Genomic DNA, 60,948 nt, shown 5'->3' with positions numbered 1-60,948 from the left:
TTGAACTCGTAGAGACCTGCCTGCCTCTGCCTCCAGAGTGATGGGATTAAAGGTGTGTACTGCCATGGCTAGACTTTACCTTTTCTTTTGAGACAAGGTCTGTTGAGACAGACCAACCTTAATCTCCTGATCCTCTTGTCTCTGCCTCTTGAGCAGATGTCACCACCACACTGGTTTTGTGAGTGCTGGGGTGAGCCTCTGAGATTTGTGTGTGTTATCTGAGTGCTTCGTGCCCTAAACCCAGCACTAGCCCCTTATTCTCACAGTATTAAAACAGTCAGTCCCCTCATGTCTTGCTCCTCAAGTGCCAGCTTGGGAGGCCTCCTCCCGGCTTACTGTCGCCCAACCCAAAGAACACCGCCCCTCAGCAGTTGCTTAGGGCAGCCTCAGTGTCCTACTGTGCACATCTGCCAGGCTACCCTGGTGCAATAGGGAGCCACCCAGCAGGTTTTTCCTCTCAGCATGCTCCAGGGCTCTGAGCTGTTCTGTCTCCACCTCTCCCTGGCTGGGCACTCCTAGGCTCACTCACTCAGCTGGCGCACCTCTGCCAGGCACAGGATGCATGCACCGAGCACCAGAGCAAAGATGTCCAGCATCTTTGCCTATCAGAGCTCTGAGGTGGATTGGTGCGAGAGTAATTTCCAGCACTCGGAATTGGTGGCCGAGTTCTACAATACGGTGAGGGCCTGGGCAGGGGCTTTGAGAAGGGTGGGATGGGGTAAGCTTACTGAATGTGGTTTACCAGATGTGGGATTAAACCACATCTCCATCTCCTCCATGGGGAATCTTATTTGAGCAGGTGTGTGTGTGTGTGTGTGTGTGTGTGTGTGTGTGTAGCCTGGTGGATCAGCTTGGATCCATTCATCAGTCTCCCTGTAGAACTGAGATCTATGGCAGGGTTTTAGACTCAGTTCTGAGGGATGGGGCTGTGACGGTGGGCACACCAGCAGCCTTAAAGACCCCCAGAGGAGGCTCTTTGAATCAGTAGGATTGACCTATGCAAGCTTTTTGGGAGAAGTAAGGATGTCTATCCTTCCAGCTGCAACCTCCAGCCAAGATCAATGCATCCCAGTTTTCCCTTTCACGACCCTATTTGAACCACTCCGATTTTTATCTTTCTATACCTGATGCCACACAACACCGGTAGTATTCAGTACTTAACACACAGTGATGCAGTTGTTGGAGAAACTTGAAAGATGCAGACAGGTAGAGGAGGCCATATGAACGTGCTTTAGCTGCCTGAAACACAGAGCTGCTTAGCCACGAGAAGGGACATCATCAAGTCCCCTCTCTAGAGGCAGGTCATTCCCTTGAAGTCCAGAGCAGCTGCCATGCTTGTCCTCGGGTGTGGGATCCGAATGCTGGGACTGGAAGCCCGCAACCACCACACCCATCCTAGCTTTTATTTGGTGCTTGCTGTGTGCACACTGTATAAACCTTTCACCTTCGTAATCTCATCTGATCCACACAGCCTCATGGGGAGACAGGGAGACGCCAAGAGGGGTGTCTCACTGTGCAGCAGGTGCTTCAGGGGGTGAGGGGCAGGTTGCAAATCACCCTGGTGCTTAAACCTAGACTTTGAACTTCAACTTATCAAACCCAACACACACACACACACATGCAGAGAGAGAGAGAGAGAGAGACTCACACAATAAAATAGTTTTGTATGGGAAATTGCCAGCACAGGTGAGAGGAATATTCATTACCCCAGCTACTAGTGAGGCTGAAAAAGTGGGATTGTTGAGAATTTAAAGCTAGCTGAGACAATCTATGTCAAAATAAAAAGTGGTGATAGCACACAACTTTCACCCCAGCACTCAGGACAAGTGGATCTCTGTGAATTCACGCCAGTCAGGGCTACACAGTGAGGACCCTGTTTCAAACAAAACAACAAAACAAAACCAAGCAAGACTCACAAAAATAAAATCAAACCAATAAAATTGGTGCTCTAGTTTTGTATACAGTTCAGTTCTGGGGCTCCCACCTAGAATCACCAGTGAGGGGCTGAGGTCATGGTCAGGAGTGAAGTCCCTACCTAGAACCCCCGAGCCCCCAGTGAGGATGTGTGGGGTGTGGTCAGGGTGGAGCTCCTGCCCTGAATCCCACAGTGCCTCTGTGGTCTTCCTTGGACCTCAGTTTCCATCCAATTATTAGAGTTGGTTGAGACTATCCTTTGGGTGAGGTCGGAGAGGACTGGGCTTCTACAGTTCCTCTCTCTGCCTTTCCAGATGCTCTGTGATCCAGAAAATTCTCTGGGCATCTCAGTTCACTATGATGGGTACCCTATAAAAGATCCCAGGAGAATACTGAGTCAGGTTTGTCAGGTTTGTCAGGGCCTGGGCCTCTCACTCTCAAATGGCTGGCATGCCCCTGTCAGCTTCTCTAAAGGGCCAGCACTCCACAGACTGGGAGGGGAGACTTCACAACCTTAGCCAATGGGACATTTCTACTTGTAGTGTAACTGTTTCACAAAATGAGAATGAAACTCCCCCAGCATGAATTCATTTGACTTTTGTTCTTTCCTTTTGTTTGAGGCTTACTATATAGCCCAGGCTATCCTCAAGCTCAAGATCTCTCTTCATCACCCCTCCCTGCCTCAACCTCTCCAGTGCTATTACAGACTATTACAGTCTGCCATCACATTTGACCTCATTTTTAATTTTTTTCTAATACATTTATTTATTTATTTATTTATTTATTTATTTATGTGCATGCACATGTGCGTGTATGAAGGTCTGAGAGCAGATCCAGTTGGTGAGAGTTTCCAGCTGTGTGAACAGGGATGGCTTTTCCAGTGGTCATTTTCATTGTGCCAAGGCAGAGTGCCCAGGGGAATGTAAACGAGCCTTGATAAGACTATAAGCCAATAAAGCTTTATTGGCAGGAGCTAGGAGTGGTGGTGGCTGAAGCCCGTCAAGCTCAGGAAGGAGAGGTGAAGACTGCCAGGAGTTGATAAGTTCTAGGCTACCTTGGCTTACAGTGTGAGAGTCTGTCAAAAGAACAGGATAGAAACTGAAAGGAAGGGAAAGGAAAGAAAAAAAAAAGGGGGGGGGTATCATGGTGCACACCTATCATCCCAACACTCCAGAAACTGAGGCAGGAGGATTGTCCCCAAGGTGGTCTTCAGCTACATGGTGAGTTGGAGGCCAGCCTAGGCTACAGGAGACCCTGTCAAAAAAGGAAAAAGAGAGTTTGCTTTTAGTAGACGTGGGCTCTCCCCTCTCCTGTTGCTTCATGAAGACAGTTTGCCAGTTGCAGAGTAGATGGACTGAGAGAACTGCGGCCCAGCTTTGGTCAGTCAGTGCACCATGGCAATTGTTTTTACCCAAAAAAATCACCTCAACCGACAGGATTTATAAACAAAGTCATCCAGAGTCACACTCCTGGAAGCTGCCACAGTGTTACTACATGCATGCAACTGTATACTCTGGAGCTACACTGTGCATTCCAGTGTGCCATTCCAGCACTGGGCCAGCAGAGGTTACTAAGGAACTGAAGGCTATCCTTTACTAGAGAGAGTTTGTGGCCAGCCTTGGCTAAAGGAAACCAGTGAGAAACCCCAGCTCAAAAAACAAAATCAAGAACCCACTGAACAAATTTATTTAAGGCACTGAGGAACAGCCCCAGAGGTTGCCTGTTTGTCTTAGGGCATCTACTAGTGTGAAGAGACACCATGACCACGGGGACTCCCTTTTCTTTTTTCTTTTTAATTCTTCTTTCATACAATTTGTTCCGCCTGCAGTTTCTACTCCCTCCACTCCTCCCAGCTCTACCCCTACTTCCTCTCTCCCCCAGGTCCACTCCTCCTCTGTTTCCCTTCAGAAGGGAGCAGGTCTCCCAGGGTCACCAACGGAACACAGCATAACAACTTACCGTAAGAGTAGGCACAAACCCTCAAATCAAGGCTGCATGAGGCAACCCAGTAGGAGAAGGGCTCCAAGAGCAGGTGAAGGAGTCAGAGACACCCCACTCTCACTGTTGCGAGTTCCACAGAAATACCAAGCTACACAGCCATAACACATACACAGAGGACCTAGCACACCCATGCAGGCTCCATGATCGCAGCCCTAGCGTCTGTGAGCTCTGTGAGCCCGCTTAGTTGATTCAGTGGCCATACTCTCCTGGTGTCCTCAACTCCTCTGGCTCCTACATTTCTTCCTCTTCCTCTTCTGCAGGGTTCCTCTGGCTCTGCCTAGTGTTTGGCTGTTGTAGCAACTCTTTTTTTTTTTGGTTTTTTGAGACAGGGTTTCTCTGTGTAGCCCTGGCTATCCTGGAACTCACTCTGTAGACCAGGCTGGCCTCGAACTCAGAAATCCTCCTGCCTCTGCCTCCCAAGTGCTGGGATTAAAGGCGTGCGCCACCACCGCCCGGCGTGGCAACTCTTAGTAAGGGAAACATGTAAGTGGGGCTGGCTTACGATTCAGAGATTTAGTCCATTATGTTCATGACAGCAAGAGTGGCAGCGTGAGAGCAGATATGGTGCTGGAGAAGGAGCTGAGAGTTCTATATCCGGATTCACAGGCAACAAGAACACTGGGCTTGGCTTGAGCATTTGAAACCTCAAAGCCCATCCTCCAATAGGGCCACACCTCCTAATAGTGCCATTCCCTTTGGGCCTATGGAGGCATTTTCATTCAAACCACCACACCACTGATCCCCACACACAGATGCACAGACACAAAATAAAACAAGCAGCTGCTTTTGTTTTAGCACATGACCACCAAAAGTTTCATATATAATACAGTGATTTTACAAGCCACAGCCCACAGCTGAAGAATAAGTTGTTTGGATTTGTCACAGGGTCTGGCTTCATAGCCCAGGCTAACCTACAGCTTGAGATCCTTCTGCCTCAGCCTCCCAATTGCTGAAAATTGCAGGCGGAACCACTGCACTGGTCTTCTTGTCTATCCTTAATTATAATTAATCAATTATATACATGTATATTATTTATTATATTTAATTATATATTTATGTATATACTTTATATATTTAGACAATATATGTTTAGACAAGGTGTCTCTACATAACATTGACTGTTCTGAAACATACGAAGTAGACCAGGCTAGCTTCAAACTTACCACAAAGATCTCCCTACTTCCACATTCAGAGTGCTGGAATTAAAGGAAAGTGTACATCACCCTACCTATTAAACAAATTTATTTTGATTTATTTTGACCAGGAGTGGTAGCCACACCTTTACTCTCTATACTCTGGAGTCAGAAGCCGATGACTCTCTGTGAGTTTGAGGCCAACCTGGTTTACGTAGTCAGTTCCAGGACAGCCAGGGCTATGTAAAGAGACCCTGTAACCAAAAAAATTAAAAATTATTTTAAATTATGGATAAGCAGAAGTGTGTGTGCGCATGTGAGTGTGGTGCTCTCAGAAGTCAGAGGGCTCTGATCCCCTGAAACTGGACACACAGGTGGTCATCAGCTGCTTGACTTGAGTGTTGGAAACTGGCTCAGGTCCTTTGCAAGAGTATTGGTCGTCACACTTTAATTTGATGTATGTGAGAGAGTGTGTGTGTGTGTGTGTGTATGTGGGAGAGGGAGTGTGTATGTGCATGTGTATGTGTGAATGTGTACATGTTACATATATACAACATATGTTATATGTGTGTGTGTGAGTGTGTGTGTGTGAGTGTGCATGTTGTGCGCGTGTGTGTGTGCGCGCGTGTGTGTGTGTGCATGTGTGTGTGGGGGGGCTTAGGACAAGCAGAAGAAATAAGACACAGCTGAGCCTGTGTGTCTGAGGCACAAGGCAGAAGCTGAGTGATGGGAGTGAAAACTGTCTGAGACCATGGTACCTGGAAGAAGGGCATTCACAAAGGCCCCATGTGACAAAGCACAGCCTGTTGGGAAACAGTGTGTAGCGTGGAAGAGTTCAGAGCCCAGGTTGCTGTGAGGACAGGACCAGGGTCAAACTAGAAACTTTGCTGAGGGATGCATCCTTTTAACCTGTGAACACTGGGTTGCCATTGGTGCTTGATCATCACAGCAGGAGGCCTGATATTTGGGCAGAGGCTGAAAGAGCCAAGAAAGACCTATGGAAAGGACCAGATGTCAAGGGCTTCAGTAGGACAGAGGCCGAACTTGGGAGTCATACCAGTTTGCACCTGTTTGAATTGGCTTGATAGCTTTGGATTTGCTGGATGCTTAAGGGGGTTCCAAGGGGAACTGTGGACAGTGGGTGTTTTCAGGCTCCCAGGTTCCCAGAGACTGCATTTCTTTACTTATCTGCACATATGTGCTTGTGTTTGCATGTCTATGTGTTTGGGTGCCATAAGTGTTCCGTGCTATATGCCTAGAGAGAAACCAGACAAAGGCACTGGATGCCCTAATGCTGAACTAACAGGCTCCTGTGATTTGTCTGATATGGGTGCTGAGAACGGAACCTGGGTCCTACAAGAGCAGCAGATGCTCTTAATTGCTGAGCCATTTCTCCAGCCCCAAGAGCCTGTTAAGATACAGCCCAGGCAAACATGAGGTGGGAGCAGGTAGGAGCTGGGGGCACTGAAGAGGGAAACAGAGCAGGGAGAGTGTGGACTGCTGCACACCAGACCTGAGCCAGGTCACTACTGGCCACCCCCATCTCTTCCTTGAAGGTTGTATGGCCTCTGCCTTCACATCTACCCACAGGTAGATCAAGGGCAAGTGAAATCAGGTTAGTTCAGACAAATGGGCAGAAGATAGGAAGGATCTTTTTCCCAGGCAGATAAGATGCCTGGATTATATAATTACTAGTGAACGGTATGTGCTCCCGTCCATTGAGATAAGTTTCTTTGGGTGTCTTATGTGTGTACCCACAGCGTGTGCGTGTGAGTGTGCATGTGCGTTTGTAAGGCAGAAGTCAAAGTCAGGCAAGGCTTATTTATTTATTTATTTATTTATTTATTTTTATTTAATTCAAGACAGAATCTCATTATGCAGCTCTGATTGTCCTGGAACTCACTTCCTAGACCAGGCTGGCCTTGAACCCAGAAATCTGCCTGCCTCTGCCTCCCAGGAGTGCTGGGATTAAAGGCATGAATCACCACCATTTGGCCCCACTGGCTTTATAGAATAGGTGATTGGAATTTTAATCTTTACTGACTGAATCAGCTCAGCAGCCTTCAGTACCTTTGTCAGTTGGTGGCCTCTGCCCTGCTGGGCTTCTGGGATGAATGGAGATGTCCAAGTCAATGAGACAGTAGTCTCCTTATGTTTTTCTTCTTTATGAGCCAAGGAAGGAAGAAGCAGCTGGCATGTTCTGAGCTTTGAGACACAGAGGGGGACCAAAATAGACAGAAAACCGTTCTTTGGGTGGGTCTGGTGTTTGGAAGGAAACTGATATTGCTGTTGTCAAGGGTGCAAGGAGCCAGGCGAGGATCTTCAGTGGGAGAGCTGAACTTCCTCACTCTCTGTCCGAGTGAATGAACACTAGCCTCAGACTGACTGTGTAGCCAGTGCTGTGATGACCAGTATGTCAACACAACCAGGTTAAAGTCACTGAATCTGGCCAGGTATGGTGGTACATGCCCTTAATCCCAGCACTCAGGAGGAGGAGGCAGGTGGATCTTTGTGAGTTTGATACCAGCCTGGTCTACATAGCAAGTTCTAGAATAGCTAGAACTGCAGTGAGAACCCATCTCAACAAAACAAAACAAAACAAAACAAAACAAGAAGACAGGACAGAACAAACCGCTATAGTTCATGGCAAGTCCTAGGCAGCGAGAGGGCATGGCAGGAAAGGGGATTGTGGCTAAGCCTGATGACTTGAGTTTGATCCTTGGGACCCACATGGTGGAGAAAACTGACTCCTGCAGGTTGGTTGCTGACCTGTACAGGTATGTCATGCGACCCCCCCGCCTTGCCATCAATGATTAACAAACAAAAGAAAATTGCAAAGCTGTTCCCATAACAAACACAGCAAAAACGAGTCATCAACATTGACATTTATTAATAATTTTTAATACAACATATTTAAGTGTTAGCCTTATAAGTTTCCTTTAAAGTATCTTCTCCTTCCCACCTCCTGTGGGTTTTCCAGTTTTGCTACATAGCCTCAGCTGGTCTGAAACTAGTAATCCTCTAGCCTTAGGTTCTGAGTCCTGAGATGACAGACTATACCACATTCTAATAAGATGAAACGTCTAACAAAGCTCAGAGAGATTTGGTTCCTTGCGCAGGATCACACAGCAGAAAAGTACACAGGGGCCTGGCTCAAAGCAGCTCTTCTTGCTTAACCACTAAGCCAGGAGGCTGCCATTTGGATTAGCCACCACGTGGATGATAATTCCTACAGGTAAGTCTGGTCCTGCAGCAGGAACTGCTTCCAGGCACTCCACCCCAACCCACAACCTTGGGCAGGCCATCAATGGGAGCAGACGATCAGGTAGCACGCGGTAGATGACAGGTGCAGGCAGTGGAGACTAGAAGATGGGCAGTGAGCACACAGGGAGTGGAGGCGGCTCCGGAGATACTCCCTGACTCAGTAGGCCCGATAGTCCCCGCTGCCTCTCCCTGTCTCCTCCAAATGCCTAATGATAAGCAAGTGGCGTCTGTTACAGTGAATGGTGAATGTTTATTGGCTTACAGTACTGGCTATGAAACCTAAGAGCCCTTCAAGGCCAAGGGCTCTACTGGAACCATGCACCCGCTCTCTTCACTTAAAGATAATGGGGGCGGGGAGGGAATGCACTCTTGACCTCACTCCCAGACCCTCACTCGGGGATTCTAGGCTGAGCTCCAACAACTGACCACGCCCCTCACAGGGGATTCTAGACTGGGCTCCACCCCTGGCCACGCCCCTACGTCCTCACTCAGGGATTCTAGGCAGGGGATCAACTTCTGAGACATATCCTAAAGTCTTTTTTTAACAACTTCTGTTTTTAAATGGGGTATCGGTATGTAGTCCAAGCAAGTTTTATTTATTTATTTATTTATTGTTTTTAAAATTTCTTTTCTTTTCTTTTTTTTTTTTAAAGACAAAGTCTATGTACCTGTATAGCTTTGTCAGTTTGTCACAAACTAGGGACATCTGCAAAGATGGAACTTAAATTGAGAAAATTTCTCCCTCAGATCAGTCTGTAGGCAAGCTGTGGGGCATTGTCTTGATTGATGTTTTATGTACGAGGACCCAGCCCACCTCGAATGGTGCCGTCCTGGGCGGGTGGTCCTGGGCTCTATAAGGGAACAGGCTGAGCAGGACATGGGGTGAAAGCCAGTAAGCAGCACTCTTCATGGCCTCCGTATCAGCTCCTGCCCTGACTTCCCTCACGATGGATTGTGAGGATGAAACACAGCCTCTCCAAGCTGCTTTTCTCATGGTCTTTGTCACAGCAGAGAAAGCAGATTAGTCTGAGACTGGCCTATAATCCTGACTGCCTCCCAAGCATCTGCCTGCTTCTGCCTCTCGAATGCTGGGACTGAAGTCATGCTCTACCACACCTGGCTTTGTTGTTGTTGTTTTTAATTATTATTTAAAACCATTTTTAAATTTAAATATATTTTGATCACACTCTTCCTCTTCTCCAGTTTCTTCCAGGTCCTTTCCCTCTCCTACCCACCCAGTTTAAAATTCTTTCTCAAAATAAAAAAATAAAATCCTAATACAACAGCAACATCCCCAAGACAAGAAACAAAATTAAACACCACCCAAAACAAATTAAAACATCAAACAGTAACCAAATAAAAACACACCAAATAAAACCTCCATTATATATTGGTCAGCTATCCCAGAACATAAGATCTATCCTGGCATGATTGGTATACCCAGCGTCACTCCACTGGAGAAAACTGATTTTCTCTCTTCCAGCAGGTACAAGTGACATTTGCCAACATTTGCACCAGTGGCCAGGTTTTTTCATTCATTCATTCATTTATTCATTTAAAAAAATTATAACGAAATAAAATATAATAAGATAAAAAAGCCAGGCAGTGGTGGTGCATGCCTTTAATTTGAACACTCAGAAGGCAGAGGCAGGCAGATCCCTTTGAGTTCGAGGCCAGACTGGTCTACAGAAAGAAACTTTTGTCTTGAAAAAAACCAAACCAAACCAAACTAAGCCAAACCAAACCAATCAAACAAAAAGATAAAACAAAAACTATCCCATCAAAGCTAGACAAGACAAACCAACAGGCTTGGGGGCAAGAACCTTTGCTGAGCCAACCACTGCCTAACTCTATATCACAGGTCAGTTATAGACACTGGGGAACATATATTTGTGAGTGTGTGTGCGTGTGTGCGTGGACATGCAATACACATGGCACGGCACATACATGCAGGTCAGAGGACAATCCCAGGTGTCAGTCTTTGCCATCCATCTCATCAGAGGCCTCTCTCTTTGTTGTTTGTAGCTGAGCTGAGCACTGTTGCTCGACTGTCTCAACCCACTGGCTTCCAATAAACATAGAGACTTACATTTATTTTAAGTGCTTAGGCCTGTTAGCTAAGGCTTGTCAGTAGGCAAGGTCAGTTTCTCCACAGCGCACCTGCCTAAACATCACAAAAAGCCTTATGTTTAAAGCATCTAAATTCTGTATATCTCTGAAGGGTCTGAAGACCAACTATTTATCTTTTTTTTTTTTTTTTGGTTTTTGGTTTTTTGAGACAGGGTTTCTCTGTGTAGCCCTGGCTGTCCTGGAACTCACTCTGTAGACCAGGCTGGCCTCGAACTCAGAAATCCGCCTGCCTCTGCCTCCCAAGTGCTGGGATTAAAGGCGTGTGCCACCACTGCCCGGCTCCAACTATTTATCTAAAATACATCTAAATAGTCAAACATTGCTTGTCTCCAGCCATCTACTATCTGCTTAATTTTGAAAACAACTACAGGAAGCCAAACAAACCTTATATTTGTAATAAACTAAAGTAAAACCTAACATGACCACAAGTTTGATTGACTGACTACCAACGTGCATTCCTTAATTATCCTTAACAGTTTGTAATTGTAGCTTTCGAGGATTAGAACTTTACATTTTAAAATGAGTTGCATAGGTACAATACCTTAAGCAAGAGTTGAAACATAGATACTATAAGATGTAGCAAAAATAACCTTAAATTCACACCAATATACAAAAATCCATTCCAATGAAAAATATTTGAAATTGGTAGTTTCTATTTATTGTAAAAAGTAGATTCAATAATCTACCCTCTTATCCTATCATTCCTATATCCCTCTTTTTCTTTTCACTCCCTCTCTTCCTTTAACACTATATAGGACAGAAAGGATAAAGGAAAGAAAAAGAAAGAGATCCATGAATCTAACCTCCTTTGTTTCCTCTCTGACCAAGACCATTAACAACTTGTGACTAACCCCCTTAAATGATGACAACACCCATCACTCATTGAATGACCAAAACCACACATCCCACCTTTTAGGAATTGGGATGTTTTCTTAAAATTTCTTGCTGCTATCTGGAGAGAACAGCAACTTTTGGGGGGCCCTATGAAAACTGGAGTATTGGCCAAGTCCTGGGAGAGCTAGCTGTATCATTTGCCGACCAGTCTCAGTGTGATGGGAAAGTGCAGAGTCCTGAACTGAAGTCCTGGCTGGAACAGTCTGAGTCTGGACCAATTAAGCTAGTCACTGAGGAAACAGCTATTGAGGCCAGCTGTGACGCTGGATATTTTACGCTGGATATGTGACGCTGAGATATTTGTCTTATCTTCACTGGTGTCTGGTCCTTTATTCTAAAAACACACAAACTTTTAAAGGTAGTATACATTTTTGTATTAACACATGCATAGAATGTGTGGTGTGCACATATCAACTAGAAGTGAATCTTTGCTCTTTGAGCAGGAAAGGAGTCAAAATTTCTAAGTCTATTTGGACTGCATAACAAAATTGTAATATAAATCTCCACCCTTGCCATCTTCATCTCCAAGGGTAGCATGTAACGATAAGTCCCAAGGACTCTAGCCAACAAGACTTACTGGCTATGCAGAGACATGTCTTAGCCAGTCTCTGAGCTCTTCCCATGACAGGGATCAGCATCCAAGTCACCTGTTTTGTTGTTCATCTTGGTCTCTTCCTTCATGTCTGCAACCAAGATTTTCAGGAGGTCTTCCTGGGTCAGATCTAATCTTTTTTTAATTTTGAAGGAATCTACAGCCTTTCATTTCCTATTGAAACAAAGATATAACCTCTTCCCTCAATGCAACACATTTTCTGACTTCCATTCTGAAGTTAATGTATCCTTATAATATATAGGCTTCTTTAATCTAGTGGTTCTTCTAAAATCCAGCCAGTGTTTTCAGTAGCTGTGCTACCTGTCTCATTGACATTTAAAAATTTAAAGTCAATAAAAACATTATTTAATCTATCTCTGGGAGACCTTACATCCTCCTTCTGTTTAATAAGCATTCCTTTAAGGTCCTGTTAAATCTCTCTACAATTGCTTATCCTTAGGGTGTAAAGTCTACCAGTAATATGTTTTATGTTATATTTAAAGAACTTTTGCATTTTACTGGATACATATGCTGGAGCATTATCAGTTTTAATCTTTAAAGATATTTCTAATATCGCCACTGCTTCTAATAAATGTATTATTACAGAATCAGTCTTTTCAGAACTCAAGGCAGAAGCCCATTGGAATCCTGAATAAGTATCAATTATATGATGTACATACTTTAGTTTTCTTTTTTCCTTTTTTCTTTCTTTCTTTCTTTCTTTCTTTCTTTCTTTCTTTCTTTCTTTCTTTCTTTCTTTCTTTCTTTCTTTTTCCCGAGACAGGGTTTCTCTGTGTAGCCCTGGCTGTCCTGGAACTCATTCTGTAGACCAGGCTGGCCTCAAACTCAGAAATCCACCTGCCTCTGCCTCCCAAGTGCTGGGATTAAAGGCGTGCGCCACCACTGCCCGGCTTTAGTTTTCTAAACTCTGCAAAATGAAACATCCATTTTCCAAATTTCATTTCTATGGTTACCTACCTATAGGGTTACTAACAAGTAGGCCAACTTTTTTTTTTATAATTTTCTTTGCTTGTTGCCGTTATAGGAAAAATAATTCTTTAAACCTCGACTATTTACATGATGACTCTTATGTAATTTGAAGTCTCTAATACATTTCCTGATAGTAATTTGGTCTATGTCCTCATTCCTATGCCTGCCAATGGTCCTGGCAAGCCTGTATGAGATAAAATGTGAGTTATCTGTATTGGATGATCTGTTTTGATTTACTTGTACTTGTATAAATAATAAAGTTAATTCTGAATCATCTAAGATAAGTCCAGCAGTTTCTCTGCATATTGAGAATCAGCAACGCCGGGCGGTGGTGGCGCACGTCTTTAATCCCAGCACTTGGGAGGCAGAGGCAGGAGGATTTCTGAGTTCGAGGCCAGCCTGGTCTACAGAGTGAGTTCCAGGACAGCCAGGGCTACACAGAGAAACCCTGTCTTGAAAAACAAACAAACAAACAAACAAAACAACAACAACAAAAGAGAATCAGCAACTATATTAAGAGGTTCTAGACAATCAAACAGAACCAGAATAGCATATAGTTCTGACTTCTGAACTGGAGCCTGTGGACTTTGCATTCATTTATTTATATTTTCTTACTTATAACCTGGCATTCTTGATTTATTGGCATCTGTATAAAAAGTAGGAGCTTTAGACATTTGTGTTCCTCTCACTTTATGAGGAAGAATCCAATTAGTTCTTTTGATAAATTGAAGCCTCTTCCTTTCTCCAAGTATAGAAGGACCGTGGCGATTTTAATCTTGTAAAGGCGGGGATAGAGGCCTGACCGCCAGTAATTAAAGGGGACCTTGTAATGGCTCTAGTCCTCCTGTTGTTGTCTAGTGAGGCATGAGGGCCATACCCATCCCGATGTCTTTTTCCTGGAGAGGGGATACTTTTGACATCAACCCCTATGTAGTCAGGTTTGTCCCTCAGGGAACCCAGAAAGATATTTTTAATATTTATTTATATTCCTTTGCAGTGCTTAGCCTAACAGCCTAAGCAAGAATTTAGATTGCCAGTTCAGAGGGGGTTCTGGGTGGCCCCTCTCTGCTTGGTCTAGGGGCAGATGTCCCCTCCTTTAGGTTGGGTGGAGATGGGTTTTGGGAACACCTGGATAGAGTAACAACTTCTTCTTGAGTCCTGTGGTCCTCCATAGCTAACTTATGAGAATGTATATGAATAGGTTTTGTTATCAAATTATCTATCTGTTGATTCACAAAATTAGTCAGCCTATTTAAGACTCAGGGACCAAAAGAAATAAGCAAAAAAACCCAATTAATGGTCCCCAAATGGAAGGAAGTAGGGTTGACATCTATAGAGAGGTTGAAAACCAATTCTTGTACTAGCTCTCTCTCTCTCTCTCTCTCTCTCTCTCTCTCTCTCTCTCTCTCTCTCTCTTCTCAAGGCCTTCTCTGACCTTTTTCATGTTCTCTTTAACCATCCCTGTCTTGTCTATGTAAAAGCAACATTCTTCTTTAAGGGCTGTACACAGTCTAGAGCTGTACACAGTCTTTTCTATTGTAAAAGAGTAAATCAAGTCCAATAAAGTCCTTTGCAATTTTTGGAGATCACTTCAGACAGCCAAACAAGGGATTTCTCCAGATAGTAATGCTGGTCTCTAGCTGTTTGATGTCCTTGTAAACATTGCCCATTAAAGGTCTGAGTACTGTAAATCTGGAGGCCAACATCAGGATTAGAACTTGCAACCGCAAACACCACGGGTGATTCATTTTTACCTGGAAAGGAAAAAGAAGGGAATAGTCTGGGAGATTTCTCTTCCCTGGATGTCAATTGTTATTCATCTTATTTATAATTGGGCCTGGCTTTGTGGGGGTATCTATTTATTTCATTAATCTTTTTGGCGGCCATTTAGCTGTGCCTTCTTTGGTATCAAACAGGCATATCAGTCCTCGGCCCCATATGAGAACTGGGTCCTGGCCATTCCATTTAAGGGTAAGATGGTCCTTCCACATAACTGTGGCATAGTTTTTATTGGTCTCAGCATGCCAAAGGCAGTCAGCAGCAGGTTTGCCATGAGCATCCATATTTAGAAAATTGAGAACGAACAAGGCATGATGGAGAACATTTCTGGAAGACTCCTTCTAGGGGTATAGTTCCCCCTCTTTTGTTTTAAAAGCCAATTTTTCAGAGTTCTTGTAAAAACCAGGGCAGAAGCACCAGTAGCTGTTCCCCCCATACTCAGAGACTTATGAAGATATTATTTAAAAGTTTTACAATACCTTGTTCTTGTCAAGACAAAACAAAAGCTGTTTACTTAATCTTTGGTTGTTTTTGAAATGAGGTGCTAAGTGCCAAAAAAACTGCAGTTTCTGGCCTCAAAAGGCAGATCAGCTACTGTGGCACAGCAATCTAGATGAACAAGCCTTTATTATACAGCGACCCTAATGTAAAGAATAAAGTTGCATGGCCAATTGTTTTTGTAGGGTCTGTAATCCATTTGATATGTAAATTTGTTATGGCATCTTCCTGGGGTTCAGGCAATCCAGTATGAGCTCTTAAATGTCTTAAACAATTAAGGAAAAAATACATGTTTCTTAAATTGAGCTGTATTTGTAAAATCTGAAAATTAGTAATATTTAGAAAAGGAACAATTTTAAGCAATTATAAATCACGAACTATATATTGGTTATGAGTATACCAATTGAAAGCTTAATTTTTGTATTTTAAATAGTGGCTATAGCACATAGTTCATTTATCTGTGTTGAAGCAGGGGGGAACTCAAGAGAGTGAACATGTAATCTCATTATATATATATATATTGTCTTCCCATTTTGTGAGCTGTCTATCAATACAGTAAACACAGTTGGGCGGTGGTGGTGCATGCCTTTAATCCTAGCACTTGGGAGGCAGAGGCAGGTGGATTTCTGAGTTCGAGGCTAGCCTGGTCTACAGAGTGAGTTCCAGGACAGCCAGGGCTACACAGAGAAACCCTGTCTCAAAAAACCAACCCCCCCAAAAAAAACAGTAAACACACTTTTTATGAACTATATGTATAGCTGTAACAAATTGATCATATTGATCATGTAACAGATCAAATATCAGTATTCTTTTTTTTTTTTTTTTTTTTTTTTTTTTTTTTTTTTTGTCCTGGAACTCACTCTATAGACCAGGCTGGCCTCGAACTCAGAAATCCGCCTGCCTCCCAAGTGCTGGGATTACAGGCGTGTGCCACCACCGCCCGGCATCAGTATTCTTTAATAACCAATTATATTACTGTTTGGAATAAGAAATATTTCATTAAGTTCTTTCTTAAGATACCTTGTGACCTTGACCTATAATTTTGTATTAACACAACAACAGCTTCAAAACAGGATGTTTAAACTTCTTTTGGAAATAAAGAAATATAAATCTATATTAATAATCTTTTTTATCAAAGGCCTGTTATAAAACAGCCAACAACTAATCAATCTATATACTATATCTATTAACAATAGCTTCTTTTACTTTTTGTAAAATTACTCCTCTTTTGTCAATTAATTGTTGAGGGAAATTAGGATTTGTATCTCTCTTGAGAACATTAAACAGAGACTTAATTTTTTTGTGGAGAGCTTAAAATAAGATCTTAGCTAATTAGCATATCCTAGAAACTTTTGAAAATAATTTAAAATAAGTAAACTATCTTTTCTTATTTGAATTTTTGTGTCACCATTTATTTAGGAATATAACTGATGTCTCAGATAGTGAAAAGATACTGTCTTTGGATGTTTTCTGGAGCAGCAAGCACTGTCTAAAATGTTAGAGCTCGTTGTATGAGAGCAAAGGCTGGTATTAAAACTCCTTTAGAGGGATTAATAAGCCAATTGTGTAACAAAAGGAAGGTGTTCATCAGGGCCTTGTTTGATCCCAGATAAAACTCTTACTGAGATCTCTTTTATAATCTAGTTTTTGAATGACTCTAACTCCGAATTACCAGTTTTAATCTAGCTTTTTATTACCAAAATTATGAATTTTTAATCATTCCCAATAACTTATAAGCTAATAATGTATAACCAAAACATATAGAACATATTTATATTTTTAAAACCAGTCAAGGACAAAATAAAATAAGTGTACTTTTTATAAATTTTATCCAAACATTTTTTTTTTTACCTTTTTCAGCTGTAATTTTAAGAGAAAAGCACCCTTTCACTTATCAAACCAGGAAGAACCACTATCAATTCCTTTACTGTAGAAGCCAAAAAAGTGTTGGCCCTCTTCCAAGAGCCACTTATGAAAATGATTATTGCCAAGGTTCTCCCTTCTCCCAGTCACAGATCAGGGTAAATTATCAGCCTCTATTGTGTAAATTGAAACTGTTATTTCCAAGCAAGTTTCAAACTAAATCAAGCAAGCAGTTTTAACCAGTTTTTCTTTTGAATATGAAACATAGAACAACAATAAAATCTTTATCTTGTTTCTCAAAGACTACTGAAAAAAGCAGTCTTTTAAATCAACCACTGTAATAGGCCATGCCTTAGGTAATAAAGAAGTTAAAGGTATTCCAGGCTGTAAAGAGCCCTTAGGCTCAAAGACTTTATTGATTACTCTCAGATCTATAAGCATCTTACATTTACCAGATTTCTTTTTAATGACAAACACAGGAGAATTCCCAGGGCTAGTGGAATCTTCTATATGTTTAGCCTCTAGTTGCTCTTGGATCAGCTGTTCTAATGCCCATAATTATTCTTTATTTAAGGCCATTTTTCTACCCAAATAGGTTTGTCAGTTAACTGTTTTGGTAATAGGGTACTTGGTACTCTATCAGCAGTGACTTCCCTTTCTAAATTTGGAGAGCCAGCTTCTGCTATGCCCTGCCTATGGACAGCCGTGACAGTCTGTAACTGTCTTTGATAACATTTTAAAATTTCTTTATTAGGAGCATCTCTTTTACAGCCTGTATCTAAAGTTGGAGCAATGCTATTCTGTGCTTCCCGTTGCTGCAGTAGATCTCTTCTCCATCAATTTATGGATATGTCTGTCACATACACCTTTAATTTTCCTACCTGACCTTCTGATCCTATACTTTAATCTATTTTAGACTTTGACCTGAGACAATGTCCCAACTCCTAGAAGCTGTGTAGATAGTGGCCAAACTGTATTCCAGGAATCATGTGGAATTATTGTTACATCTGCTCCTATATCCATTAAGTCTTCAATCTCAATTCCATCTAATAGTAATTCCATTTTTAGTCTCTTATCATTTATAACAGTTTTCCAAAATATCTCTTTTTGGTATCTTTAGAATCTCTTGTTCTATATCCAGAAGAGCTGTTCTATCCCTGTTAAGTGGTTTATTTAAGTTTTAAGCAGCTCTGTTTGTCCTGTCAGGCTTTAGTTTTTCTAGTTGTTTTCCAGAACAGTTTTTCCTTGGTTAACAGGAATCAAACAGCTTGTGTCGTTTTTTTGTCAGGCCTTGAGCAAGTTTCCCTTAGGCAGTTTTCTGACGCTAAGGAATTGATTCAAATATCTTTGGATGACCTATATTCATAAACCCTGTGTCTGTTCCTTTCACATCTTCCACACATCACAGGAATCTTTCCCCATGAATTATGATTAAAGAAGAATGTATCCTTAGGAAATGTTTGACTAAGGTCCTTTAGGGAATGACCTGATTTTTCACAGCCACAGCAATGGGCATTTTGAATTTTTATGTCTTTTGTAATTGTTTGTCCAACCACAACTGAATTGTGAGCATTAGATCCAACATCTGCAGCAGTTTCAGTACATTCACAAATAGGTGCAGATCTGGCCTAATGGCCTGTTTGCATTTAGCATCGATATTCTTAAAAGCTAAATATTCAATTAAAATTCTCTAGTATTTGGATCTGTTATTGCTTTATTCAGGGCTGTAGTCAATCTTCGCAAAAAGTCAGTGAAAGAGTCATTTGAACCCCGGTAATAGGGTACTTGGAACTCTGTTCAGCAGTGACTTTCTCTTCTAAATTTGGAGATATTGAACTTGAACATATTTGTAAATGATTCAGCTTGTCCCTGTTGACCAACCTTGTCCCAAGCATTTAATGCTATTGTATGACATTGTTCTAAGATGGTATCATCAAGTGTAACCTGTACTCTTAATTCAGAATATGGACCTTCACCTAGTGCTGATCCTTGACAATATAAATGCCTCTTGTCCTCTTTCATTGCTCCATAACTGAAGCCTCATCTTCCCACCATGTTAGCCATTGTAGCTGAGGGCCAGGCTCTAAGATGGCTGCCGTCAAATCTCTCCAATCTTTTAAAATTATATGATTTTGTGTGGCCTAGTTATTATCTGTTTTACATATGATGAATGTAAATCATAGGTAGTTTCTGTTTCTTTAAATCTCTTTAAGTCTAATGTCCTTATGGGTCACCATTCAAATTCTTGGTAACCTTGTAGATTTCCCTCATCTGTGTCGTCTAAGTCCCATTATTATGGCTGGAAAAATCATTTTAGGTTTTTTAATAGATCTGAACTGCTAGTTTGCAGTCTTGTCACAAGGTGGCACTGTAGATTTTAGATTGGATTTACCTGAAAATTATGATTCAAAGGATTGTCTAATTTTTGTTATATTGTTTGTAAGTTAGCATGAATCTTTCGGCTCTTTCCTTATCTAATTATGTTTTAAAATCTGATATTTCTTAAAGAGGATATATAAAATTGTAATCATTACTGAAAGCATATTTATTTCTATGCTGAAATCAAAACAAAATTATATGGAGTCCAAGTGTTCTCTCTCATTGTTTTCCATTTTTCAACTCAGAAAATATTTTCTTTTCAATCTCTCTCTCCTTCATTTGGAAGCTTCATTTTATTATTTTCAAACTCATTATTTCTTTCTATTTTTTTATATGCAGTTTTTTTCCCCTCTTTTACTGTTTTAAAACTTAATACCTGCGGGGCAGTGGTGGCCCACGCCTTTAATCCCAGCACTTGGGAGGCAGAGGCAGGAGGATTTCTGAGTTCGAGGCCAGCCTGGTCTACCAAGTGAGTTCCAGGACAGTCAAGGCTATACAGAGAAACCCTGTCTCAAAAAACCAAAAATAAAAAAAAAAAATAAAAATAAAAATAAATAAATAAATAAATAAAACTTAATACCTTACCAATTCATCAGTTTGGGGCTTCTTAGTCACACTGCAACTCTGGGAGAATGTTCCTTCTACCCTTTTGCCCTCCTCTGGGTCTGCAGGCTCCTTCTGCTGCTCAGCTAGTGGTGGTGGCAGCTGGCTCTGCTCCTCCGGTCAGTCCAGTCCTCCCCTGTCCCACACTACTCTGCTAGCCAATGTGCAAAGCTTCTCTGCCCACCAAGCCACTGCAGGGCCACAGGCTTTTCCATGGGTATCTATTGGCAGCCGCACCAACAGCTCCAGGAAGGTGGTGCCATCAGCTGTACCAGGCACCAGGATGTGGCAGTCTTGAACTGGGCTATGATCTCCAGAAGTGTTTCCCATGGGCAGAAGCCTGCAGGTAGAGGGGACTAGCTGGGCCACAGCGAGGCATGCACACTGCTGGCCGGTTTGGCTCTCCATAGTTCCCCATAGACAGCTGGGTGTTGCATGGTCACCCATGTGCCTGTGAAGAGCACTGAAGCTTTGATTCTAGCTCCCCACCCAGCAGGCAGCTGGCCTTGTTTCTCAGCAGGGGCTCTGCACTCCCTCTCCTCTCCCTGTTTCCTGTTTTTTCCACTCTCTGGCTTCCTAGGTTGCTAAGAAACCTGCCTTTCCAGGCTTTGTGCTTGACTTGGCCTAAAGTCTAATTTGTCTAAGTTTGGATTTCTAGCCCACCTTGGTGTCAAATATTGCTGGACTGTCTTGACCCACCAGCTTCCAGTAATGACACAGACTTGTATTTATTTATGAGTGCTTAGGCCTGTTAGCTTAGACTTTGTTCCCCACTAGCTCATATAATTTAATTAAACCATTTATTCTAACCTAAGTTCTGCCACGTGGCCTGTTATATCTCCATCAGTCCTAGAACCTGTTCTTTCCGCCACATATGTCGAATCCTCCATGCCTGATTCTTTCCTGAATGCCAGGCCTTTCCCCTCCTACCCTGTTATAGGCTATCAGCTCTAAACCGACGAGAAGGCAGGGGAGATGTTTACAAAATATGATGCAGGTACTGAGCAGTTAGAATGACAGCACCAAAGTCCGGATAGTACTCTGCTATCTACATAAATTGACATTTGAATAAGATAAATACAACCTTTGCACAGTGCCCAAGAATATTGTCCCAACAGCACCTTAGGCTGGCACACCCCGTCTCCACCTCTCATGTCTCCACCAGAGACCAGATTCCAGCAGTGCTGGAACTGCTGCATAGAGGCTTACATGAGTTCTGGGGTATTGAACTCAGGTACACATGCATGGCGCTTTACTCACTAAGCTGTCTCTGGAGCCCCCCAATGCAGCCCTTCAGATGTGTCTCCAGTCTCGGCCTCTGCAGTAGCTGGGAACACAGGCCATTTCCACAGGCACAGGAGGTGTTCTTAACCTGACAGAAACTGTAGCCACTGACCCTAGTAAGTTCTGGGCATTTGGGTGAGCAATGCTAGGGAGGTGGCTGTGCCTAGTTCACAGGTCAGATACTGATGCTGGGAATCAAGTGTCATTCCAGAGCCTCATGGTGGCGAACAAGGTGGCAAGGATTAACGTCCATGCCACTTTGATCCCCAAGCATGAGGACCAGAAGAACCCCTGAGTAACTGTGTATCTGTGACATGACCACAACCCTGTCTAGGACCATAATGCCTCACACCCAAGGAAGTGACAAAGCCTTCTGCCATGAGGCTCAGGGAACTGGCAGAGCTGGTCTGGTATGGATGATGACAGTGTATGCAAAAATTAGCAACTGTAGTGTCTTAGTTAGGGTTACCATGGCCAAGGTCACTCTTATAAAGGACAACATTTAATTGGAGCTGGCTTACAGGTACAGAGGTTCAGTCCATTATCATCAAGGCAGGAAACATGGTAATGTCCAGGCAGACATGGTACAGGAGGAGCTGAGAATTCTACATCTTGATCTAAAGGCAGCCAGAAAATGTCTGCTGGGCAGTGGTGGCGCACGCCTTTAATCCCAGCACTTGGGAGGCAGAGGCAGGCGGATTTCTGAGTTCAAGGACAGCCTGGTCTACAGAGTGAGTTCCAGGACAGCCAGAGCTACACAGAGAAACTCTGTCTCGAATAACCAAAAAAAAAAAAAAAGAAAAGAAAAGAAAAGAAAGAAGGAAGGAAGGAAGGAAGGAAAGAAAGAAAGAAAGAAAGAAAGAAAGAAAGAAAGAAAGAAAGAAAGAAAGAGAAAGAAAGAAAGAAACCTTCCAGGCAGCTAGAAGGACAGTCTCAAAGCCCACTCCAAAGTGACACATTTCCTCCAACAAGGCCACACCTAATAGTGCCACTCCCTATAGGCCAAGCATATTGGAATCACAACACAGAGCTTTCTCCTCTGAGGTCTCCACAGCCTGAGACCACTCCCTTACAGAGACCTCCATGGGGATCTGCTAAACTACCTTGCTCAAACCTTCCTCCTCCATTTCAATGAATAAGATAAATGCTCTGGTAGTGGTGGTGCACGCCTTTAATCCCAGCACTTGGGAGGCAGAGGCAGGTGGATTTCTGAGTTCGAGGTCAGCCTGTCTACAGAGTGAGTTCCAGGACAGCCAGGGATACACAGAGAAACCCTGTCTCAAAAAACCAAAAAAAAAAAAAAAAAAAAAAGATAAGCGCTCTGAATATATTGGTGGCATTTGTTGGTACAACTCCAGCAGAGAGCATGGACCCCCTGATCCCAGCCTTTGTGTCTGTTTGTCTGTCTTTTCTTCATTCCCTCATGGTTCCAGGGAAGTTTCCAGGACCAAGTAATGCAGGATTGGTTCTCCTACCCATTAATCATGACTTAATAAAATACCCACAGCTGCTGGGATGGCTCAGGAGATAAGTGTGCTGTTCAAGCATTTGGGCCTAGGTTCAAATCTCCAGTGGCTGCACAAAAAGATGGGCATTTTTAGCATGCACAGAACCCCAGCGTTGGGAGAGTAGAGATGGTGGATCCTGAGAGCTTACAGGCCAGGAGCCAGGCAGGAATGGACAAGGCCAGGGAGAGACCCTGGCTCACCAGGAGGAGAAGGAGAGCAATGGGGGAAGGCATGGGGCACATACCCCTGAGGTGGTCTGGAAGTGGATAGTTTTAGTTTTTCTAGGTATATTTAATTTATTTTATGTGTATGAGTATTTTGCCCGAATGTATGTTATGTGCTCCATGTGCATGGCCTGCAGAGGCCGGAAGAGGGAGTCTGATCCTCTGGAACTGGAGTTAAAGGTGGTCATGAATGGCCCATGTGAACACTGGTCAAATCTCTGCAGGAAGCTCTTAACTGATGATCCATCTCTCTCCAGTTCTAGTTGCGTCTAGAACTGAAGGTTCCTTTTTTTTTTTTTTTTTTTTTTTAAAGATTTTATTTATTTATTTTATGTATGTGAGCACACTGTAGCTGTCTTCAGACACACACTAGAAGAGGGCATCGAATCCCATTATAGATGGTTGTGAGTCACCATGTGGTTGCTGGGAATTGAACTCAGGACCTCTGGAAGAGCAGTCAGTGCTCTTCACCACTGAGCCATCCCTCCAGCCCCCTGAAGGTTCTTTCTGACCAAAAAACACCATCAAATTGTTTGGTTCAGCAAGGTCTGGTGGTACCCTTGTCATCCTGGCACTTATGGGAGGGACATAGAAGGATCATGACTTTAAGGTCATTCTGGGCTGTCTCACAACACTAAGGAAATTTTTAAAAAAACTGCTTGGGGCTGGAGGGATGGCTCAGAGGTTAAGAGCACTGACTGCTCTTCCAAGAGGTCCTGAGTTCAATTCCCAGCAACCACATGGTGGCTCACAACCATCTGTAATGGGATCTGATACCCTCTTCTGTGTGTCCAAAGATAGCTACAGTGTATTCATATGCATAAAATAAATAAATCTTTTTTTAAAACCGCTTAATTCCTTCCGTATTCATCTATCTACAGGTTTACACTCACTCACATGCACCACAGCATGAAGTATGGAGGACCGCTTTCATGCGTCCTCCATACTTAATTCCTTCCGTATTCATCTATTTACAGGTTTACACCCACTCACATGCACCACAGCATGAAGTATGGAGGACCGCTTTCATGCGTCAATTTTCGTCTTCTACCATCTGAGGTCCCAGGAGGTGAACTTAGGTCGCCAGGCTTTGTGGCAAGCACCTTCAACTGCTGAGCCGTCTTGCCAGCCCCTGTTTCTACTTTCTGCTGTCATTCCTATTCATATGGTGGTGCACATCTGTAACATCTGCACTCAGGAAGCTGAGTTGGAAGGCTTGCCTTCTCAAGACCACATTGAGCTACAAAGTGAGACCCTGTCTCATAAAGAAAGGAAGTAAAGCGAGAGGAACGGGGAGGGAAGGGGAGTGGAAACCTTTAGAAACACGGCCTGGACGCTATGGTTATGCCTGTGTCTCATTGGCTAGAGCCTAGTCACGTGGTTGTATATAGCTGCAAGGAAGCCTGACAAGTATTTTTGCTATAATAGAAGACTAAGGTGCTGTCTGCGTCTAGGATTTACCTCCTACACGACTGACTGACTCACAGCATGGTTTAGCTGAGGGTGAAGAAGTAAGCATGTAATCAGAAACTTGTGTAGTCACCTGTCGTGTGGTTGTGACAAAATACTTTACTAAGCAGTTTAAGAAAGAGTTTATTCTGGCTCACAGTCAGAGGCATTGTGGTGGGGAACACATGGTGGGAGGCACATCAGAGGCGGACCTGTGAAGAATCAGTTCTCCTTTCACCATGCAGGTTCTGGGGATCTAATCCATGTCATCAGACTTGGCAGCAAGCATCTTCAACCCGCTGAGCCCTTTTACAGGCCCTTTGAGGAGGTCCCTTTTATACAATGGTGCAATTTTAGTTTAGAACAGGTGGAATTCCCCCATAGTCTTTAAATATTCTTTAGGCAATCTGCTAAGGCCACATGAGTGTTGTGTGCATAGGTACTGCCATGTTTTCCTTGCCTCTCTGTTGGAGACAAGGTCTTACACTATAGCCCAGGATGGCTTGGAACTCCCGACAATCCTGTTTCAGCCTCCAGATCTATAGTACTGGAGATTGGAATTACATGACTGAAGATTATGTGTAGCACCATACTGAATGCTTCCTGGTGTGTATGTGTGTTTTGTTTTTGTTTTTTTTCAAAACAGGGTTTTTCTGTGTAGCCCTGGCTGTCTTGGAACTTGCTTTGTAGACCAGGCTGGCCTCGAACTCACAGAGATACGCTTCTACCTCCCAAGAGCTGGAGTTAAAGGTGTGCGCCACTACCCCCAGCATATTTTGGTTTTTGAAAAGGGGTCTCTGTAGTTTAGGCTAGCCTCAAATTCAGAGATTCATCTGTCTCTGCCTCCTAAGTGCTGACATTAGAGATATACCTCACTATGTCTGTCCTGAATACTGCTTTTAAAGATTTGTTTGTTTTGAGTACATTGCCGCCATCTTCAGACACACCAGAAGAGGGCATCAGATCCCATTACAGATGGTTGTGAGCCACAATGTGGTTGCTGGGAATTGAACTCAGGACCTCTGGAAGAACAGCCAGTCCTCTTAACCGATGAGCCATCTCTTCAGCCCTGTCCTGAATATTTTTAGTCCACAATTACAAAGCCCACAAAATTCAGAATTTTCCTCTAAGAAGAAAATGAGGGAGAACATGTGGAAAAGATTAAGTGCCATCCATACTTCCCTCGTGGAGTAAACAAAAGAACCGATAGAATAACAGGGGGATGCAGGGTCTGCTGAGGATTTAGGGATGGCCTGTAGATGGCCAGGGTCAGCGGGGGAGAGCAGGGATGGGCTTGGAGATAGAACCCCTGCCTAGAATCCCCCAATGAGGGGTTGGAGTGTGGTCAGGAATGGAGCTTCTGCCCAGACTCCCCCAAATGGGTGTTTGAGGTTGTGGTTAAGGGTGGAGCTTTTTCCTAGCAGCCTGTCCAAGGTCCAGGATTTTATTAGTAATAATAACGACTGTGTGTGTGTGTGTGTGTGTGTGTGTTACTATGTAGCCCTGGCGCCTGGGATTCTCAATGTAGACAAGACTGGTTGAATTCTAGAGATTAACCTACTTTTGCCTACTGAAATGAATAACATTTTTAAAAATAAAGGGAGAGCTCTTTAATTTCAACACTTAAGAGCCAGAGGCAGGTGGATCTCTGGGACTTAGAGGCCAGCTAGGTCTACACATCGAGTTCCAAGACAGCTAGACTCTTATAGTGAGATCTTGTCTCAAAACAAACAAAACAAACAAAACAAACAAAATGGTGGACAAATCTTGGTTCATTCCTGGACAGCCCATGCCATGGAGCACTTAGGAACAAGCCTTAGGTGGACAGGAGCGGCCATCAGTTTTGGTCTTACCAGCCCTGTTCTTGCTTCTCCTGCAGTTCAGCAATGTGTTCTTCCTCATCTTTGGACCTCTCATGATGTTCCTCATGCGCCCTTACGCCCAGCAGCGTTCCCGAGGTATTTATGGAGTGTCAGCCCTCTTCATGGTCATAGGTAGGTGTGAGTGTGTGAGGCTGGGGAGTGTTCTGGAAATGGTCCCTCCTCTTGATGGCCTCTACTTGCCTTCCTACAGGTCTCTTCTCCATGTATTTCCACATGACACTCAGCTTTGTGGGGCAGCTGCTGGATGAGATCTCCATCCTGTGGTTGCTGGCTAGTGCATACTGCGTGTGGCTGCCCCGTTGCTACTTCCCCAAGTTCGTCAAGGGAAGCAGGTAGAGCAGGCCCACCAGGGAACTGAAAGGAACACAAAGAACTCTCATAATTTTTACCCAGATACCTGTTCCCCATCTTCTGAACCCCCCCATGATTCTCTGAACCCCTCGTTTGACTTTACCAGGCCTCTTGAGTCCCTTGACCCCTCTTTATCTTCCTACCCCACCTCAGGCTCCTGAATCCCGGCCTGGTACACCTGGATTCTCTTAAATCCTGTCCTTTCTGAGCAGACCCGAGGAAACCCAGAGGCTCCTTCTAATCCCAGATGTACTCTCCAGGGTTCTTGGTTTGTCGAATCTATTTTGGCTGCCCGAGGTGACCTTGCTTCAGCACCTCTGGGACACTCTCCCACCCTATCTCACCCTCAGGTTCTACTTCAGCTGTCTGGTAATCATGACCACTATTATCAGCACCTTCTTGACGTTCCTGAAGCCTACAATCAATGCATACGCCCTCAACAGCGTTGCCATACACATCTTCTACATTGTGCGGAAAGAGTACAAGAAGTGAGTGCTAGGCCGGGCGGTGGTGGCGCACGCCTTTAATCCCAGCACTTGGGAGGCAGAGGCAGGCGGATTTCTGAGTTCAAGGCCAGCCTGGTCCAAGATAGCCAGGGCTACACAGAGAAACCCTGTCTCGAAAAACCAAAAAAAAAAAAAAAAGAAAGAAAGAAAGAAAAGAAAAGTGAGTGCTAGGTGATAGAGGCGTGGTCAGGGGTGGAGCCCCGCCTACAATCCCCGAGTGAGGGGTTGGGGCTTGGTCAGGGTGGAGCCCCGCCTACAATCTCCCACTGGGCTGGGTGTTTCATGAGTAAAGCCCCTGCTCTAATATGTGGGTTCTAGTCCCAACATCACACAAAACAATTGTTAATGCTTTTTAGGAAGCAAGTGCTTCCTAAGCAAGTGCAGTTTCTTAAGAGTTTCCTTCTGTTCCCTTTGAGCTATGTACTTTTCAGCGGCTTTGTGCTTTTAGAGTTTCTAACTCCAGTCTCCTGGAAGGGGCACCCATTCCCCATGTTGACCTGTGAACAGGAAGGACAAGGCTTTTTTTTTTTTTTTTCTGAGCAGTCTGTCAGCCTGCAAACATTGTCTTAAAACATATACTGTAATGACGGTGATGGCATCCGCCTTTAATCCCATTTCTTGGGAGGCAGAGGCAGGCAGATCTCTATGAAGTTTGAGGCTAGCCTGGTCTACAGAGTGAGTTCCAGGACTGCCTGGGCTACACAGAGAAACCCTGTCTCGAAAAACCAAACACGCATGTATTTTATATTCATTTATTTTTATTTATGTGCATCACAGCATCTGTATACCACAGTGTGGGTCCCACCCATCCAACTGGGGTTGTCAGGTTAGCCACAAGCGCCTTCACCTACTCAGCTATTGTGCAGCCCAGAGCTTGTCCTTTTCGTACAATAAGTAACTGTGTACTTGTGATTACGCTATGTATCATAGGTTGAGCTAACTGAAATCCACAGGTCAAGCTATACAAAACTTGTAAGTGAAACTGACTAGAAAGCATAGCTCTCACAAACTGTACACTATCAACCAATCCAACCAGAAACCAAAGGTCAAGCCAATGAAACCATAAGAAACTGGAAACCGGAAACCATTAACAAAACCAACTAGAAACTACAAAGACACCTGGAAATCGTAGGTCCAGCAAGCCAGAAACCATCCGTTAAAGTGACTAGGAGCCAGAAGTCAAGCCAGTCAGAAGCACTGGTCATGTTAACCAGAAGTTGTAGGGCAGTACAAATGAAAATCATTAGTGAAGCCAACCGGAAGCCATTGTCCAAGCGACAGTGTCATCAAGCCAATTGGAAGCCACTAGTCAAAGAGAATCTAGTGAATGGCTTCATCATGAGGTGAGCAGACAGAACCTGTATGTCCATTGATACAGGACAGGTTTCTCATCCATCTCTAGAACATTCTTCTCCTGGGGACCTGGATTTGATTCTGCTGACCAGGAACCTACATTATGATCTTGAGTTGTTTCAAGACATGCCTATCAGAAAATGCACTGCCCTATAACACTCCCACGTGCACACACACACACACACACACACACACACACACACACACACAGCCTATTCCCCATTTCCCCAACACCTTATTGAATCTTAATTATTAGCACATAGTAAGCACCATTGTTAGCTTTCTGCACTGTAACATAGCTGAGACAGCACAAATAGTTAACCAGTCCCACATGACCTCACAGGACATAGACCTGTATAGTACTAGGTATTTGTGAGGCTGAACAAGAGGATTAGTTTAGCCTAGGAGTTGAAGCAAGCTTGGAACATATAGGCAGGTGTGTGTGTGTGTGTGTGTGTGTGTGTGTGTGAGAGAGAGAGAGAGAGAGAGAGAGAGAGAGAGAGAGAGAGAGAATCACATAAATACCCACCAGAAAGAAACCATGACAAAGAGAGACAGAGAATGAAAAAGAGACAAAGACAGCAGGAATTATTCTAGTTTTTTTTTCTTCCTATTTTTTTTTCTTTTTTCAAACAGGGATTTGCTGTGTAGCTCAGGTTGGCCTCTAAAATCTCAGTGATCCCCTCCCTCTTCCTCCCTGGTTCTGAGACAACAAATGTGCCTCTTCGCACCTGGCTAATTGTTGTCTGCCTGTTGTTTTGGCTCATGGTTTTAGAGGTTTGTGTAATGGTTGCTTGACTCTATTGACTTGGGTTGGTGGGACTGGGGTTTCCATAATCCTCTTCAAGAACACATTTTAATCACATTTTAAGTGAATGAAAGACCTCTTCTAGGTCCCAACACTGAAAAGTTCTATCACCTCCCTACAGAGTGGAGGCAAAGGCAGATGTTTTAACACAGAACCATTGGGAGAGACCCCAGAGCCAACTTACAGCAAACACCAGCTCCCTTAAAAAAACCACGTGTCCCTCTCCCAACCTATGAGACACATCTCCTGGATAGATGAATTTCCCATCAGCCACTTAGAACACTGCCTTCTGTGTTAGTGTAGATACATCCATCAATCATCTCCACCCATCCATCCACCTACCTATCATCAACCCACAACCCACCAATCCATCCACACACACACCCCTTCCCATCATCTATCCACCCACTTACAAACCCACCCATCCATGTTCCCCCTCAGCCCCCATCCATCTACCCACCCACCATCCAACCATCCATCCACCTGCCCATCTGTCTGTCTGTCCGTCCATCTGCCCATCCCCCCTCCCAACCCAGGCCCTCTCTTTGTCCCCAGGATTAGGGATGAAGATCTTCGGCATATGATTGCGATTTCTGTGATCTTGTGGGCCGCTGCCCTGACCAGCTGGATCAGTGACCGTGTACTTTGCAGTTTCTGGCAGCGGATTCACTTCTCCTATCTGCATAGCATTTGGTAAAATACCCCTCTTGGATCCCAAGACCCCCAAGTCAGAGTTCAGATGCTAGAGTTGTAGAGGAGTGTCTGGGGTGCAAGAGTGGAAGAGGGACAAGATCCAGACACTGGAATGTAGAGGTGGTGGGGAGAGGCTATAAGGCTGCCTGGACCTAAAGATACAAGAAGACTGGGTAGGACTGGGGCATCTCTTGATTTCTTACTCCTCCACCCTCTTCTTAACCACAGGCATGTCCTCATAAGCATCACTTTCCCTTATGGTATCGTGTCCATGGCCCTGGTGGATGCCAAGTATGAGATGCCAGATAAAACCCTCAAAGTCCACTACTGGCCCCGGGACAGCTGGCTCATCGGGCTACCCTATGTGGAGATCCAGGAGAATGACAAGAACTGCTGAGCTCTGCTGTAGTCTCTGCTCTCCGACCAGCCACCCAGCCTCCTGTGTTCTGGGGACACAGGGCAGGATCAGGCTTTCAGCGGGCACACTTACAGGCCTGATACCCATGCTCCTTGTCCTGCTCTGTTGGCACAGAATGGACTTACTTGTAGCTCAGGGTACTACTTTGGTGACAGTACCCTGGGCAGGGGCTGTCTGGTGTGTGGAATGACTGTCATGTGTCCTACTTCTGCCTATGAGACCACAGCTTCTCCATGGCCACTGATGTGGTGGGTGGATGGGTGTGTGGCTGATACACCACCTGCTTGAAGCATAATGCTTGCACATCTGGGACAGTCTATGAGTGCTATAGACCCAACTGGGTCATGACAGTATTCTGGGAAAGTGGGGAGTAGCCAGAGAACATTCTAGGCCCTACCACATACAGATAGGTATGTGTATAGAGACCTCTTTGAAACACCATATGTACTCAGGACATGGTGTTAAATATGAGAGCCACAAGTGAGGAAAACAGGGTGACCTGGGTGACATCTTGGGACTGGGTGTGTTAGAGGAGAGCATGGTGGCCATTCTAGTCACTTAGAGGGAAGGGTAGTGGGAAAGGGGTTTCCATGATGGCTAAGGACACCAAGTTAGACATGCCAAAGCTTGACTTTCTGCTCCACAGTATTCAACTTGCATAGTCCTGAGGGGTGTAATGTTTTAAATGCTGTCTGTAAATAAAGTTTCATTCCCTTCTGGGATTTCTGTTGATTAAAATTAGCTCATGTGTGTGAACTATTTGGAATAGCCTTGAAAATATTCATCCCACCTATCAACCATTCACCCATTAATCATTTTAACCACCCATCCATTCATCCACCTGCCCAACCAACCATCCATCCATCCATCCATCCATCCATCATCCATCCATCCACCCACTCACCCACTCATCAACCCATTCTTCCATCCATCCATCCACTCATCCAACCATTTACCAACCACTCACCCATGCACACACCCACCCAGCCACCAACCCACCCATCTATCCATCCATCCATCCATCCATCCATCCATCCACTCTCTCTCTCTTTTCCTTCCTCCTTCCCTCTACCTCCCTCATTACATCTATCCATTCATTCTGCGTTCCCCTTAATCTACCTACACAAATTAGAGTTGCAAGTGTGGGTTGCTCAGATGGCTCAGAATGCTTAGATGGCTTGCAGCTCAGTATGATGTCCTGAATTTAATCCTTGGAATTTGCATGGAAAGAGAACAGAAGGCAAGAACAAGTCCTACAAGTTCTCTCCTGACCCTTCTGACCTTCACACACATGCAGTAGCACACACAGTATGGCAGGTGCACAGATAAAAGGGTTTTTTGTTGTTGTTTTTTTGTTTTGTTGTTGTTGTTGTTGTTGTTTTGTTTGTTTTATTTTCAAGACAGGGTTTCTCTGTGTAGACCTGGCTGTCCTGGAACTCACTCTGTAGACCAGGCTGGCCTCGAACTCAGAAATCCGCCTGCCTCTGCCTCCCAAGTGCTGGGATTAAAGGTGTGCGCCACCACCACCCGGCTGTTTTATTTTCAAGACAGGGTTTCTCTGTGTAGCTCTGGCTGTCCTGGAACTCACTCTGTAGACCAGGCTGGCCTCAAACTCAGAAATCCGCCTGCCTCTGCCTCCCAAGTGCTGGGATTAAAGGCGTGCGCCACCACTGCCCAGCGACAAAAGTTTTAAGATGTGAAAAATGCAAACAAGGAGCTGGAGGCTCAGCAACTAAGAGCACTGGCTGCTCTTTTAGAGGACTCAGGTTTGAGTCCCAGAACCCGTGTGGCATGCCATTCATAACTATCTGTAACTCCAGTCCCAGGAGATCCAGCCTCTTCTCCTGGCCTCTACCGGTACTGCACAGACATGGTTCTCAGATACACTTCAGGCAAATGTTCACATACATAAGATAAAATAAAATAACCCAGAAATAAACTATCCTGATTTTATTTTCAGTTCACTCTTCCCTATAAGATGTCATCCTCTTTGCCAGACCAGATAGCAGACATATAGAGTCCCCTACCAACACTCTGGCAGACGTGACAGATGCTAACTGCGTGGGCACTCAGAAACATTGATATATGGTCCAAAGAAGACAGTGTTGGAAGGGTTGGTGCATAGGCTCACACGGTAGAGGAGAGGCTTCCCTTGAAGGTGGCAAGATGGGTGTGTCCTTCTTGGAAACAGCAAGCCCTCCAGTTCCTTGGCTGCACGAGACAAAGAAAGAGAGACAGGGTAGCTGTTGCTGCCTGGGGTGGGATCTGAAGCAACAGGTAAGGGTTTCCACAGCCAATCCAGAAAGGAGGACACAAGGCAGTAGATGCCTCTGTCCAAGTTTAAAGACAGGGCTTTTCTGTTTAGCCCAGTCTGTCCCAGACCTCTTAATCTTCTGGCCTCAGCCTCCTGGGTACTGAGGTGACAGGCATGCTTAACCATGCCTGGCCACTCACAGGTGGGTAGCATTCTGCATCTGGGGGTGATTGTGACCTGTGTCACAAATTGGTGTCTGGGCATGTCACCTAGCCCCCTGCCATGAAGCACTTCAAACACACAAGAATACTTTTCTATCATAGATAAGGCTCAGAGGAGACATATGATTTACCCAAGAACACTCAGCCTGGGCTTCCTGTCAGACCTATTCTCCCTGAGAGCTCTTTGGACTCCCTTGAGGCCTATGGAACATGGGCCCCCTTCTAGGTCCCTTTTGTCTATTTTCAAAACTAGACATTCTTCAGCAATGTCCCCTGGGTGGACTCCAGTCTTGAGAGATGGAGGTGATCCTGTGAACCTATGATTATTTTGTTTGTTTTTGAGACAGGGTCTCTCTGTGTAGCTCTGGCTGTCCTGAAACTCTCTCTGTAAATTAGGCTGGCTTCAGACTCGCAGAGATCCACCTGCCTCAGCTTCCCAAGTGCTGGGATTAAAGGCGTGAGCCACCTCTGCAGGCTTAACCTTATTATCAGCAAACTCGGGCCTAAGGGAAACATGTATTTGATCTCCCTAAAGTTAAGATAGTCACTCAAAGAGCTTCTGAGGCAGGGGGATGAGAGTACTGATAGTTCTATATGTATTTTCCCCACATAGAGTGTTCCTCTGCTATGAAATTGAAGGTTATCCCAGCATGCAGGAGATTGAGGCAGGAGGATCAGGAGTTCAAGGTCACCCTTAGCTACACAGTGAGTTCATAGCCAGCCTGAGAGAGAGAAAGTGAGAGAGAGAGAGAGAGAGAGAGAGAGAGAGAGAGAGGAAGAAGAAGAAGAAGAAGAAGAAGAAGAAGAAGAAGAAGAAGAAGAAGAAGAAGAAGAAGAAGAAGAAGGAAAAAAAAAGAGATAACAGAAATATCACCATGAAGCCATATATGCACAGGTGTGACCTAGGCTGGCCCAGAACTCACTATGTAGGACAGGCTGGCCTCAAAATTACAGCAACCCTTCTGTATTAACCTCTAAGGTGCTAGATGAATAGTCGTGATTCGTGATTCACTACATAAAGCTTTTTAAAAATATTTTTTTGCGGCCCGGCGGTGGTGGCGCACGCCTTTAATCCCAGCACTTGGGAAGCAGAGACAGGCAGATTTCTGAGTTCGAGGCCAGCCTGGTCTACAGAGTGAGTTCCAGGACAGCCAGAACTACACAGAGAAACCCTGTCTCGAAAAACCAAAAAAAAATTTTTTTTTTTTTTTTTTTGCAAAGCCATCTATGGACTCAGCATCAGAGTTAATCTGGGCCAGGTCTCTCATAGTAGGCCATTGGGCTCTACTGCAGCTTGCTCACATTTTCTCAGCATCAAAGGGCCCTGTGAACATTTGTGACAGTCTGGAAACTGAGATACACAAGAACACACTGGAGGCCAGAAAGCAGGGTCTCAAAAATTCTCTTGAAGGGCCACCTACGAGGTCAAATTAAAAAAAAAAAAAAAAAAACCCGAAGCATAATAAATAGGGAGTTAGACTCTGGTTTGCAACCCAAAGCAACCAGTAGAGGGCGCCAGTGGCAGGCACACGGCAGGAGTCAGCAGATCCTGCAGGTTAGTGTCTAAGGGTGGCCCTCCAACCAGACTAGAGCCTTTGCATTCAGTTTCACTATTTGAAAATCGTGGGTCATGTGGCAAGAAGATGTCAGCGTGATCTGACAGGATTAGGTACACCTGCACCAAACCCTCAAATTGCCTTTTGCTCTTTTGTCTCCTCCTTCCTATCTCTCCCTCCTCTCCTCCATTCCCCCTTTCTTTCCTTCCTTCTGTTTGAAACAGGGTTTCAGGCTGACCCTAAACTCTTCATGTAGCTGAGGATGACCTCGAACTCCTGATCTAGATGGCTCAAATCTTAGTTTTAATATAGGAGGTCTGTTTTCTTGGGCCTGGAATGGTTATGGCTCCTTTTGGGGAAAGGGCTACTCACACACACACCACACCACAGAATAACAAGCAAGCCGGGACACACACACCACACCACACCACAGAATAACAAGCAAGCCGGGACACACACACCACACCACACCACAGAATAACAAGCAAGCCGGGACTCACACACACACCACACCACACCACACCACACCACACCACACCACACCACAGGATAACAAGCAAGCCAGGACTCACACACACACCACACCACACCACACCACACCACAGGATAACAAGCAAGCTGGGACACACACACCACACCACACCACACCACAGGATAACAAGCAAGCCAGGACTCACACACACACCACACCACACCACACCACAGGATAACAAGCAAGCTGGGACACACACACCACACCACACCACAGGATAACAAGCAAGCCGGGACTCACACACACACCACACCACACCACACCACACCACACCACACCACACCACAGGATAACAAGCAAGCCGGGACTCACACACACACCACACCACAGGATAACAAGCAAGCCGGGACACACACACCACACCACACCACACCACACCACACCACAGAATAACATGCAAGCCGGGACACACACACCACACCACACCACAGAATAACAAGCAAGCCGAGTGGTGGGAATGCACCCCTTTGATCTTAGCACTCAGGAGGCAAAGGCAAGTAGATCTCTATGAGTTTCAGGCTGGTCTGGGCTACACAGAGAAACCCTGTCTCATAAAAAAGAGTGACTTATTTATTTATCTTTTTTTTGGTTTGTTTTTGATTTTTCAAGAAGAGGTTACTTTGTGTAGCCTTGGCTGTCTTGGAACTTGCTCTGTAGACCAGGAAAGTCTCAAACTCAGAGATCTGCCTTTTCTGCCTTCTGAGTGTTAGGGTTAAAGGTGTGTGCTAACATGACTCATTTATCAGGTGTGTGTGTGTGTGTGTGTGTGTGTGTGTGTGTGTGTACCCCATATGCATGCAAGTATCTGCGGAAGCCCAGAAAGGGTGTCAGATCCTATGGAGGTTTTGACTGAGAATGGTTCCAACAGGTTCATTGGTTAGAATTCTTGGTCCAGTTGGCAGGCTGTTTGGGAAGGGTTAGGACATATAGTCTTGTTGAAAGAGGTATGTTGTGGTGAGAATTTTATTATCTTGAAAAACATGGAAATATAAAAATGGATTCATTTTAATCCCAGGTGTGGGATATGGGTCACTTTAGACTGTCCACAGCAGCTGACTATGATTTGCCTCGAGCTCTAGCAAGGGCATGATTTTGCCAGCTGTAGATGGTTTCTGCGAGTGTGTGACATTTGAAATTCTGGGGACTTTTCAGAGGATATATAAACGATAGAGCCCTGAAGGGGGGCTGGTTGGCCAGTTGGTGGTTGGTTATAGTTTGTTAAGTAGTAGAAGAAACAAAACAACAAGAAATTTAGATATTCTGATAACAAAGATCAAACTTGTTAGGAGCCGCAGTGAGCGTGGCAACACTGGCCATTACAAGATGGCGCGGGCATCCTGTCCTCCCACAAGTAAACAACTATCTGTGCAGGTGCAAAAGGCAAAAGCGCGCCAAAGTCACTGTCCATCCCCGCGGCGTAATATGGGGTGATGAGTGAACAGCCAATCAGAAGTGAACACACCACTCTAGGGTACATATAGCAGTGCCTTTCCCGGGCTTTGGGTCTTTTCTGCTTCTGCTGATACAAGAATAAAGCCTCGCTGTAGTAACCACCCGAACACTGCCTCACGTGTCTCTTTCGTGGGCGAAGGGGACTCAAAAAGGGGCGCAGAACAATTTGGTGCCGAAACCCGGGAAGGAATGAACCATCTGGCACCACAGGAGACCCCCCCCCCCGAGATTTGGGGCGGGTTAAAACACTACAGGATCAAGGAACATCTCTGAGAGGTATGCTTGGGGTGGAAGCCTTCGTTGCGAGCGGATTTTCACCCATTGCCGCCCCTGCAGTAGTTGGCCTCTTGCTTGTGTTGCTTTCATTTTTAGCTTATTTGTGTTGTAAGGATCCAGCCCGCAGCACAGCTATTAGGGCAAGTCAAGAGGTTTCAGGAGAGGTCCACTCCAGGCTATCAGAAACAGAGCATGTTAGCTGGCATCAGGCCAAGGAGCCTGGGAAAATAGATCAGGCCAAGGAGCCTGGAAAGGAGAAGCAGGCAAAAAAGCCTGGGCAACAGAGGCAGGCCAAGGAGCCTGGTCATAGAAAAGAGTACTCAAAAGGAATAGGGGCCACTGCAGGGCCTGTTAAGGTTAAGGACCCTTCACCCGCTGGTGAAGAGAGAGTGGAGTTCGGGGGGACCCCCCTGTACCCCATTAAGGAGCCTGCCTCCAAAGACCTTGGCAGCTCCAAGGAGGAAGCAGCCACCTATGCAAAGGATAGCCGTTCTGGGATAAGACTAAGAAAGACCTTGAATCCCTCGGGCCAGTCCTTGCCTCCGGCCTATGCCCCGGGCAGTGCCTCTAATTCATTTCTCAGCCCAGGAGATCGCAGACAGCTACAGCTTGCATTTCCGGTCTTTGAAGCGGCAGAAGGCGTCCGTGTTCATGCCCCAGTAGAGTATAGGCAGGTCAAAGAATTAGCTGAGGCAGTACACGCATATGGAATTGGGGCTAATTTTACTGTATCCCAAGTGGAGAGGTTAAGTGCAGCTGCTATGATGCCAGGAGACTGGCAGGACACAGTGAAGGCGGTACTTAACATTATGGGCCAATACCTAGAGTGGAAGGCCTTGTGGCACGAGGCACTGCAAGCACAAGCCAGGATTAATGCATACACTGAGGGATAGCAATTATGGACTTTTGACATGCTGGCTAGAGTTGGCGTACATGCGAACGATTAGACCACTCATCCCGGGCAGGTCTACGCACAGATAGCATCAGCTGCAATAAAGGCATGGAAGTCTCTCCCTAGGAAGGAAGGCAGTAACCTTTATTTGTCCAAGATAATTCAGACATCTAATGAATCTTTTTCTGACTTTGTGGCCCGCATGACTGAGGCAGCTGACAGAATCTTTGGGGAACCAGAGCAAGCAATGCCATTAATTGAACAGATGGTCTTTGAAAATGCTACAGCGAAATGCCGCACAGCCATTGCCCCTCGTAGGAACAGAGGGTTATAAGACTGGTTGAGAGCCTGTCGCGGCTTGGGAGGTCCCCTTACTTACTTACTTACTTACATGCAGTGGGGTCTACATGTTGCTACTGAGAAAGTTCAATTTTCAGAAATTGGCTCCTTTTTAGGGACGGTTATCTATCCAGAAAAGATAATTCCTCAGAAATTGGAGATTCGTAGAGACCATTTACATACTTTGAATGATTTTCAGAAATTATTAGGTGATATAAATTGGTTAAGACCATTTTTAAAAATTCCCTCGGCCGAGCTGAAACCTTTATTTGATATTTTGGAAGGGGATGCTCATATTTCCTTACCGAGGGCCTTAACACCGGCTGCCAGCCGTGCTCTACAAGCAGTAGAAAATGCTTTACAAGATGCCCAGTTAAAACACATAGATGAAACCAAAACCTTTGACCTATGTGTTTTTAAAACTAGACACTTACCAACTGCTGTGTTATGGCAGGAGGGGCCTTTGTTATGGATTCATCCCAATGCTTCTCCCACAAAGATTATTGAAAGGTATCCAGATGCAGTCGCTCAGCTTGCCCTTCGTGGACTAAAAGCAGCCATTACTCATTTTGAAAGGGAGCCTAAGGTTTTGATAGTGCCTTATACTGCCCATCAAGTCCAAATATTAACAGCGACCTCTGATGTTTGGGCAGTGCTGGTTACTTCCTTCAATGGTCAAATAGATAATCATTATCCTAAGCATCCCATCTTACAATTTGCCTTAACTCAAGCTATCATATTTCCACATATTGTGTCTCAGGAGCCACTCCCAGATGGAATGGTAGTTTATACGGGCGGGTCTAAAACAGGAGTGGGTGCCTATGTGGTTAATGATAAGGTTACATCCAAACAATACCATGAAACCTCGCCTCAAATTGTGGAATGCTTAGTGGTGTCAGAGGTTCTGGAAATCTTTCCAGGTCCCTTAAATATTGTTTCAGATTCCTTCTGTGTGGTTAATGCAGTGAAAGCATTAGAAGTTGCTGGGTTAATTAAGACATCTAGCAGACTTGTAGAAGTTTTTCAAAAGATTCAGCTTACCCTGGATAAGCGAAGATTCCCTGTCTTTATAACTCATATTAGGGCTCACTCAGGCTTACCGGGACCTATGTCCCGTGGAAATGACTTGGCAGATTGAGCCACAAAGTTGATTGCAATTGCCCTTTTGCCAAAATTAGATTTGGCTAAAGCCTTTCATAAAAGGTTTCATGTGACAGCTGAGACACTACGATGTCGATTTAACATTACTAGAAAGGAGGCTAGAGATATCGTGACTCAATGCCAAAACTGCTGTCAATTCCTACCTGTTCCCCATACAGGAATTAACCCTCGGGGAATTAGGCCATTACAGATCTGACAAATGGATGTTACTCACATCCCATCCTTTGGCAAATTACAATATTTGCATTTCTCTATTGATACCTGTTCTGGAGTTATGTTCGCCTCTCCATTGACCGGAGAAAAGGCGGCCCATGTTATTCAACATTGTCTCGAGGCTTGGAGTGCCTGGGGAAAGCCTAAAATCCTTAAAACTGACAATGGACCAGCCTACACTTCTCAAAAATTTCAACAATTTTGTAGCCATATGGAGGTGACACACCTGAAAGGTCTTCCTTACAACCCTCAGGGACAGGACATCATTGAGCGTGCTCATCGTACCCTTAAAACTTATCTGATAAAACAAAAAGGAGAAGTTGAGGAAGCTCTGCCCACGGTGCCACGAGCTACTGTTTCTCTGGCACTTTTTACCCTCAACTTTTTGAATTTGGACAGTCAGGGCAACACTGCGGCTGATCGCCATTGCCTAGAACCAACTAGGCCAAAAGAAATGATAAAATGGAAAGATGTTTTGACTGGTCAATGGAAAGGCCCAGATCCTATTTTAATAAGATCCAGGGGAGCGGTTTGTGTTTTTCCACAGGAAGAAGACAACCCATTTTGGCTGCCAGAGCGACTGACGCGGCGACTCGCGGTTCCTGAAAATGACCCCCCCCCCAAGGATTCATCTGCAGACGCTCTCAGTTCTCATCTGGACTCTCCTAAATCGGGTTCCTAGTATTTATAGTGAATTTAGATGGCTATCCTATCTGCTTTTCCAAAACCTATGCCTTTGCCTTCTTAAAAGGTGCCACTTCTGCTAACTTGTACCAATGTAACTTGCTTTATGTCCCAGTGCTGGTCTGCTCTTGTCTATAAGCAGGCCCTAATAGCCACTATACCACTAAGGATCCCTGTCCCCGTTCAGACGTCTGGGACCTTGACTTTATTTCGACAGAAGAGAGATTTTAATATAACTGCAGCCATTATCACTGCTATTACCATCTCTGCAGCTACAGCTGTGACAGTCGGCATAGCCTTGGCTAATCAAGTTACAGCAGCTACTGTTGTTAATTAAATTTCAGAAATGACCTCTGAGGCTTTGACCATTCTACAGAAAGTGGATGCATACTTGGCATCAGGCATCCTGTTGGTCAGTCAGAGAGTTGATTTGCTCCAAGCCCACGTGGAGCAGCTCACGGATGTGGTTCAAATGAGCTGCGTGTCAGCAACCCCACATCTATGTATTACACCTCTGAGATTTATGAATGATACATTTATTCAAAGCCATAATCTTTCTGCTTATTTACAAGGGAATTGTACTAGGGAGTTGGACCAGGTGCAGCAGCAATTGCAGATCCGGATCTTGAGCCTTGATGGAACACGAGGGGACCCTGTTACCCCTGGCGATCTTACTTCTTGGCTTACCTCTGCCTTTTCTTTCTTAAAGAGTGGGGTTAGGCCTGTTTGGTGCAGCCCTATGTTGTGGATTAGTGTTCATGTTATGATTGGTCTGTAAGCTCAGAGCCCAACAAAAACGTGACAAGGTCGCTATCATCCAAGCACTCGTAGCCTTGAGCAAGGATCTTCCCCTGAAATTTGGCTATCTAGGCTAAGAAAGTAGCTGATGACTGAGACCCTCAGTAGATGCACCCCAAGGGTTCAGCCCATTGCACTGGGTCGATGAGAGGTCTAAGTCTAGCCAGTCCTTGCCTGAATAACTGTGGTACCTGAATATTTAGAGGTGTTTGCGAGTGGGTACTCGACAGGGAATGTTCCACGAGTGTGGATAGATTTCCTGAAAGTATGCCTGATTGCACAAAGGTTTGATGCCAAGAAACCTCCTCCCCTGGTGGCGCCCCAGGGCGAAGGCTCCCTTTCCCCCTACAAAAGGCATCGAGATGGGTATGGGAAGTATTACTCATTGCACGACAACGAAAGAAGAAACCCATTACAATATCTCATTTTGCACAGGGGATCAGACCTCTGCTTTCCCTCACTGATTTGGTGCTGCGCTTGATAGGCAATAGGATGTTCCATCTTAAATATATAGATAGGGGGAGATGTTAGGAGCCGCAGTGAGCGTGACAGCATTCGCCATTACAAGATGGCGTGGACATCCTGTGCTCCCATAAGTAAACAACTAACTGCGCAGGTGCAAAAGGCAAAAGCGCCAAAGTCACTGCCCATCCCGGGGTGTAATATGGGGTGATGAGTGAACAGCCAATCAGAAGTGAACACGCCACTCTAGGGTACATATAGCAGTGCCTTTCCCGGGCTTTGGGTCTTTTCTGCTTCTGCTGATACAAGAATAAAGCCTCGCTGTGGTAACCACCCGAACACTGCCTCACGTGTCTCTTTCGTGGTCGAAGGGGACTCAAAAAGGGGCGCAGAACAAAACTTGCCCCAGGAACCTGACTCCCCTAATCAGCAGGAAGTACTCTGTAGACGTCACCACCCTTCCTCTCTCTATCTTCTTTTTTTCTCTTACCTAATGTTAGGGCGTTGAAAGGATAGAAGAAGAGGGGTGAAGGATGCGGGGAACGTGGACCATGCCACAAGAGGAACTGACATGGTAAGGTAGAGCATGTTCAAACCTCAAAAATCTCAAAACTTGGGACCAGCAAGAGTAGAACGCGCTCCCTGCCTATCTCTGTGCCTGCTTCAAAGCATGTAACCAGATGGCTCCCAACCAGGTAGTCAGTCAGCCGTGTAACCCAGCACCTGGACTGTCTCCCCATGCTAGTGAGGCATCTCAGTACCCGAGCTTTCAGGCAATGACCTTTGCCCTCCTTGGATAGTCCCCCAACTATATAACCCTTGGTTCACTCCAAATAAAATGTATGTGTTCAAACCCACCCCTGAATAAGGAAATTCAAACAAGCTAAGATTGTTTCTGAGAGCTGCTTCATTAAAGATCTTCGGAGAAGGCCACTACTGGTGCCTCTCCCCCTTCTGGGGGGGAGGGGGAGGCCCCAACCAGAAAGGGATCCTGAAGTGGAAACTTAAGGCTCTTTGGAAAGTCAGTTATGTTGGATGGTGTCTTTCTGGGGCAGGCAGGTGAAGGAGTGCTGCCCTGAAGCAGACACAGGTGAAAGGATGTTTAGCTAAGCAAACATGTGAAAGGACACAGGATGTTAAGAAGGGATACAAATATAACCCAACAGACAGCAGATAACGCTGATGGTACACTTTGCCATTCCCTAATGGTCATCGTTTACCGGGCAGTGGTGGCGCACGCCTTTAATCCCAGCACTCGGGAGGCAGAGGCAGGCAGATTTCTGAGTTTGAGGCCAGCCTGGTCTACCGAGTGAGTTCCAGGACAGCCAGTGCTATACAGAGAAACCCTGTCTCGAAAAACCAAAAAAAAAAAAAAAAAAAAAAGTCATCGTTTGTCATGACTTCATAGAAAGAAATGCACCAAAAAACTTCTGGTGGTGTTCTGGTGGCTTCTTGCTGCTTCCCCTCAGGCTTGGGCCCATTGGCAGAGTGATGCCAGCTGATATAGACTCACGTGAAGTTTTGCTAAGGTGGAGAGACTCATGTGGTGGTTTTTTGCTCAGGCAAGACCCATGGAGGACATGCGATGTTTGGAGGGAGTATAAATAGGACCCAACAGACAGCGATGACAGGCTTGCATAGCTAGCTTGCAATGATTCATTGGTCTTGTGTCTTTATCTTTGCTGATCTTCACTTGCATTGAGAGGGGCACAGCAGAGAACTTCTCCTGATGTCCCTGCTGGTCCTGGTCACTCCTGCTGGTTTGGCAGAGGCCGGACTGTTTCTGCTAGGCCATGCCACTGCTGCTGATTGGCGTTTGCTATCCTGACACTACTGAACTGGGCTGATTGGATTTGCTCCAAAAAAACTATTTCTAAACAGATCCACCTCCCCGTTATCCTAATCACCTTTCTTTTCCATTACCTCTGGTAGGTGGTGGGCTAGAAGGGAGGTTAAAGCATTTAAGAACCCTTTTTAATTTTTGACTGCCCTAAATTGTTTATTGAATATGAATTGTACAAATATCACCTGTATTATCGGTAACAGTGGAGCTGGAGACTATTGTGCCTTCTCCAGGCTGCATGGTGAGAACCACCAATAGTGTGGTGGAACTTGTGGCCCCGTCCAAAGCCATGGCTCTTTCGGCAAGCAGATGTCAGCCCACGCATCTCTCTCTGCTTGTGGACTGGTTTGGTGATCCACTGGGTGCCAGGATTTCTTCTGATAGCTTTATGGAATGGATCAATGCGGATAATCTCAAAAAATTTATATGTGGAATCTTCACCAACCCAGTAGGAATTCAGGACTCTCAAAGCCCCACAATGGCGCCCAGCTCTCGCCTCAGCAACAGACTGAAGGCTTCAGGCAAATTTCGGCTGGATAACACCATGGTGGACAGGCTTGCCGTTAAGTTGCACCCTTAGGAACCGGGCGTTTGCGACCATCACAGCGGACACGAATCCTGTAAATGACATAACCTTGTTTCTCCTTGTATCCCAGTCTTCGCGCTTTATCAGGCCGGGTGGGGCGGGGAGCCGGGGAGCCCTGTGCAGCGCAGAGAGCTGGCGGTATTGCCAGCGGCGGACCCTCAGAAGAAAGCGCCTCACATCGGACTGCTTCTTCCTCCATAGCTCCTGGATGTATTTGCATGCACCCATCTTGGCTCACCTGATGGCTGCTGCCAGAGGAAAGGAAGAAGCCTTTCTCCCATGTTAAGAACCCTTTTTAAAAGTAGGATTTGAAAGCTTGAAGCCTACAGGAGGCGCCCACCATGACTTTGGCATAATGGGGAAGTGCTTCTAGTGTAGAGGAAATGGCAGATTATGAGGGGTTAGAAATGTTGCTTAAGGAGATTGGCAAAAAGGCAGCAGCTGCTGCTGGGTGGTCCTGCCTTGCTCCCAGAAGGGTTTTTGTTGTTTTGGTTTTGTTTTGTTTCATAGTTTTCATTTTGCATGCACACTATTTTGAAAAAGCTTACGGGGGAACCTGACAATTCTCTTAGAGGAGCCTGCAGAGCTGGCTCTGCACTTAAAGAGTCAGAGCTTTCCCAGGGTCAGGGAAGAGCAGGGACAGGCATAAGGGGAAGGTGTTCACTTGAGTGCACCACCAGAGAATTTGCTTGGACCTATGCAGGCACCTTCAGCCTTTGTGCAGCATGTGCTTGCCAATAACGGTATTCCTGACATAATGCAATGACCTGGTGTCCCATAGAAATGCTAGATCTAAAACATTTTAAAGAAGCCGTGGTGCTATATGGCTTGCACTCTCCTTTTGTTAAAGAAACGCTAAATAACTCGACTACGCAGCATAGGGTGGTCCCACAAGACTGGAAGGGATTGGTATCAGCTGTATTATAAGCTGGACAGCAATTATAATGGTTGTCATGGTGGAGGCAGGAAGTTACAAAACTAGAATAATGAAATGTAGCAAGGGGGATAAATGTTACTAAAGACCAGCTGCTTGGTGAAGGGGTTATGCTGACTTACAAGAACATATCTAATCTGATGCTGTCATTGAACAATGTCAGGTTGCAGCTCTTAAGAGCCTGGGATATGACTGAGGAGCTGGGGCAGGGGATCCACCTCATTTAGTAAGATAACACAGGGCTCAGGAAAAGTTTTTTACAGAATTCTTACAGAGACTGGGTTCAGCTATAAATCGAGCCATAGCAGACCCTGAAACCAGACAGCCATTGTTAGAAATCTTGGTCTTTGAGAATGCAAACACTGACTTTAAGAGAGTAATCAGACCATGAAAAGCACAAAGAACACCAGCAGACGAATGGGTAAGGGGGACAACTGGTGTCGGTTCTCAGGTGTATAATGCCAATCACAACCAGAAATATCAGGAATCAAAATGCTTCCTGTTTTAATTGTGGTCAATTTGGTCATTTCCAAAGAAATTGTAAGGCTCACTGATTCAGAACTCAAAATAACAGGTACATTGACTCTAGAGAATATGGCAATCGGAAGAGAACAAGGAAGTTCTGGTTGCTATGAGCTGCAAAGGCTTCCAGGGTATTGCAGCCACCGTGGAAAGGAAAACACTGGTTTAAGGACTGTTGGTCCAAGAGAGACATTCAAGGTAACCTCTTGCCATTGGGAAATGAACTGAGGGGCCTGCAGCTCCAGGCCCCACACTAAACAATACGAGCCCCTTTCCTTTGGTCAGTCAAGAGGTACCAAATAGGCAAGAAAATCAAAATTAGGTATTTCTGATCTTATACATGCTACAGAACAAACTGCAGCTTCGGACCTGGTCACAGATACCCCTCTTACATTATCCTCAAGAGTTGAATGTTACAAACTCCTCACTGGTGTCTATGGTCCCTTACCTTCAGGGACAGTGGGAACAATCTCGGGAAAAAGTGAATTAATTCTCAAGGATTTATTGTGTATCCAGGAATAGTAGATGGGGATAGCGAGGAAGAAATGAAAATTCATCACAAATGTGAAAAGGGAGATGTAAATACAAGCAGAGGGAAGAATTGCTCAATTGTTTGTTCCTCACACCAAGGGCAAGGTTGCTCCTGGTGAACTAACAGGGGATGATGGGAGCACCAGGAAATGTGTGTTCTGCCAAACAGTGGATAATGATCAGAGACCCAAATTAATGGTACAAATGAATGGTGTTGACATAGAAGGGTTGGTAGATACAGGAGCTGATGTAAGTACACTTTCCCAAAGTCTTGGAATCCAGATTGGCCACTTCAGAAGGTTTATACACAGCTTATAGGAATTGGTAAATTATCTCAAATAAGACAAAGTGTCAGATGGATTACCTGTGTGGGACCAGAAGGGCAAACGGAATTTGAGACCTTATATGGCTGACATACCCATACATTTATAGGGAAGGAACATTTTACAACAATGGGGTTCTCAAATTAATATTCCTGCAGTTCCAGGAACAGCAAATGAGGAATTAGGGTGCTATGGTAGATGCTCTGGGGAAGGCATTGATACAGGGAATAGAAAAGAACAATTACCAGCTGTGTCCATGATCAAAAAACAGGACATCACAGGGACTCAGTTTCCAAATTTACAAAAGGGGCCACTGCTGACATAGCCACAGCCTTGCCCCTGAAGTGGTTGTGGCAGGAGCAGCGGCCCATAACAAAAGAAAACTTACAGGCACTTGAACAACTGGTCCAAGAGCAGCTGGAGGCTCAACATATAGAAGAGTCCTCCAGCCCGTGGAGTTCCCCTGTGATTGTTGTTAAAAAGAAGTCAGGTAAATGGAGAATGATAAAGGATTTAAGAGCTGTTAACAAGGTAATTCAACCAATGAGTCCTTTACAGCCTGGACTTCCCTAACCATCTTAGTTACCAAAATCATGGCCTATACTAATAATTGATTTGAAAGATTGCTTTTTCACAATACCTTTGCATGAGCAGGATAGGGAAGAGTTTGCTTTCTCAGTACCTTCTTTGAATAATAGTCATCCACTAAAGAGATACCACCGGAAGGTGCTTCCACAGACAATGTTAAACAGTCCAACCCTAAGTCAGTATTTTGTGCAACAACCATTAGAAACAATATGTAAGCAATTCCCTCACCCAATCATTTATCATTATATAGATGACATTTTGTTGGCTGATTCTGACAAAGATGTTTTAGAGAATGTGTTTAAGGTAACACAAAGAATTCTGCTATGCTGGTAGTCACAGATTGCTCAAAAAAAAAAATACAAAGAAGAGAGTCACTTAGTTATTTGGGTTATTGTCTTAGGGTTTTACTCCTATGATCAGACACCATGACCAAGGCCACTCTTAAAAAAGGACAACATTTAATTGGGGCTGGCTTACAGGTTCAGAGGTTCAGTCCATTATCACCAAGGCAGGGACATGGCAGCATCCAGGCAGGCATGGTGCAGGAGAAGCTGAGAGTTCTACATTTTCATCTGAAGGCTGCTAGCAGAATATTGGCTTCCAGGCAGCTAGGATGAAGGTCTTAAAGCCCACACCCACAGTGACATAACTACTCCAACAAGGCCACACCCACTCCAACAAGGCCACACCCTCTAACAGTGCCACTCCCTGGGCCAAGCCTATACAAACCATCACAATTATAAATAAAATCAGTCAACAAAAAATCTGACCACAGAAGGTACATATCCATAGGAACCAATTGCAAACTCTTAACAATTTTCAAAAATTAATGGGAGAAATGAACTGTCTGAAGTCTACAATTAGACTCAGTACATATGAGTTAAGTAATCTGTTTCAAACATTACAAGGATATTCAAATTTAAACAGGCCAAGGTGTCTAACAGCTGAAGCTGTAAAAGAGTTAGCTCTTGTAGAACAAAGACTGCAAGAAGCATATGTGGATCGAATTGATCCTAACCTTGATTGTATTCTGGTCATTTACCTTTAACTCATTCTCCTTCTGGGCTCATTATGCAAAGAAAAGATAACATGGATTCTCTTAGCTCATAAACAAACAAAAAACTGAAGATATATATATATATATATATATATATATATATATATATATATAATTTCTGAATTAATTATAAAAGGTAGAATAAAACTACATCAATTGTCAAGAACAGATCCAGCTGAAATTGAAATTGTAGTGCCTCTTACAAATGCTGAGATTATGTCATTATGTCTGATAAATGAGGATTGGCAAAAAGCTTGTAGTAACTTCTTGGGTAAGATTGATAATAAATAACCAAAAAGCAAACATATATAATTTATAAAAAGAACTAATTTGATTCCTCCACGTAGAGCAAAGAGAACACCAGTTACAGAGGCTCCAACGTTTTATATTAATGTAAACAAGATGGGGATGGAAGGCTGTAAGTTAGACAGTAAACAAGATGATCGAGGTCCATACACACTGGGTGGAGAATCAGAATCATATGCAATCCTTACGGTATTATTAGGTTATCCTGAATCTCTTAACATAATTACTGACTCTTCATATGTGGAAAGAGTTGTCTTGTCAATGATGATGAATTTGTACCTGATAACTCAGAATTAACTTTTGTTATTTATACAGTTATAATAGGACATCAGAAGTAGAAATTATCCATTACATAGTAATCATATTAGGTCTAATTTAGATTTGCCAGGTCCATAAGCTGAAGGACATGAGGAAATTGACCAATTACTGATTGGAAATGTGTTAGAAGCCTCAGAGTTTCATGAGAAACACCATGCTAATGGGAAAGGTTTAAAGAAAAACATCCTGCCACTTGGCAACAAGCCAAGGAAATATTAACAAAATGTCCTACCTGTTCCCTCTACAACCAAACTCCATTACCTGCTGGTAGTAACCCTATGGGTACCGAAAGAAATGACATCTGGCTGATAGATGTTTTCCATTTTGCGGAATTTGGAAACCAACCGTATATATACCATCCCATTGACATGTACTCAGGGTTTCAACGGGCATTTGCTTCTGAAAAGGAAAACGCTGACTGTGTAATTACATGTTTATTGGAAATAATGGCAATCATGGGCATTCCTGCACAAATTAAAAGTGACAATGCTCCCACATATGTACCCAATAGGACGGAGCAACTGCTTGCACATTATAATATAGAGCATGTCACTGGCATACCACGTAATCCCACAGGACAAGCAGTTATAGAAAGATCCAATCATACCTTAAAAGAGATGCTTATGAAACAAAAAAGGAGAGTACAAACCCCCAGGCACATACTAAATAGTGTGTTGTCAGGATACACCATCAGCCCAGTTCAGTAGTGTCAGGATAGCAAACAGGAATTAGCAGTAGTGGCCTGGCCTGGCCTGGCAGAGACAGCCCGGCCTCTGCCAAACCAGCACAAGTCATCCACTGTCTGTTGGGTTATATTTGTATCCCTTCTTAACATCCTGTGTCCTTTCACATGTTTGCTTAGCTAAACATCCTTTCACCTGTGTCTGCTTCAGGGCAACACTCCTTCACTTGCCTGCCCCAGAAAGACACCATCCAACATAACTGACTTTCCAAAGAGCCTTAAGTTTCCACTTCAGGATCCTGTCCGTTCCAGACTGTGCTTTATCCTTTCAGTCCGGTGTGCAGTGGAGTCTGGACACCCTGAGAAGGAGAAGACAGAAGACAGAGAACCACAACATTCACTCTAGACTCCACTTCACCTTCCTTGCCTGGCATGCAGCAGCATCTGATACTCCAGAGGGAAAAGGCAAACTTCGAACCCAACCCATTCTGGACTTCACCCTTTCCTCTCTGAGGTGTGGTGTACCAGTGGCATCCAGACACACTGAGAGGAGAGGCAGAACCTGGAACCACAAAGGATCTGGTTACATTTTGTCACTGGAGATTGAACTTTGATGGTTCAAAAGAGTCCTGAGATTTGCATTTTCCTATCTCCCACCTGTGGATCCAGATGTGAACTCTCAACTGTTCCTACCTTGATGCCTCTGCTCTGCTACGATGAACTCTAGTCCTCTGAAAGTGTAAGCCCAACTAAGCACTTCCTTCTATAAGTTCCCTGTCCATGGTGTTTCATCATAGCCATAGAGAAAAGTGACCAACACATTCCCAGAAAGCTGGAGTTATATGTGGCTATGAGCTGCCTGACAGACAGCTGCAAACCAAACCCTGGTCCTCTGTAAGAACAGGACGTGTTGTTCATGGATGACCCATCTTCCCAGGTCCTGGTTCTCTATTTTGGTTGGTAGACTACCTTATATAACAGTTCTCCACTGCCCATGTCCATTTCCATAGTACATCTGATTTTAATCATATGCACACCTAATTATTCATAAGCATAAAATGGGAAATAGGGGATTCCCCCTTACAGAGTTTTGAGAGGACACAGTTTTACTCTTACTGTGCATACACCTGAAACCAGTTCAGGGCAGATTGGCTCTTCTAGTCTTCATCCCTGGACACATTGGGGATGCACTTGAATAAACTATCTCAATTTGATTATCAGCATATGTGGGGAGGCCTCTGCTCTTGTTCAGGAATATGTGCATCCTGACTCAGATGTAGACCATGGACCCTGAGGTTGTTATTGTTTGGAGAGGGATGTTTTTGCAAAGTACATTCTGGAAGGAATTTGGCCAGTAAGTCAACTATTGCAAGAAAAGGGTGGGCATAGCCCAAACCCAGTTGAGTTCCAGGGTGCTAAACTGTCTCCTATGCTTGCCAGCCATTTGGGTGAGGGACTTTATCATCTAGCAATTACTGCCATATACTGAGTTATCCAGGAGCTGGAGAGACAGCTCACACATTAAGAGTGTTGACTGCTCTTGCAGAGGACCCACACTGGGCCCTCACAATGGCTTATGACTCCATTTCCAGGGGACCCAACACTCTTTGCTGACTTCCATGTGCACCAGGACAAACGGACTTGCAGGCACTAACTCACATACATACAACAAAATGTAAATAATTGTTTAGAGGTGTGGTGGCTGCCATCTCAGTGCTGAGGCAGGAGAATAGTTATGAATTTGAAGTCAGGCTGGGGTACAGAGTGAGACACTGAATAGCTCAGGTGTGGAGGCACACACCTTTAATCCCAGCACTTGAGAGCTGAGGATTTCTGTGAGTTTAAGGCCAGCTTGGTCTATAGAGTAAGTTCCAGATCAGTCATGGCTACATAGTGAGACTCTGTTTCCAACAAAACAAAACAGAAAAGTTATAAAAAAAAAAAACTTTAAATAACTAGATAGGTAAATGAATAAATAACGAAGTCACTCATTAGAGATTTCAAAATAGCGATTTTCTTCCCCGTTACTTTTTCTGTTTCTATTGCTTGGGTTGGGTTGTCTCTGTCTGAAGAGCTCATTCACTGAAACCAATTTTGTGTCTTGAAGTGCTATAAATAAGGACTTAAGACAGGCGTCACCTTCAAAGGTTTTCTTCTGGTTATTGAGATATGATCTCGCTCTGTAGTCCAAGATGGACCTGAGACTGGCCTGCCTCAGCCTCCAGAGTACTGACTGAAATGTGATCCTGACTCTGCTCCCCTTCCACGGCCAACTCCATCCCTCCCCAGCTTCAGCCTTTACCACCTCACTTCCTGTCTTTGAATCTGAATGCTGCGGGGACCTTCTGGGGTGGGACCCTGCAGTGTGTATGCTGTGTCTGGCTCAGGCCACTGATGAGGTAGATGTCAGAATGTCCTTCGTTTGTCTGCAGATATCCCAGTATATTCTTTTACACTACGCTTTTAAATACATCAACACTTGGGCTATTTCCCCATTCAATCTTGAGATTTTTAAAATTTTTGTTGAGTGTGTGGGAGTGCCTGTCATAGCACAGGAGTCCATTCTCTCCACTTTAATGTGGGTTCTGGAGAACAAGATCCAGGACCTAGGCTCATCTCTACAAGACATTATGCAGAAACCATTCCCTGCCAGCTCCCGTCAGAAGCAGACCATTGGTGCCTCTCCTCAGTTACATCCATTTATGTGATCTAGTCTCTCTGAAAGGTGAGTGAGTGAGCCTTGGTTATTTTTAGGGCTAGTTAAGCCGCTGGTGGCATAGCACCTTACTCCATGAACTAGGGAGGGCAGGTAGTCTCACCACTGTCTTGAGCTCACAGTCCTATGCCTCCACCTCCAAGTGTAAGGGGTTGGTCTGGTGTTGCTTGCATTCAGATGCTAAATTCTGTATCCCAAGATCTAGTTGCCCCCAAGGAGGAGATCCTCACATACACCAAGTGATGCTATGTAACCTAGCTTCCCAAGTGAACCAGACAATAAAAGACCAAAGCCTGTGACCAGGCAATAGATGGAGGTAGGTGGGTTTTCAGTTACCTGGTTGGAGATCGCAGGTAGAGAGCGGAGAGAAAAAAAAAGGACAGGGAAACTGGAGGAGGCCGCCATGAGAGATGTACCATGAGCACATGGCCAGGAAAAACAGCAAGTAACAAGGGACACAGGGCAAGAATGTAAGTTAGAATGGTTCAAAACTAGCTCCAAACCAGAATTAGCTGCACAATCTAGACTTATGTTTTGTAAGTAAAATACCTGGGTTGTGTGTCTTTTATACAGGCTAGCAAGAATTTATATTTCGCCGGGCAGTGGTGGCGCACGCCTTTAATCCCAGCACTTGGGAGGCAGAGGCAGGCGGATTTCTGAGTTCGAGGCCAGCCTGGTCTACAGAGTGAGTTCCAGGACAGCCAGGGCTACACAGAGAAACCCTGTCTCGAAAACAAAAACAAAAATGAAAAAAAAACCCCAAACAAACAAATTGTGCATGTCTATGTGCAAGCGCTAGCACCTGTGTGCAGTGCTTGAGAAGGCCATAAGAGGGCACTGAAGTTACGTGCTGGATTTTACAGATGCACAGACTGAGCTGGGAGAAGTGGGCTGAACCCACTAGCTTTACACCATCCAGACCGGTAAACTAATCACCAATCACCGGCTCTGTCTGTCATGCAGGAGCACGGAACATCGTCGGCGCTCCCTCCCTCCGCAGGGCTCGAACCTAAACTCTTAGGGCCTTTTTAGGGACGACCCCTCTAGAGCCGCTTCGGGGACCAGAGCGCAGGCACCACGCCACGGCCTGGCCCACCCCCTCCACGTGCGGCGCACACCTCGAGCTGCTCGGCAGAGCTCGCCTCGAGCCTCCTTCACTCCCTCCGCCCGCCCCCTGCGGCGCCTGCTTCCTATTGGCTGACGACTTTGTCGTTCCGACAGTAGCCCGGCGGGCCCCCACCATCCCGGAAGTCCCGCCCCGCGCGCGGTTCTCTGGCCTTCTGACAGGCTTGGAGGCTTGTCCGTCGGCGAGGCCGGGCCCGAGTCGGCGGCTGGGGGCCCGCGGTCGCTGAGCGGCCCGGGCTGGCGGCGGTTTCCGGTTGAGCGCGGCTGGCGGGCGGGCGGCCCGGAGCGGCGGCGGCGGCGGCCCCCGACAGACAATGAGAGCGGCGGGGCGTTGCTGAACGGCGGCGGCGAGAGCGACGCGGGCCCGGGGGCGGGGCGGGCGCCAGTCATGGACAATCAGGTAAGAAGCCTCCGCCCGGGACTGGCCTCCCGCTGCCCTCCCTGCGCGGCGCTTTGGCCGGCTCTGCGCGCACACGGCCCCGCGGGCGCCCGGTGTGCGTGCGCTCATTCGAATGGGCCCTTCTCCGGCCACCGCGACCCCGGGGCGTCCTTCCCCCATCGTCATCTCGGGATGCCCCTCCCCCACTGCGACCCCACGCACCCCCTCCCCCATCGGGACCCCAGGTCTGGTGCAGAACCCCTTGGAGTTTATCCCAGCACCCCGATGCCACCCACTCCGTACTGGGGAATTCTTTGCCAGCGTAGTGTATCTCCACTGCCGCGGCATCTTGGGGGACTCAGCCTGGCCCAGAGCCCCGTGAGACACCCCTTAGAACCCCAGAGCACCCCTAGGGCATCATTCAGGAACCCGGGCCTTCAGCCCGGAACTTCATCTCGTTCCAGAGGTCCCCAGAGGCACCCCTTAGGAACCCAGTTTACACACAGACTCCTGAGGTGCTTATCAGGATCCCCAGGCTTTAGCACCCTGGGCATCACAGCCTGGAACCCTTTGGGATTCCCCTTGTACTACCATAGCACCCTGGGGATGCCCAGCCTGGTCCACACCTCTCCTGGAAGACTTTTGGAATCCTATAGCCATTCACAGCATCGTCGGGATCCTATCCTGGCCCAAAGTCCCCTGGGGAATCTTTTAGAATCCTAGTATGAGAATGGAACCCACTGGAACTACAAAGCCACCCAGTTTAGCTGAGAACTCCAGTGTACTCACATCCCCTATGGATCCAAATCTAGCCAGACCACCCTTCAGAACTCCAGTACATCTCACAGCTCCTGGCAACCTTGTCTGGCCCCAAATCCTTGGAAACATGCTCAGAGCTTCAGTGGGACTTCAGCCCCTGTGGTCCGTAGCATGGCTTAGAATCTGTGGAGAGTCTACACAGAGTCCCCACAGACAGCTCCAGGAGCTCTAGGTCAGTCCCCCCTTATAGCCTCTTAGATGCCACACTGCCCCAAATATGGCCTGAGCCTGTCTCCTCCTTTGGAAGAGTCTTTCTGGGCCCATGACCCCAAATGTCCCCAAACTCTAGGAATCCTCCACCAGATGCTTGTGTACTGCTTCAGGTCTGCTTTGAATGCTCCCTGCCCCAGCCCCACCCTCTCCTCATCTAAGACACCCACTTGAGGTCACTTTTCCCAGCCTCCTGCCTAGCCTGCCTCCTCTCCTCTACCTCGTCCCCTCATGAGAATCTGGTTCCTTCGAATTTTGTTCTAAGACTCTGGCCTTTTGCCTCTGGGAACTTAACCTTGAGCCTGGACCAGAGTCTTCAGCCCCTTTGACCCAACCTGCTGCTCACTCTCCTCTGTGCCCAGGGCCCAAGGGTGGCACTGCCTTTCAGATCTAGACCAAGGGCAGTCTCAGACATGATACCCTAGAAGCCTTACAAAGTCTTAAGACTTCGTTTTGTCCCTTGCTTTGCCCAGCTTTGCATCTGAGATGATGATTTCTGACTCTCCATCTGTGATCCTCATCCAGTCCTCTCAGCCTGGTAGGCCCACTCTGATCTCAGCTGGTCTTGCTGCAGCCATGGTCCCTAGAACCCTTCCCCTTCCCCTCTGTCCCTGCTTTCTCTCCCCCTCACATTCCTGTTGCCTTCCAGCCTCACGTAGCTGCAGGTGGGTTCCTCAGGCTCCCTGTTGGCAGCCTCCTGTCACTTGGAAACCAGCCCTGTTGGTTCTTTTAAACCTGAGGGTCTTCTGGCCTTTGTGCCCATGTCACCTAGCTCTGTACCATGTGAACTTCTCCCCACCTTCTTCAAATTACCTTCACCCAGGGTCACATCCTCCCCCTTCCCTTCCAAAGCCTAAGCTTCCAGGGGTATCAGTCCTGGGAAGGTATGGGGCTGTAGGAGTGGCAGCTAATGGCTTCTTCTCTCTTGGTAAGGCCAGATTGGGGCATCCCTAGCTACTGATGCCATGGAGGTGGCATTGTCTGGTTTGGCCATATGGCTGTGTAGTTTCAGGTGCATGGGCAGGGACCTCCTGTGTGCCCCACTATCTGTGACCTAGGATCATTGGGGCAGGTAACTGGTGGCATTGCTTTTGTCCCTGACTTTCTGCTAGTGACCAGGCTGGTTTGCAAGCTTGCTTGCTACCTGGGCTCTTCATTGATCAAACCACACAAAAAGTCCCTGTCCTTCAGCACCTTCTGCACTCTGAAGCTCAGGAGTCCTCAATAGAGTCCCCAGAGACTGGAGGCCATTCCCTCTGTGGTGTGCTGGGTGGTTGTCACTCTGTGGCTGTGATGCTGAGGAAAGGTAGCAATCTCAGGGACAGTGGGGAACAGGATTTGCTCAGGTGTAAGACCCCTAAGAGCTGCTGGTACTCACCTGTGACTAGCTGCTTTTAAGTTTCAGCCAAGCAGTATGGAAAGTTGAGTCCTTAATCACAGGAGCACCTGTTAAGTGCTGGGCGGTCATTATGACAGAGTACCCAGCCATACCAGGGTTAACAGATAGGACCCTAGCACTAGAAGTGTACCAGTAGTGCTGGGCTGGGGTGTTGGTCTGCATGTGTCATCTGCCTTTCCTTCCAACCAGTTCAGGAAAACCCCAGCAGCTGCCCTCCTTGCAACTATGAGACCCCTGTGGGGAGTGGAGGGCTGGCCCTCAGAGATGTGATTGTCCTCAAGGGACTGTGGATGTGCAGGGTAGAGTCCAAGCCTCTCCCCACCGTGGGGTTGCCATGAACCCATATGTGCCTTACTGGGAAGCAGTGTGCTCAAGTTTGGGTGCTAGCCCTGCATGCCTTCTCTGTCCCCATCCTGGTCTCATGTTTCTCTGTGCAGAGGCCAGCACAGAAGTAGTAGATTTTACTCTGGGCTTCCTGTTTTCCCTATGGGCAGGAAGGCCAGGAAAGTATCTCAGGTGTCCCCTTCACGCCCATGCCCACCTTACTCCCCAATCCAGTGCTGTCTATTGTATTGGATTTCCATGTTGAGCAGGGGCATACCCAGAATTGCTGCTGACTTTGGGGAGGGATGGAATAGAATTGGCTTTTTGGGGTACAATGCTAGAAAGATGAGAAGGGTCTGAGAGCACAGTGGGGCTCCCCAGCAAATTATTAAGGAGGGTGTTGTAACTCCCAAAGAACCTGGGAGTTCCCTTCCCAGAGTCCTTGACCTGGCCTCAGAAGAGGTGCAGTGTGGTCACAGGTGGCCCTGTTTGGGACTGCTCCACTCTGGGAATGGATACTCAGGTGTGGGGCCACTGGATTCTTTCCCTGATGTCCTGAGTGTTCCACCTCCCACAGGCATCCTGGTAGAAGGCTGTAGGCAAAGCACTGGAGTTGGAGCCGAGTCTCTGGTCCTCTGTAGCTAGCTTTCTTCTCATTCTGCTCTGCTGGCCTGCTTGACAGGGGTAGGGACCTGCCACCTGGATTGGGGCTGCCAACAGTTCTAGTACCCCACTCGGGGAGGAGGAGACACATAGTGGCTCACCTTGTGTTGTAGACACCTTCACAGTCTTCTTTCAGTACCTATCCTATCCATGCAAATGTCACACCTGTCCCTTTCCAGGTCCTTCTCACCCCTTTGTTTTGAGCATTGTGCCCTGTCAGAGGGAAGACAGTTGCTGGGCCCAGAAAGGAGGTGACAGTGGTTGGAGACTGGGCCCCAGGGCTGCCAACCTAGATGTATTTTTAAATTTTTTGTTCTCTAGACTTGTCTTGCCTTTTGGCCAGGTGCTTTCCACTGTAGTGGAGTGTCTTAGGGTACCATGTTTCTCTTGTGCTCCAGGCTACCTGCTTCCTAGGAGTGCTGTCTGGGACTAGTTCTAGAGAGCTCAGTTTTGACTTGGTCTTGTGTCTCTGTTGGGTCGGGGTCTGGGTCCTGGCACCTTCACCATTAGTGTGTGTGAACCTTGCTATGGGGGCGGACTTGATGTGTTTTCTTACGAAGGTGAGAGTCAGATGCATGCAAGGTATTGCCAGCAGGAGCCAGATGACAGGTGTAATTATACCATGGTGTGTTGTGTAGATTCCCAGAGGAAAGGCCATTTGTTACAGAGAATTCCCAACAAGAAAATCAGATGAAAGCCTATAGGAAAACTAACAGCTAATGACTGCCTCCTGGGCCCAAGCTTTGACTGGGAGTTTGAGGGTTGGCCAGGAGGATGGATGGGTGGATTGGAGGATGGATGGGTGATGGGTTCCCAACAAGAAAATCAGATGAAAGCCTATAGGAAAACTAACAGCTAATGACTGCCTCCTGGGCCCAAGCTTTGACTGGGAGTTTGAGGGTTGGCCAGGAGGATGGATGGGTGGATTGGAGGATGGATGGGTGATGGGTTGATGGATATATGAGGGCAGCTCAGTGAGTGGATGGATGGATAGGTTGGTAGGTGTGTGGATAGATGGGTTAATGGTTATGTTAGTGCATGGTAGGTGAATAGACAGATGGGTAGATGATGGGTGGCAGAGCGGGTGGATGAATTAATGGATATATGAGTGTATGGTGGGTGGATAAGTGTGTATGGATGAATTTGGAGTTACTCAGAGCTGTGGGATGGGCTATTCTGCCCTTTGCCCTACACACCTAGAGAGAGCAGGCTCCCTCAGGAAGGGCCTGTGAGATGCCCCTTGTGCTGTTTGTCTGGCTTGCTGGATTGGGATTCTGGGTCTGAGTGCCCTCTGCCAGTTTGCCTGGCAGCATGAAGCCTCCTTTTGAGCTCAACTGACCCCAGGGTCAGTTGAGGCTTTGGGCTGCTGTGCCCCTTGGCTTTTGATCTCTAGCAGCAGGATGAGTGACACTTCTGGGGCAGGCCCTGGCTTCTCACCTCTGCATGGGAGCTTTCCTTGGGGCCCAGGCAGCAAGGTCACTTGTAGCTTTCAATTTTGGGATTGTGCAGAGGCATCCATGCAACAAGTGGTCATGGTGCTAGGAGGGCCTTGCAGTGCTGGGGACATGAGCTAGGTCATGCTGGTTATGGCAGTGTCTCTACCCAAGTTCCACTTGCCATCAACCCTGCTCTTGGAGAACCAGCTATTGCATTTGCTCAAGTGTGGGCACAAAGGATCCAGGTAGAGAGCAAGAAGGGGCCTGAAGATGATGGCACCTGGGTGGCGAGGGCTTAGCTGTGCGTTGAGCTGCTTCTTCATGTTGATGGCACAGATCCTGTGCTATCCCACTACCACCACGATTTCTAGAAGACCCTGCCCCCCCCCCCAGACTGTGGGTCTCTCCTTGAGGGTCAGCACAGGAAGGAGGAAGGTGACTAGGTCTGGGGGGCCTGGACATGAGTGGTCCAGCCCTTAACTGGGGTGTTGTGGCTCTAGTTGGCACCAGCCCTTTGGCCATTAGTGTTGCTAGCCAGTGCTTTGCAACAGGCTGCCAGGGCCTTGAAACCTCCTGTTTGCTTTGGCTTGTGCCTTGAAGTTCTGGCGCCTGCGTCCTAGCCCTGATGGAGCTGTGGTCATTTGTTCTTTCGCAATAGCCACTGTGCTGCCTGTGCTGTGGCCCATATGAGATCCTCATGTCAGGCAGGCAGCCCAGGGCTTAGCTGGTGAGTCGTAGGATGTAGAGATCAGGCCTACAGCTGACCAGGAACTCCACAGAAGTGGCTCAGGGGAATAGGGTCACCAGTCACCGGTGTTTAGGAGTTGTGGAAGCCTCCAGCCAGCAGTGGCACTCGGCACTCCGATGATGTTCTCCAGGGCACTGGCAGTATTGCTGTAGAATCATGTTGAACACTCTCTAACCATGTCCCATGCTCATAAAACTGCTTATGCTTTCTCTGTAGTTTGTCCATACAGCTGTCCTGAGGTCTGGCCATGTAGCCCAGGTTGGCCTTTAGCTCATCCTCTTTGCCTCTGCTGGGTCACTGGCAGGCACCACACCTAACAGGTGTTGATGGGTAGTTTCCCCCAAGTTGTCCCTGGTGCTGGGATTCTGGGCCTCTGTTCTGCCCTTCTACGGTCCATGCAGAGTTACAAGCCCTGCCCCCTTGTCCCAGAGACCACATCACATCTGCACTCAGATCCATCTGGTTTCTCCTGTCAGGCCTCCCTTCTCCAGCTTCTCCCCCACCTGCCACCGTTTGTGGCCAAGCATGTCTTTCAGATGCCCCCACCATTACCCATGTATGGTCCACTGTCACACCCCCTGTGTCCCATCTGGTTGCACCCCTTACCAGCCCTCTGGAGTGCTTCCTAGGAGCCTAAACTATGCTTGTCCTTGCATACACAGACTCTAGAGAGGTTATGTGGTGAGGTGTGGGGAAAGGGTTGGAGATGTAGGTATAACTTCTGGGGTCTAGGCACTTGGACATTGGTTCCACTGGGGAGGACTAGCAGAGGCCAGTGTATCCGAGTTCCTGGGAGAAGTCCTGGGCCTCAGGCCTCTTGCCTGATTGTCTTGCTTATCTGGGCAGGGCACTTAGCAAGCCCATGTGCCCTCTGCTGCTGTCAGAACTCTGTTTTATATTGTCAGGCCCTTCCATCAAGAATATTTTGGTGGGGTCAGACGGGAGACCCCAGCACTCATGAAGCAGAGGGGTGGAGAGTTCAAGGGCAGCCTGGGTTTCATGGTGAGACCTTGTCTTTAAAAGGGTTGGGGCAGCTGGGTAATGGTGGCACATGACTTTAATCCCAGCATTTGGGAGGCAGAGACAGGTGGATTTCTGAGTTCGAGGATAGCCAGGGCTACACAGAGAAAACCTGTCTCAAAAAACAAAACAAACAAACAAACAAAAAGTTTGGGGCTGGGGGAGACTAGGGCTGAGCATGATGGTGTACACTTAAGTCTCAGCACTGAGTTCAGTGATAGTCTGGTTTACACAGCAAGTTCTAGGCTGGCCGAGGGTACTTGAGTAAGACCTTGACTCAAAAATAATGTCTAGGGAGGGCCTGATGGTGTAACTTAGTGCTTGCTTAGTATGCGTGAAGGCCCTCAGGTCAGTCCATAGTATCAACAAAGAGAAAGAGAGAGACAGACGGCATGCGTGCGTGCATGCATATATATGATATTTTTTGGGCTGAAGGGATGGCTCAGTAGAGTGCTGCTTTGTAAACATGAAGACCTAAGTTGGGTCCCTAGAAGTCGTGTGAAAAAGCTGGGTGTGGTGCTTGCTTGTGATCCAAACCTTGGGGAGCTGCAGACAAGGAGGTCCTGGGGCGTCATGACCATCTACTCTAGCCTAATTACTGTGTTCCAGGCCTGTGGAAGACTTGGTCTCAAGGACAGTGGGCCTGAGCATTGGTTAAGTTGTTAAGAGCACTTGCTACTGCTGCAGAGGGCCAGAGTTGGGTTTCCAGCATCAAGCAGGTGACTTACAAACACAGTACTAGGGAATCCCGTTCCTTCTTCTGACATCCCCTCACTCCAGCTCCACACACAGCAGATACACAGACAAATATGTAAGTAAATACAGTTAAAAATAAACCATAAAGAAGAACAGTGAGTAGTATTTCTGAGCGTGACCTTCAGAGCTGTCCTCTGCCTCCATCTGCACACTCACACGCATGCACACACACACCACATTAAAAACATATAAAAAGGCTGGGGAGACGGATTGGTGGTGAATGTGCTCGCTGTGCAATGTGAAGGGCAGTTGAGCTCCCTAGCGCCCATTCAGACCAGCACTGGGGAGGCAGAGGTCCAGTGTCCT

At 45.9% G+C, this 60,948-nt stretch overlaps 2 protein-coding genes and 1 pseudogene across 3 annotated transcripts in view; 2 read left to right on the top strand and 1 right to left on the bottom strand.

Annotated features, from left to right (window-relative positions):
* The first annotated feature begins 421 nt into the window (after nucleotides 1–421).
* On the top strand, nucleotides 422–31,267 carry Acer1 (alkaline ceramidase 1). The gene is made up of 6 exons (XM_034498185.2): nucleotides 422–678; nucleotides 26,385–26,499; nucleotides 26,579–26,720; nucleotides 27,090–27,227; nucleotides 29,962–30,099; nucleotides 30,328–31,267. The coding sequence occupies exons 1-6, from the start codon at nucleotides 559–561 to the stop codon at nucleotides 30,494–30,496; spliced, it is 822 nt and encodes a 273-aa protein (XP_034354076.1). The 5' UTR covers nucleotides 422–558; the 3' UTR covers nucleotides 30,497–31,267.
* Nucleotides 31,268–43,390: 12,123 nt separating this feature from the next.
* On the bottom strand, nucleotides 43,391–44,014 carry LOC117705493 (large ribosomal subunit protein eL15 pseudogene; annotated as a pseudogene).
* Nucleotides 44,015–53,071: 9,057 nt separating this feature from the next.
* Mllt1 (MLLT1 super elongation complex subunit) overlaps nucleotides 53,072–60,948 on the top strand; it is a 46,690-nt gene continuing 38,813 nt past the window's right edge. Inside the window, exon 1 of one of the 2 annotated variants that reach the window (XM_034498177.2) lies at nucleotides 53,072–53,288. In XM_034498177.2, the coding sequence (XP_034354068.1) occupies nucleotides 53,277–53,288 (12 nt within the window). In that variant the 5' untranslated portion in view covers nucleotides 53,072–53,276. The remainder of the gene's footprint in view (nucleotides 53,289–60,948) is intronic. The other variant, XM_034498176.2, reaches the window with a different exon arrangement.

This window comes from Arvicanthis niloticus, chromosome 3, assembly GCF_011762505.2.
Source record: "Arvicanthis niloticus isolate mArvNil1 chromosome 3, mArvNil1.pat.X, whole genome shotgun sequence".
Taxonomy (NCBI): domain Eukaryota; kingdom Metazoa; phylum Chordata; class Mammalia; order Rodentia; family Muridae; genus Arvicanthis; species Arvicanthis niloticus.
This window is presented reverse-complemented; position numbering and strand designations above follow the sequence as displayed.

Excerpts from the sequence above, each read along its gene's own strand:
- Acer1 (XM_034498185.2), top strand. The coding sequence starts at position 559 with ATGCATGCACCGAGCACCAGAGCAAAGATGTCCAGCATCTTTGCCTAT. Across the intron at positions 679-26,384 it reads TGGCCGAGTTCTACAATACG|TTCAGCAATGTGTTCTTCCT; the intron begins GTGAGGGCCTGG and ends CTTCTCCTGCAG. Across the intron at positions 26,721-27,089 it reads AAGTTCGTCAAGGGAAGCAG|GTTCTACTTCAGCTGTCTGG; the intron begins GTAGAGCAGGCC and ends TCTCACCCTCAG.